Here is a 70,656-nt window from a genome sequence, read left to right as displayed (position 1 = left end):
GGAGGAGCTGGAGAGATCTGAAAGCAATTGAATGAAGCCCCACCAAGTGAGAGTTGCCCAAAAGGATTGGTCAGAAAGGGAGGACTTGAACCAGTCCAAAGCAGAACCATGGGCTCGAGGGAAGAGATAAGCATGCACCAGGTAACATTGTGAGGGCAGAGGAGAGGGGAGCAGATCTAAGAGCATTTTGAAGCTGAAAGCAGCACAGTCTCAGTAGAGTGGCTTGTGTGGAATGCTGATTGAAGAAGGTCTAGAAGAAGTTGTTGGAGAAATCAGAGGAGGGTCGCTTGTGGACTTTGCATTTTATAGTCTTGGATGGGAATGGCAGAAGGGGGAGAGGGCAGTAATTCACAATAGCGGATGGGTTCTTTGATAATTAGGGTGCACATGACACTCCTTGAAATCACCAGGGAAGATACCAATGGCCAGTGAGGCATTCAAAAGGAAAGAGATGTAGAGGATCAAGGAAGGAGAGAAGAACTGGAAAAGATATGAAGGAATGGGGTCAGTGCACAGGTGGCAGGTCTGTGGTTACAGCGCATGTCAGAATTGACAGTCACTTCCAGGAGAGGAGGATGAAAATAATACATATATAAAAAAAATACTTTTTAAAAGCCACGCTTATATTAAGTTAAAAAGTGTACTAAAAAGAAAAAGATAAGTCTCTCATACATCACTCGTAAAATAAAAGCGTGGGTGCTTTGCTAAGATTTTAAGAAGTGTTTTTTGAATGTTGATTAATGAAAAGCACCCACGCTTTTATTTTACGAGTGATGTATGAGAGACTTATCTTTTTAGTACACTTTTTAACTTAATATAAGCGTGGCTTTTAAAAAGTATTTTTTTATATATACAGTATATTATTTTTAGCTTTTTAGTCTTGGAAAATTTTTCAAATATTCTCGAATGAAATGTCCTAACCGATACTAACACCGTCTATTGGATAATGTTTCTATCCGTTACTAGCGCCATCTATTGGTGAAATCTTGAACTATTCTTCATATGAACATTTCATTTCTTAATTAACCTGGATTAATTGATCAATTAGTGAAACAGATTCTTGATTCATGTAGTGTCATCAGAAGTGAGTGTGCAACATTTCAAGTCATTTGGACAATAGGAAGTGTGTTAAATATCGATTACAAGATTTGTACCAGGCAACAGACAGGTGAATATAAGCATGATGATAATGATAATAATAATAATAATAATAATAATAAAAAAGAGCAACAGAGACATGAGCCATAGGATGGTTGAGCTATTTTTTCTATGTTAATGACTTTGAAAGTGGAGAAGGCAGCAAAATCATTAGGACTGATAAATTAAGAAAGATGGACAATGGTTGGAGCAGCAGGAGGTCTGAAGAGAAGGTTGAAGGTGGACGCAGATAGCATTTCTTACAGAGGATGCAAGTGTTGTCTGTGTGGGTTTTTTCATTCACTTCCAAAAGCTATGCTTGTTAGGCGAATTGGCAACTGCACGGTGCCCACTGAAACCTCATCTAGATTAAGCAGATTTGACAATCTTATGCTTGAATAAGGTCAGTAAACAGTCTGCCAGGCCATTGATGGTTTAGTCCAACATATACATTTACTGCCATGCCTCCTCCTTCTGCAGCACACTGTCACAGATAAGTTTAGCACAAACGCACAACTCAATTTAATAAACAGACGGGGGCCTTTTACATTTGGTACAGCTCAAGGAGTTTCAGCCAATCAGAATCCACCCCATTGGTGCAAACATCGAACCTCAGAAAGTCAACAGCTGAAGTGGCTTTACAGAAGAGGAAACCACAGAAGGAAATCCAAGTGTGAACACTCACAAGTAAAAGAGCTCTAAAGGGGGTCTCGTGGCACAGGCATCATCACGGAGGGCAAGTGTCCTTAATAGAGGAGGTAAGCTAACCAAAGTCATGATCGTTATTTTCTTACAGTTAATCCTAATCCTGAAAACTTCCATTCCCACTTCTTCACATAAACTGAGAGACGACAAAATGTGAGGGGGTTAAGGACAGGGAGTAATAAAAAAGCAGATATAGTGTCACAGAAAAGAAAGACTGGTGACTGAAGAGAGGGCATCAAACAGTACAGTTTGGGCTGTTTCTTTATGTAAGAGAGGGACATGACATTAAGACTTACTGGATAATGGGCTCCCAGTTGGACAAGAGTGACTCTCAACTACTACACATCTCAGCCAGTGGTTGAAGAGGTCCACTAGTAGTACCAGCACCTCTTTCAGTTTCTAAGTAGGAGTATCGGAACACCACACCTACAGTGCTAGAAGTTTCACAGGGGACACTCCCAATACCCTTGTTCTTTGAACGAATGAAGGAGTATCACCATAAACAAAGTGCCACCAATAATTCTGTTCCAATTCAAGCACTGATTTCAGTATTCTTAGCATGGAGTACTGGAAGAGGTTCCTATTAAAAGAAGCAACAAAGTGAAGGCCGCCCTGGTCGTGGATCAGCACACTTTTTGTCCTCATGTGCATCTTTGTGGCCACCATGTGCAGTATTTCTAAACCAATCTGGTATGGCATTCCACTGTTTCCCTTGCAAGCATCTTGGGACCCCTTTAGTGAACTGAACATTATAGCGAGTTTTTTTGACCCCCTTGCTGAGTCAAGTACGATGGTCAGAGTTTTGGTCCATCCCTCTAGGTGAACTGAGCACAATTATCAGAGTAGGAGGGAACAAGCGTGATTGGAGTGGCAACCCACCACCATTGTAAGTAACTGCACTCATGACCTGGTGGTGTTGACAAGCACTGAATTAGAAGACCCTATGAAAAAGGAACAAGATTTTTTTGTATACTGGTTAGTATATTAAGTCCATTTAAGGTGGGCATAGCATCATCGTCTGCTTGTGAACAAGACAATGAGCACCCCAGCTTGGCAACCAAAGCCGTGGATCATCTTTGCCGTTAAGGCATTGTTAATTGCTAACACCTTTTCCCAGAATGCATTGAAGCAGTTCACAATTGGCTGCTTCAAATCTGAAGTCGTGAACTTAGTAACAGAGTCTATAGAATGCATCTTTCCGAAACCCTACATATTGCCCAGATTTAGCTGGAAGTGGTTGCAGTGGATACAGAAGTCAGGTTGGACCGGTTCACCCTGCTAGCACTACAGCCTTCAGCAGGAAAACAGGACAGATACTGAGTGATTATATACAGCTATAAGGACAACATTTTGCTCTGCTCCCTTACAAGGACAGGCATGTGTTAAGTTTAACATCAACATGAAATTATTTTGAAAAATGCCAGATAAAGGTCAATACTCAAGTTAGCCATGCATGGTAAAAAAAAAAACACAATTAAGGGTGCCCTCTACTGGCCACCTAGCAACACCACATTATTGTGATCTTTCTTTAATTCTCCTAAAACCTTTCCCACAGTCCGCCGATTATTCCTTCCTTGACTGCTCATCTTATGACAGTCTCCTCTAATCGTATAAATCTGACACCCCTCAGCACCAAATCCCTCCTCAGTCTCGGGCCAAGCACTTACACCAACAAGTTACTGATAAACACCACAGTTGTTACCCAGCATCACGCACCTGAATGAGCTCCATTAAAGGTCACTACTGCGGTCTTCAAATAGACTTCCTTCAGAAACATGATGTGTAAAAGGTGAAGTGGCGTGTGTTTGACGAAAGTCAAATCTTCCAAGTGATGTGCAGAATAAAAGATATATATATATGAAGTGTAATATTTAGCGTATAGCTTGATATAAATTCTTTTATTACTGTCTTTTTTAAAAAGAGACTGGGTAAGCCAGTTTTTATTTGGGGCATTAATTACGATTCACAAGATCAAATAATACATACAGTAAAATAGTTTCTCAAGAAAGCAATTTAGTTTTGGCCAGCAATATAATGGGGACTGAGACAGACCTGAAACTGGACTGAAGAGCCAAACCACTGAAAAATATACTGCACAACCCACTGGTCCAAGAAGCATGTTAAAGACTGCAGGACTGGCTTAAATGCACAGCTGAAGCCAATGCCATGGCTCTCCGATTCCAGCCATGATACTCCCCTCTCTGCTGTTCAAGTGAATCAAGTGACCATACCAGACCAGAGACCACCAAGACAGCCAGCCATCTAGATGACACAAAATGACCTGCTACTCAACCAAGTTGCATTCATTTGCCAACACTTATTTAACTCTGCTTATATTTTGGATACAGTTGGAAACCTTAAACTAATCTATGCTTGAATCTATACTAATAAAAGGCAAAGCCCTCACTCACTCACTCATCACTAATTCTCCAACTTCCCGTGTAGGTAGAAGGCTGAAATTTGGCAGGCTCATTCCTTACAGCTTACTTACAAAAGTTGGGCAGGTTTCATTTCGAAATTCTACGCCTAATGGTCATAACTGGAAGGTATTTTTCTCCATTAACTGTAATGGAGTTGAGCTGGAATGACGTGGGGGGGCGGAGTTTCGTGTGACATCATCACGCCTCCGTAATCAGGTGAACTGACTGTCAGCGCAGCGTAGAAAACCAGGAAGACCTCCAAAAGCGCTTAAGAAAACATGCATTATATAATTGAGAAGGCAGCGAAACAATAAGAAGCGAGCGAGTGACATATACTACCATATTCATGAGTGCTGCTACCTCGGAAAGAAAGCAAGGTGTAAACCTAAACTTTAAATTAAGTTCATAGACAGGCTACGCTGGCGTTTCACATGCCCACAGGTAATGCGGGATACAAGTTTAATGAGAGGACGCAGGATATAAACAAGAGTTTTGATCACTTTGTAACTAAGTTAAAATTGTAGGTGAATGGGGTGTGCTTATGCAAATTCCGAGAGACTGTGTTTGTGGGGGATTGACAGTTAAAGGCGGGTGGGGAGTCACGTCATCATCTCCCTCCCATTTACCTCATTTGGCTCTGAGCTGAGCTCCGCAGCTAACGCCGTCTTCCGAAGCAACTTCGTCAGACTGCCACCAAATACTCACAGAAAAATCCACAAGTTAATACACACGCTGTCTCTATAGAGTTTCTCCACACTGAATCCTCCAGGCACTACTTACAAAAGGTTACATTGACAATCGTGTTACGTTATTTTTAAAATCTTTCCTTTTCTTAGCACAAGCACAGCTGAGAAGCTTCGATGCATGTGCTCCATAACGCGTTAAAAATAATGCATTTAATCACACTTTGCATTACAAGCAAAGGGAGCTTTTGTCAATGCATGATTTCCTGGTACACCGATTACTTTGATCAGCGCATCCCGATTCATTTTACCCTCGCACCATCTTAGTTTGAGAAGAAGTATGAAAAAATATGAGGTTAACACAGAAAAACAGATCACCAATTCAAGCTTTATGAATAATCGATTCGCCATCAATAATTGTTTTGGTAAAGCCATCCTCCTTCCATTTTATAATTTTTCCGCCTTTAGCCATGATTAAATGAACAGTAAATAAAGAGCAAAGCGAGGGTGACTTATTTAGGCAGGCATATTTATGACAGCAACACTCATGACAATGTCAATCATGTTACGTTATTATTAAAATGTTTCCTTTTCTTTTCATTACTTCTTTAACACACTACTTCTCCGCTGTAGGGCGGGTATTTTGATATATATATATATATATATATATATGAATGACCTCCAAAGAGCTGAGACTTTTGATATCATGAGCGTGTCTGCAAAACTGTGGTCTCCTGCCCTGCAAAAGTCGAGCAGCCAGCGCGCGCATAGCTGTGCCGGCCTTTGAGACGCTGACTGCGCTTCTGCTTTAAGTCAAAGTGAGCACTTTTAATTTTTTTCATCCTCCCCCTGCGCTATAGCCCAGACAAGTGCAAACACGGGACCCCTTTTCTACACCACGGCAAAATAATATTAAGGCGATTCACACTTTCTTTTGCACGATACGATTATGAGGTTCTCACCCCGGATTATGAAGACACGCACACGAGTGGAGGACTGACAGTGCCATCACAGCTGATTAATGGCGGGGCGTCTCACCAGTCTACACAAGACCCACGCGACTGTCCCCAAAAGGCGATCATAACGTCAGCGAACACATCTCTCTATACTATATAAAAGAAAAAGGCAACTTTCCTTTCTTTACACCTTTTTTCCTTTTATCCCAAACCAAAGCCTTTCTCTTAACACTGCAGAGGACACAAAACTAATTTTCTTTAAATGCGGTAAGGCACATTACCAGAGGCACAAATTTGAGCGTTCACATAGAAAATGTAATTTCTATACCACAGCCGTCGTGTAGCGCCTTTCAAAAGGGATCTACTACCGAGAGATGATCCATATATATTTTAGCTGCTGTTAGTTACTTACCTGTTGTGTTACACAGTCTTTAAAATGTAGTTTACCAACCACTCCAGTAGTGCTCAATGTACCTGTACTTCTTAAAACGTTAATGTTTTACTGTTTAATAACTTATAGACTATATTTTATTATTTCTCCCTTGCACTCAGTGACCAAAGCTATACACACACATATATAAAAGCTATACAAACAAGTATATGTATGTGTATATATATGTATGTATGTATGTGTATGTATATATATATATATATATATATATATATATATATATATATATATACATACATACATACATATATACATACACACACACACACACACACACACATACGTACATACATACATACATGCATATATATAATTTGTGTGTGTGTATGTATGTATGTGTGTGTATATATGATGTAGATAGGTATGTATATATATATGTGTGTATATGTAGATATGTATATAGATATGTAGATATGAAGATATGTATGTGTATATATATGTGTATATATATGTATGTATGTGTGTGTATATATATATATGACAATCCAAGCTGTGAGAAAACAGTAAAAAGGAGGCGTGTCAGACGTCGTGGTACATTTTCTGATGCAGCTACCAAAAACAACTTTGTGACGCTGCCGCCAAATACACAAAACAATTACTTTGACAATCATGTTACATTATTTTTAAAATGTTTCCTTTTCTTTTTCATAACTTCTTTAACACACTACTTCTCCGCTGCCAAGCACGGGGTATATATATATATATACATACAGTGTATGTATGTATATATATATATATATATATATATATATATATATATATATATATATATATATGTATATATATATATATATATATATATATATGTATATATATATATATATATATATATATATATATATATATATATATATATATATATAGATAGATAGATAGATATGAGAACAACACTCATATCAATGACAAAACAATTACATTAACAATCATGTTACGTTATTTTTAAAATTTTTCTTTTTCGTACCTTCTTTAACACGCTACTTCTCCGCTGCGAAGCGCGGGTATTCTGCTAGTGAACATATAAACCTATTACTCTGTCTTATAGATACTTGGAGCAAGTCGTGGGTAATTTTGGAAAACCACTTAGATCAGTTAACATCATATTATAATGTGACCTTGAGAGATGCTCTGGACACAGTGGCTCCCCTTAAAACAAAAGTGATCAAAGCACATAGAAACTCACCCTGGTTTAATGAAAACACAAGAGCTCTTAAATTAGAGTGTCGAAAACTGGAGCACAGATGGAGAACAACAAAGCTACATGTCTTTCAAACTGCATGGACAGAGAGTGTTAAAAATATAAAAAAGCTCTCTTTAAAGCTCGCTCAGAATACTATTCTACAATAATAGATAGCAATAATAAAAATCCTTGGGTACTGTTTAGAACAGTGGCTCAATTAACAAATGGGAATTCAGATCTACAGTGCAAAATACCAAAAGATATTAACAGCACAGACTTTATGAACTTCTTCAATGAGAAAATTAAGAATATAACATCCCAGATCTCAGCATCACAGTACAAACCACATACCAGCTTAGCAGACCCTGTCTCACATTGTATTCAGCACTTCAGTAATTTTAATCCTGTAACTGAGCAGGAAGTCTTAACTTTAATTTCTAAAATGAAACCCACTATTTGTTCTCTAGATCCAGTGCCAACAAAACTAGTAAAAAGTGCAATGGATGTTCTTGCAGCACCTATGCTAAACATTTTCAATAGTTCATTATTGAATTACACAGTACCTGATGAATTAAAGTGTCAGTCATTAAACCATTACTTAAAACGTCAGACCTACACCCATACATACTTAATATAGACCCGTTTCAAATGTACCTTTTCTCTCTAAAATACTATCAAATCGATTCCAATATGTACAGAAATGTGCTGACAGGACTCCATCATTATACACAGAAGTGAGATATGGTGTCCCGCAGGGCTCAGTACTCGGACCTTTACTGTTTTCAATTTACATGCTTCCACTTGGATTTCTCATTAGGAAACATGTTAATTATCACTCATATGCAGATGACACCCAGTTATACTTTTCATTTAGATAAAATGAGGTTTGTCCAACGGCTTTAATTAGTTGTGTTAGTGAATTAAAGGAGTGGATGGATGAGAACTACCTATCTTTAAACACAGATAAAACAGAGATGTTAATTGTTGGAGGGAATGACGCTGATCACAACAATATTTTGTCATCATTTATCTCAGCTGGAATCACCACTAATTTTACTGAATAGAGCACGCAATCTAGAAGTTATCTTTGACTCTAGCATGTCATTTACAGCGCACATTACAAAGTTGTCCAAATCACGTTTCTTCCATCTTAAAAATGTTGGGAAATGAAGGCATTTTCTAAATAATCAGGATTCTGAGAAATTAATTCATGCATTTATTTCTAGTAGGATTGACTACTGCAATGCGGTGTTCACTGGATGTTCAAACTGTTCTTTATACAGCCTCCAGTTAATCCATATTGCCGCTGCCATAATTATTACAAGAACAAGAAAATTCGAACATATAACTCAAGTTCTTAAATCCTTACACTGGCTCCCAGTTAAGTTTAGGGCATTTTTCAAAATCCTCCTTTTAACATATAAAGCATTAAATGGCCAAGGTCCGGCTTACTTGTCTGAACTTATCATGACTTACAAACCAGAGCGCACAGTAAGATCTCAAGATGCCGGTCTACTTATGATACCACGAATTAATAAAAATAACAGTGGGTGGTCGAGCTTTTAGTTACAGGGCCCCTAAACTGTGGAATGGTCTGCCTGCTATTATAAGAGATGCCCCTTCAGTCACAGCTTTTAAATCCTGGCCGAAGACTCACTACTTCAAGTTAGCATATCCTGACTAGAGCTGCTGATTAACTGTACAGACTGCATCTCTGTTGTTAGTGATTAGCACTAAAACATAAGTAACATCCATCCATCCATTTTCTAACCCGCTGAATCCGAATAGGGTCACAGGGGTCTGCTGGAGCCAATCCCAGCCAACACAGGGCACAAGGCAGGAACCAATCCTGGGCAGGGTGCCAACCCACCACAGAACATAAGTAACAGGATAGTTATAATTTGTTAGTAACCCTTACCTATTCTGTTTCTCTTCTCGGTACTCAAACTGCCCACCTGCCAAGTTGTTTTGCCGGCCTAAAGTAAAGTCATCCCTGATGGAGGACTACAGGAGTCGTGGGGTATAGGGGTCCTTGGATTGGCTTGCCCAGCGCGGTTTCAGCTGTGTAATGGCCAGTAGGGGGAGGCAGCTTGATGGCTGAGGTCTTTAGGTCCCTAAACTAAATCCAAATCATACTATGGGACATCATCTACTGTTAAATTCTGCTCAATACTTGTAGTAATTTATTTTTATTTTTATACTATACTGAGGATTTGTTCTGTTCTGTGCATTATATTTTACTGACCCCCTTCTTTTTGACACCCACTGCATGCCCAACCCACCTGGAAAGGGGTCTCTTTTTGAACTGCCTTTCCCAAGGTTTCTTCAATTTTTTCCTTGTCTTCTTAAAGAGTCAAGGCTGGGGGGCTATCAAGAGGCAGGGCCTGTTAAAGCCCATTGCGGCACTGCTTGTGTGATTTTGGGCTATACAAAAATAAACTGTATTGTATTGTATTGCCCAAAGCTATAGATATAAATGAAGTGAAAACATTTGAGGACTCTGTTTGGGGCATTCTGTTCAGGTTTACTTAAGTAAAGAGTCTGATTATGAAAGAGAGGCTCGGGTCACCCTAGAACATGGTCATAACAAAACAAGGAATAAGGACTGGTAATCATTAACCTGTAACAGACAACTTTAAGTGGAATAAAAATATTATCTTAATAAAAAAACTCCATTTAATGTCAGAATATATTTACAGTAAATGAGGTTTCTTCCAAAATGAATAATAAAACCTTATAATCAGACAGCAAGACCACCAGGACAAAGATATTGAAATTTATTAAAATGTACACAACCCTGCATATAATAAAAAGGCTGAAAAAGAGGCTCAATTTGAACATTTAGAGGAGAAAAAAGGCACTTGATGTGACAGACAAAGTATTACTACAGCTACAGAATGTGAAGCCAAGAGTTAAGCAGTTCCAATGTATGGACATAGGAGTGCATGCAAAACCAATTAATAAATGCACATAAAACTTAACTTTGTGAAAGTGCTTGTATCAAAGCCAGACATTAAACAAGATGGCTAATACATAGGCAAAAGAAAGAATAAAATAATGAACAAAGTGTTGTGCAAAAGTATCCCAGATGCTTTTTTTCCTGTAGTTAAAGGGGTATGAACCAGCATCAAGTTGTGCGAACAGTACAGTCGCCTTATTATTTAATCCCTGACTTGTAACAAGGGTGACATTGCACCAAAAGGCAAGAAGCCCCAGAAGCTCATGACTCCTGAAATCCAGCGATAACACCACTAAAGCCCAGTGTGCCCACTGTCATTATGTTTTGGTGACTTCAGAATTAAAGCTGTGCTAAAGTAGGTGAAGGAAAACAACAATAAAGAGACTATCGTTGTAAAATTCCCCCTGAGTCCACAATGTTGTTTTGAAGTTACAGTAATTGTGGCAGTCCCCACTCCACTCTCAAAGCAAATACCAGGGATACCTGCCAAGAATATGGAATTTCACCAAGAAAGTCAAAATACACCATAAATTATCAGTCAACATCAGATGAATAAATACTAAAGGTTCTATCCCCTTCATACATTATGGAAGTCGGGTACAAAACAAGAACATAGAAGCTAACCTGTAATTTACATTTAATTGTAAAATCAATACAATGATGACCTGACATTAAAGAGAGCAAGAAATGCTTCCTTCACACATTTTCTCCATTTTGGCCATAGTAAAATTAAGTTTGTAAATCATTTGTTGTTTTCACCCTTTACTCCTTTCCTTTTAGAAAAGAAACAAAAAACATCCAGGCAAGTAGCCATCTCCAACAGCTTGCAAGTTCAGAGGACATCCTAACACACACTGATCCGATTGCATGCATCAGATATAATGCATTAAAACTCAAGGCAACATTAAACCTTACTTAGCCAATAAACATAACATTTTCATTCATATACAAAAAAGTGAGTGGAGCTACTGAAAACATTACAATTCATTACTGAGACACAGAGATCATTATAATAGTAATAATTTTACTAAAATCTTATGTTACTCAGTTACTAAACTCTACATTAACTTATGGTTTCTCTTTGGAATTTGCCTTGCAAGTTAAAATATAATGTTGACAATCTCTGTGACTTCATGTAAACCAGTCATATTGCCCAGCATTTCTGCCATGAAGTTCCTAAAACAAGGAATTATTTTCTGATTACTATTAATACTAATATTACTACTGTGCAAAACAACTACATGAATGCACACTATACTGGACCCTGCAATGCCCTCCAGGATTACAGGAATGCTGGAACACTTATTTTTTGTGATCAATTATTTAGGTAACCCCACTTATAGTGTGCTCTGCCTAGATGGTTTCATATAATTTTTTTTTAGAAAGGAAGGCTCCCCATTTATTTGACCAAGTCACTGCAAAGAAAGAAAACGTTTTCACAGTTTTGAGAAAAGCATTAAAATTTTACCTGCAGCATTGGGTATATGGTTTACACTCTAAACCTTCAATTAGATGTATGGACACTCATTAAAAAAAGAACATATTCATCTCTGAACCCAAAATTTTAGCAACCTTAATAAAAAATTTAGAATGTTTGCTAATGCTTAAACACTTATCTCATCAAGCACTGCTTTGACATTTGAATCCATATTATTGATACCTCACATAACAAATTTACATGGTACTAAACTAAATGACAATGACCAGAAGACTGTTGCTGGACATGTATGGTACATTTAGTATACCCTCAGCCTAGCTTTGACATTTCTGGCTTGCGTAAAACCATCATTTTCTGCTCCTGTTGCAGTTGAGTTTTTCTGTACCATGTGAAGTTACCTGTGCTGTATTTATTAATCTCATTTACTGTTTTTCATGTGTCCAACATATTGGAAGGCCTGTATTTCCAAAGATGTAAACGGAGTAAACCTTGAAGTAGAAGAAAACTGATACACAATGTAATTTAAAGGGAAAAAATATGGCATGAAATTGAATGCTGGTGCTGCCTGTACATTCATGTAGTCAGCCAGAAGAAGCTTCTTGCCAATTAGCTTTTAATGAGTTTGTTGGCCCTCTGGTTGGCATCATCAATGCGCGACCTATTGACATCCGCCTAAAGGGTGGGGACGAAAAAGGAATGAGTTAATTCAACTATTCAGAAAACATCAAAACTGCAAGCAGCACTGTTTTAATTCAATATTTTAGATTTTGTTCAAGTCACTCTATATGACATTTTCAGCAAAAAAATTAATTCACCAATAGATAACGTGCTCTGCAAATTGTCACTTAGAGTATAAACCAAGTGCAATTAGTGGGAATGACAGGCTTTATTGGGGGAGGAAAAAAAGAAGAGAGAGAGACAATCTACAGCCACAAGCTTACAATTTTTCTAATGAAAGAACACTAATACTAAAAGAAGAAAAACAAATCCAAATCTATATTTCATTTTGTTTACCTTAAAGCTGAAGACAGTTTCAGAAATGGTTATGGATAAATATATATTTATGGATATATTTGAAAAATAAAAGAACCTGTATTCTACACCCAGTATTTCTGTCAAATGAAACCTTCCAATTAATTTTAGCATTCTTTAGGTTTTAAGCCAATGTATCCAACTCAGAAGCAAAAGAATCTATAAAAACAAGGTCCAAGGTGGCAGAGGCAGCAAGAACATTGGCGGCATATGATGAAACTAGTTTATGTGGCTTTGTGAACTACATGTGCCGATGTGAAATTTATACATTCCTGCCAATATATTCCATTAGCATGTACACAAAAAATATAGATTGCATACTATTTATTGGTTCTGTAAAAAGAATAAAGAAAACCCCACAGAATCAATTCAACTTTCGGTTGCAATGCTATACTTTGCTGGTTCTGATCCTGGTTGTATGTGACAAAATAAACCTTTACTAGCATAGTTTCATAAAAAAAACTATGAAACAGTATACAATTATGAAATGGATCATACACAAATAAAAAGTGTAGTTTCTTTTTTCAAAATGCAGTTTGGTAGCTAACCATAGCAAAAGTCCCACCTTCTCTGTGATGCGATCAATCTGATTATTCTGCTTGTCAATTTCATTGCCCATGTCCACTGCCATATTCTTTAAATTGCCAATGAGATTTCCCACTTGGTCCAAGTTGTCCTCCATCTCATCCTCCCGGGCATCATTTGTAATCCTGCAAGAAGGATGTGAAATTGTAAAAAAATTACACTTTTTTTTGGTTATCTAGTTGTAGTATTGATATGCAAACTATAAAGAGAATAAAAGAAATAGATTTTAAAGAAATTTATACAGCTGCTCAAACTAACCTGCATGTTTTCAGAATGGGACGAATATATTCATATTCATACACTTTCCAATGCAAGAAAGCAAAATGATTCTTTAACATTACCTTTTGATGTATGGACCCTGTGCTGTTCCAGTGGACTGCTGCTGCCCATTTTGCTTACTATAAGGCTGACTGGATATCACCTTATCGGAACTGTCTGTGTTGGCACCATAGGTTTTCTTGTATTGATCTGATGTCTCAAAGCTTTTAACTCTGTCAAAAGGAAAAAATGCTTTAAATTCAAGGTGCAATGTGTAGATGGGTACAAACCTACCTTAAAAAAAAGGACGCAAAGAATAAGAGTTCTAACTTCTTTCCAGATTTAGGCGACACTAAAAGTGATGTCCCATAGCTAAATTTCTGTTGTTAACACATACATACCATACATACACACACAATGGGGGAAATACGTATTTGATCCCATGCTGAATTTGTACATTTGCTCACTTGCAAAGAAATGAACTGCCTGTACTTATTATGGAAGTTTCATTTTAATGGAGAAAGACACAATATCAACCAAAAATCCAGAAAAAAAACACATTACATAAAAGTTATAAATTGATTTGCATATCATTGAAATAAGTATTTGATCCCATACAACCTAGCCAGAATTCTGCCTCCCACAGACTGGCTGCGGACAATCAATCAATCAGTCAATCAATTACAGATACCTGTACTCCTTATCTCAACTCTTAATATGTATAAAGCACACCTGTTTGCAGAATCAATTTCTTCCATTTCAACCTCTCCGCCACCATGGGCAAGACGAAAGAGCTGTCAAAGGACATCAGGGACAAGATTACAGACTTCCACAAGACTGAAATAGGCTGAAAGACTATCACAGCAAGAAGCTTGGTGGGAAGGTGACAACTGTTGGTGCAATTATTGGAAAAGGAAGCAATATAAAATGATAATCAATTGTCCTTGGTCTGGATCTGCATGCAAGACTTTGCCTCATGAGAAAGGTGAGAGATCAGCCCAAAACTACACAGGAGGAGCTTGTTAATGATCTAGAGGCAGTTGGGACCACAGTCACCAAGAACACCACTGGTAACTCACTACGCCGTAATGGACTGACATCTTGCAGTGCCCGCAAGGTCCCCCCTGCTCAAGAAGGCACATATACAGGCCCAGATGTTAACTGGCAAACCTAAGACCGATTGACTGATTGCAATCTGTGGGAGCCAGATTTCTGGCTGAGTTGTAGGGGATCAAATACTTATTTCTGTTAATGATATGCAAATCAATTTATAACTTTTATGTAATGTGTTTTTTTCTGGATTTTTGGTTGATATTCTGTCTCTCTCCATTAAAATGAAACTACCATAAAAAATAGAGACTGCTCATTTCTTTGTAAGTGAACTTACAAATACAGCAGGAGATCAAATACTTATTTCCCCCACATATATATATATAAAAGTAAATGGATTTTAGGTTACATAGCCAGATGTGTGAAGTAAAACTGAAGGGAGGTTATGCTTAGCAGAGCTCTTGATATGATGGACTCTGCAGCATCAGCTAGTCCATTTTAGGCCTCTCTCAAAAGTCTCTTCATTGACAGAATTTTGCTGGACAACCTTTTCTAGGTAGCATTTAGGAAGGTTTGATGTAGGGTTCCACTTGCTGATAACTGCGAGAACCAAGCACATGAAAATTGTTTTGTACTAGTTTCTTAAAATTGTGTTTGTGTTATTTTATTTGTGAAAGCTTTTTGGTCTTCATTTTCACAGTTGTCCTTCAGATCCAATTTGAACACTGATCCCTTACATTTAGGGTGTTTATTTAGAAACTGTGCCAGTTATTTTAATGATTTACTGAAGAGGGTAAATTGGATGGCTTCGTTATGTGTTTTTTTTTTTGTTTTTTTTTTAATAAATAGTTTCACCTCAACATGACAGGAATACTTGTGTAAACAGATTTCTCCCCTAATCCCTGTTACTAAGGTGCCTTCCTAACATGAAAAGAGGCACATTTTAGGGTTCAGGAAGTTTGAAATTTCCTTATCAAAAAAGCTAATTTTCAGTGTATTTTTTTTTTTTTTATGTAACATTATAGAATTGCACATGTGAACAAACATTTTTACAAGACAATGCATTTAACCTTTGTTATTAGGTATGGAAACAGATCAGTTTTTGCTTTTTATTGACTTTATGTGACAATATCAAGAAAAGCTAAACAAGTAGTAAGCAACAGCTCCTTAAAAAATCATTACTATATTCCATAAATGCCATCTCTTTCATGGCACCTCCTTCATATAATTAAGGAAAAGGTTCATTGTGTTTTAAAGAAAAGCCTGCTAATTTTTTTATCATCATTGGTATATGCAAACAGGAATACAAATTACAGCCATGAATGAAAAAGAGCCCATAATTATGTAGTTATTTACCATCACCTAGTCATCCATAAGATCAGCAGACCTGGTTTAAAGAGTTGGCAACAGATCCTATGTTTAAGCGTGAAGGAAATCCACAGAAGCAAGCAAGAAGTCAACTATCCAATAAAGCAGCAGCAGAAACAGAAAGAAAAGGAAGGAAAAATGAAGGCAACAGTATCAACCATAACACTGATTGCATAAACACTTTACTGTGCTGAGACTAGTTCCATTTAAATGGTCCTTTCCATAACTTTAAACACAAAAAAAGCGATGCTCTCTACTGTTGTCTGACTAAATATACCAAGTACAAAACACGCTTTGCTCTTAACCAGAAAGCTGCTTTACGATCTTCTCCTATTAAAGATTCTCCTTTATGTTTCCTGTTACTTCAAAAATAATTCATTCAAACACTAACAAGCCTAAATCATACTGTTCATAAAAAAGCTTTCAAAAAAATATTTACTGTTATGCATGTTAAATATATGTACAGTGGTGTGAAAAACTATTTGCCCCCTTCCTGATTTCTTATTCTTTTGCATGTTTGTCACACAAAATGTTTCTGATCATCAAACGCATTTAACCATTAGTCAAATATAACACAAGTAAACACAAAATGCAGTTTTTAAATGATTGTTTTTATTTAGGGAGAAAAAAAATCCAAACTTACATGGCCCTGTGTGAAAAAGTAATTGCCCCCTTGTTAAAAATAACCTAACTGTGGTGTATCACACCTGAGTTCAATTTCCGTAGCCACCCTCAGGCCTGATTACTGCCACACCTGTTTCAATCAAGAAATCACTTAAATAGGAGCTGCCTGACACAGAGAAGTAGACCAAAAGCATCTCAAAAGCTAGACATCATGCCAAGGTCCAAAGAAATTCAGGAACAAATGAGAACAGAAGTAATTGAGATCTATCAGTCTGGTAAAGGTTATAAAGCCATTTCTAAAGCTTTGGGACTCCAGCGAACCACAGTGAGAGCCATTATCCACAAATGGCAAAACATGGAACAGTGGTGAACCTTCCCAGGAGTGGCCGGCAACCAAAATTACCCCAAGAGCGCAGAGACAACTCATCCGAGAGGTCACAAAAGACCCCAGGACAACGTCTAAAGAACTGCAGGCCTCACTTGCCTCAATTAAGGTCAGTGTTCATGACTCCACCATAAGAAAGAGACTGGGCAAAAACGGCCTGCATGGCAGATTTCCAAGACGCAAACCACTGTTAAGCAAAAAGAACATTAGGGCTCGTCACAATTTTGCTAAGAAACATCTCAATGATTGCCAAGACTTTTGGGAAAATACCTTGTGGACTGATGAGACAAAAGTTGAACTTTTTGGAAGGCAAATGTCCCATTACATCTGGCGTAAAAGGAACACAGCATTTCAGAAAAAGAACATCATACCAACAGTAAAATATGGTGGTGGTAGTGTGATGGTCTGGGGTTGTTTTGCTGCTTCAGGTCCTGGAAAGCTTGCTGTGATAAATGGAACCATCAATTCTACTGTCTACCAAAAAATCCTGAAGGAGAATGTCCGGCCATCTGTTCGTCAACTCAAGCTGAAGCGATCTTGGGTGCTGCAACAGGACAATGACCCAAAACACACCAGCAAATCCACCTCTGAATGACTGAAGAAAAACAAAAAGACGACTTTGGAGTGGCCTAGTCAAAGTCCTGACCTGAATCCAATTGAGATGCTATGGCATGACCTTAAAAAGGCGGTTCATGCTAGAAAACCCTCAAATAAAGCTGAATTACAACAATTCTGCAAAGATGAGTGGGCCCAAATTCCTCCAGAGCGCTGTAAAAGACTCATTGCAAGTTATCGCAAACGCTTGATTACAGTTATTGCTGCTAAGGGTGGCCCAACCAGTTATTAGGTTCAGGGAGCAATTACTTTTTCACACAGGGCCATGTGGGTTTGGATTTTTTTTTCTCCCTAAATAATAAAAACCATCATTTAAAAACTGCATTTTGTGTTTACTTGTGTTATATTTGACTAATGGTTAAATGTGTTTGATGATCAGAAACATTCTGTGTGACAAACATGCAAAAGAATAAGAAATCAGGAAGGGGGCAAATAGTTTTTCACACCACTGTATATCTCCAGAGTCTGCAATTAATCTTAAAATTATTTTCCTTGCATGGCCCAAAGTTTGAAAATGCAACTATTTAAAGGTGTGTTGAGCATCATTATTTGACATGCTTCATTCACACTGTATTTTATTATTGACTTTAATCAGAATTTTAACCATGGATTGGGCTGACTTAATACAATAATCACTTAGACTGCAGTAAATGTGAGGCTTCAAATGAAATGAATTCTATGGTATACCTGTCACATGGACAAATGCACAAACCACAACATTTAGTCAAGTTAGTCAGATTCTTCTCAGCATCTTTCATGTCCTCATTGATATGATCCAGACCTTCTTCAATACGATTCAATTGCTCTAACAGAGAAAAAACATAAATGTACATAATGGACTGTTCTGAATAAATGTACAAACCTGTCAATAGTAATAATTAAATGTTAAAAAATGAAAACTTATAGAAATCCCTAAGATTATAAGCAATTTGCAGCAAAGAAAACACCTGAAAATGTGTGACTTGCATGCAAAAACTTTCAGATTCTTGACAATATTAAAAAAAAGACATCTCTAATTAGATAAAAAGAGTAATTTCACATTACACAATTCTTAACTAAAAAAATATAAATAATGCAAAATGTATGTGTTATCACAACTGTCAGAGGCTTAAGAATCTATACTATAATATACTGTGGTGTAACCAGTAGAACAAAATAGCAGAAGATTAACCATTTCACAGGAGGCTTAATACTGGACCACAATTGACAATATATTAATAAATTAAAACTATTTTCAAATTCACAGCTATGAAAATGCAGCCATGTTCCTAGAATATACAGTTTTATATGAGAATCAATTACTATGCATTAATCTAGAGCACACTAACATTGTCAATGTAAAAATAAATTCTTCTGTGTAGTAGTCAAAATAAAAACAGCAACATGAGGGATAACTCTGAAAGACATAGAAAAAGTGTAGTATTCATACTAAGAATTATGGTTACACACTCATTATAGCTTAGGTTAATGTAAAATTACATTAAATTGTTATTATTGCAATGCATCATTTGTTAACAGCTATTGTCAGTGAGTCACCAGCGTTGACTGTTGGACACATGCTCTACTGTTCTTCTCAAGTAACACAAGATTTTGTCAGACACACTTTTGTATATTGAACAGCAGGAAGACACTACACATGCCAATATTTTGATGCTGAGGAGACTGTGGGACATTGCAACAAAGAAGCGAAGATAATTAAATTCGCTAATTAGAAAAAAAAGGCTTAAAAGCGATACTATACCAAATAAAATTGTATTCAGCTATTTGACTTAGCAACAGTACACATTACCTCAGATAACCAGGGTTTCACTATTATTTTGATATGGTATTCTACTTCATTATGTGAATTTCAAATTTTCCTGCTTAAAATAAATTACAATGTGTCAGGCTTAATATATGTCAACTTATTCTACTCTTTTGATTTATATCACAGTATGAAAGTTTCTCTATTAGATTATTTTCAAAGAATTTAGTTACGCAAGTGTAAAAAACTTCTGAAAGTCAAATTTAGCATGACCATGGTCACCAATTAATAATTATGTCCATATAGCTCGACATTCTTTAAATTATACTTCTTATTTTTCAGAGATATCCGCTATTACAATCTCTAGAAGTACCCATCACCAATTAACTGGCATGATCTTCATTAAAAGTCAACAGGTAACTAACTGTTATATGACAAAGTTATTCCTACACTGGGCTGCCAAATGTTTCTGCAGAAATAATGGATACTCTACAATTGCTTTCCATGTCTTCAAGTAGTTATTAAACAAATTAAATTTTTTAAGCAATGACAGGTGCTTTTAATTTTTGTGAAAATAGAAGCTCTTTTCAATGTTTAGGCTACAAAGTTTCATAGCATCTTGCCTGAAGAAGGGGCCTGAGTTGCTGCAAAAGCTTGCATATTGTAATCTGTTCAGTTAGCCAATAAAAGGTTTCATTTTCCTTGACTTCTCACTACATAGCATATAAAACAAATTTTACAGTAAACCCATCACTTACAATTATGTCTTTAAAGCATTTGTTCATGTCCTTATGCATAAACCCACTACTTCTCACACACAAATTATAGAGCTACTACTTTTCATGCAAACCATTTGGCTCCTGATGCCTTTAAATGAGTCTGTCTACTTATAATATCTGATTCACTTTTTCTTCTCTCAAAGAAAAAATCTAAAAATGACAAACAACTGCAAAGAACCAAGTCTGCTTTTAACTGAAAAAGAAGATACAGTAGATATCTCTTATTAAGTTTAACAAAGGTAACACCCAAAATGGAAAGCAAAGCAGACCGACATATACATACACCTTCCCAAAATGCTTAGCTCTCTACTGGGATTGCTTCCATCTTTAATCATTTTAAGTTCACTATTAAATCATCTTTCTATCCCTACCCTTCAGGAATAAACCCTAAATAGTGAATCAACTTACCTCCCTGTTCATCCAGCATGCCTAGTGTTCTCACACCAGTCTCCTTGCTCTGTTGACAAAAAAACAAATGAAAACTTATAAAACAGGCCTTAAATGTCAAACTGACAGCTAGCTAAGTAAAATAAGGAAAAAATTGACTGATGTAAAAGAAAAAAGCTTTACTGTGGGCCTGAATGTATTAGTGAAAGGTTACAAAGAAATGCAGAATTCAGGCAGATTTATGCACAATTGAACAATACCAACACATCAACATGGGTAATTTGCTTTATTTTGTCTTTGTGACTACATCTGTACATTACTCGTATTTCTTATTTTCAACAGAAGGTGCCACTAAAGTGTAAAACTGAAAGATTTTCATAAAGATTACAAGAAAGCTTAAAAGCAGCAAATCTGACGTCTAACAGATACCTTATGGTACCCATGGTGTACATTAAACAAAAATCAAAAGATAATGAGTATCATTCTCTTTCTCCTTGTAAATAACTTGCAAGCTCAGTTCAATGGGAACTAAGAGTCATTACGCAGGAGAACCTGCATACCAGTCAGAATTCAACAAGTAGTAGTACCAGCTGGTTATGGCCTTGATGTAGCAAGAGACAGTTAGCTACCATGCCCAACATGTGCCATAGCATTAGGCAGCTATCACAAAAATCAAGATGATCAGCTAAAGTATCAGCCTATATGATAAAGTTATCTTTCTTTCACATCTCTGACAGTAAACAGGTACACTTGTTTACCTCTTCAGCCATCTGCAGCATTCTTCGGGTACTTTCCAGTGACTGCAAAAAAAAACAAAAATAAAATTACGTACAAATACTTCAATAGAGATGAATGTACTGTATGTAACACTGCTGATACTTTCTGATAGTTACACTTGAATTAATGCTTCCCAGAAAAATTACTTTGGGAATCATACTTATTCTACGATTCTCATAAAAATGTTACTTTCCCCCCACAATTTCCAATTGACTCTTGCAGGATAGAATCTCAAACAACTCTATTCTCTTGTAGTAAAACTTTAGCACTGAACAACAATGTACTATATAATAAAACACTAATGTCTGTGGCTCCAGGCTCTCCGAGCAATCTTATTAGTCATTTTGGCTTTGGTGAGGAAACAAAAAAGGAAGTGCAAGTGTGAGATACACAAGCAGGAGTAAAGGCATATGAGGCATGTTGAGAGAGTTATGTTCAAAGACGGCAGGTACAAAACTGGACTGGACTGGACTGGAGATGAGAAACGTGTCTTCAAAATAAGGACAGAATCTGAGAAGCAAGCTTTACGGGAACAAACTTGTGAGTGGGAGCTTTAGTAAAGAGATGTTCACTCATGCAAATATAGACGAAAGGTGCTGAAAGCACATGTAGGGGAAGTGATAGCAAATATTCTTTAACTATTCTATTAGCTGTCTTAGACAGGTACTCTGGCTAATCTTAAACAAGAGCCTAAATTTAAAGGTTTCTAAGATACTCTAAGCTGAAAATGCAGTTAAAGTTATGACTGAAATGATTATCTGATATTGCAGACAGTGTCAAATATTTCTGTTATTGACTTTTATATATAATACAATATATAGTACATAGTACACACACATATACTGTACGTATATATACACACACACACACACACACATACATATATATATATATTATATACATACACACAGTATATATATATAAAACAAGAAGGACATACTTCATCTGTGACCTGGTTGGCTCTCATTGTGATGTCTTCTGCTGACATATCTGCCATGATGGTAGGTCAGTGTTTTAACTCCTTTTAGCCAAAATCTGCAGGAAAAATAAAAACCAAGAAAAAAAATGTGATTTTATCAAATGTGAACCACTTTTCATGCAATTTATCCAAGGTGGAAAAATGTTACTCAAAAAGTTTGCTTATATTATTAATATAGTTCCTTTTTGCCAGGTTATAACACCACATACTGACTTGCAGGTCCAATTACCAAGAGGGAATGAAACACGATTAATTGTGCATTTGAATTGTAACAAACAGTTAGTGATATTGTGTCATACTCAATAGTTTTTAATATTGTGCACACATTAATATTTCCATGATACAAAAAAGTCAGATGGTTGTTTAAGTAAAATACTACTTACTGTTGAGTAATTTTTCTCAATTTTCATATCTGTTTACTTTTTATCATTATAAATGTACTGTATATACAAAATTTGAATCATCTATATGAAATTATAACCATAGTTTATATACTTGAAAATTCACTTAAATATTCAGTTAAAGTACCACTTCTGGTTGCCAGAAGTGGCCCAAAAGTTGATAGGATTCCTATTTTTGATACAAACCAGATGTACAAAATCTCATTGAATTAGGTCAAAGCATTTGAGTTATTGTGTTTACACACAGACATACAGCCAGACCTAATTTCAAAAATGGTATTTTCAGACTCAGGAAGGTCACTAAAAAATCAGGATTCATCAAAATCTCAAGGTAGATTTTTTTCACGATTCTAATACTTTCTCTATACTATGTATACAAGAAAGAAAAAAAGACATTGTGAACAAAAAAAGAATATAAAAAAGGTAGAGTCTGTGACAGAGCAGACTGAAGCACAACAACCAATTTTTTCAATGCATGGTGAGCGGGTCATAGAGCCTGTTTACGCATATATGAATTGTCGTTGCTAAAGTGGCCCTTAGAGACAGAGAAAGAGAGGTTTGTTGGTGTGTGTGTGTGTGTCTATGCCCATATTTATGCTTTTGTTCTGTGATGAATTGGAGTCATGTCCAGAGATTGCTCTTGCCTTGCATCCAATGCTTGGTGGGATAGGCATCAGCTGCCCCAAGACACGGGCCTGGAAAAGAAGATTAGGAAAATGGAGGGATGCCTTGATTGTGTACTACAGGCATCCACTCTCTTAATGAACTACATATGTGCAGTATCAATTCAGCAGCAGGCAGTATTAAAATAAAGAAATGGGTATCCATGTAGATAAAGCCAGTGTTTCACAAAGTGGGGTCCGTGATGCACGGCAAGGAGGTCCAGAAAATAACCAGAAAGCTTTTCTAAGGAATTTATAATTATCAAATATACTTGGTGTACCAGTGGTCTGTTTATTCTCTACTCCTTTATTCTCAATTTCACTTATTTTAAACAGTAACCACAACATATCCAATTAAAATGTAAAAAATAATGCCCTTTATTAAACAAACAAAAGAGACATTAAACAGCATACAAACATGTAGCGGCATCCACAAATCCACCAAATACTGCTTTCCGACAACAAGTGAAAATGTGCCAATTTCATCAAAAAAAAAAAAAAAAGGAAAATATCAGGACAATTACATTGAGTTTTGCTTTGTGAGTCCTCCTCCTCAGCACTGAGCGCTATCAAGTCAAAGTGCAAAGCACATTTGAATGTGGAGGATGATAGAGTCTACCTGTCATCCATTACAACCAGAAATGAGAACTATCCAGTCAGAGATAGGGGCACCCATCTCACTAATGTACCAGGTTCATGATCACTGAAAGTACAGTGCTCGCTATAATGCTTGGCGCAAAAGACACATTCGGATTTATCCCTCTGCTCCACAACGGTCTCAAACATTACGGTGTCCTGAAATGCTGAGAACCATGCATAAAGAAAGTGTTGTGGGGTCAAAATGCATGAAAATAATCTTAGCTGGTCTCTTGTTAAACTGGCTGAATATCACAACATTGTTTTGCATTTTTATTTCTTAAAACAACACGAAAACCTGTTTTGCAGTGTATGTGTAAGGTCAAGATGCAAATCCATACTAGGCAACATTTTAGGGTTGATAAGATGGACGTGTTTGGTAAGCTTTACAGCCTTTATTAATAATGGGACCCCAGAATCCATAAGCTCCATTGTAATATCCAACAGCAGGTAAGTTACTTTTTTAAAATTTATAAAATACTCAATTTTTTATTTTTTCCCCTTTTTCTTGAGCTTCTGTAAAGTTATAATTTCCCCTCTGGGACAAATAAAGTACATCTGTCTGAGGCTGTATATGAGATAACGTCAAAAAAATATTAAAGAGTTTTCATTTCTTTTCCTCTTAAAATTGATTTCTTTGATTTTCAGTTACATTTTATATTAAAGATGATAAAGGCATGACAGGACCTGTGTTGGTTTTAAAACTTACATGGCCTTACATTAACACAAAATGTGAGAAGCAGATAATACAGCGTGGCAGTAAGCCAGCAGCTGATCGAGCAAAGAGAAGGTATTAAAAAAAAAAAAAACCAATCTGTTCCCCATTGTATCACCGTTTAAGACGGGGTTTCAGAGGAGTGACCACATCTCCCTGGGGTGCGTTCATCCCCCCTCTTCACAACACGAGCAGCAGAAACTTGAAGTGGCTGGCGTGTAGCGGCGGTGGGGGTTGGGTTGGAGAGCAAAGCGAGCAGGGGGCGAACTCCCAGTATATAAATATAGAACAAAAGATTGACCACAAAAAACACATTTGTAATTGTAGTAATATGACTTATACAGAACACAGTAAACTTTTTACTTAAAGTGGTAAAACAGCTATAATGCATTTATATTGAGTGGTACTTCATTTCAGATGTAATCTAATAAAATGTGTGTTACTCTACAAGAAGCAATGTTGGATTGTTAGATCATTTACCAAAAAAAAAAACTAAAAGTTAATTTCAAATATATGATGCCTCAAACTGATCAGGGTCCTATTAAGTACTGTAAATTAAGCACATTCAGCAGCAGCACCAAAAAATTTAAATTTATCAATATAAAAGTATTGAGAAGGACACGCATTTTAAATATTATCACTTAAAACTATAGCACAGCTGTAGAGCAGGCCGAAGTCCAAGAGACCTTTGAAGGCATTCTAAGCTATAGTGGCTAACATTAGACTGTGAAGACAACAACTGTTGCCTGAGAGCTTCACCATTCACAGTCGTATGGGAGGGTGAAAGAGAAAGACACAGTCCAAAAAAATGCACATGACATCTTGGTTAGAAAGCTCACGGGAGTCTCTAAAGCCAGCTGGAAAAATATACGTTCTAATGAGAACAAAAACCAAGCTTTTTGGCCAGACTAAAAGCCATGTTTGGTGTAAGCCAAAATGTTGTACATATCAAAACATACCATCTCCCACCGTGAATGGCTTGTGAGGGTAAGGGGATCAAATGAATGTAGAAAAACACAGGGAAATCATGAAGGACAGCCAGATATTGTCTCTTCAAGAAACCTGCACATTGCCTAGAAGATATAATTTCCTGCAAAACAATGGTCCCAACCATAAAGTCAAGGCTAAACAACAATAGCTCCAAAATAACAATGTAAAAGTCCTTGAGAGGCGAAGTCACAATCCAGATCTCAATCCAGTTGTGAATTTAAGATCCTTGTGCAATCTGACATAGCTTGAGTAGTTTTACAAACAAAAATGGGGATACACGATTATGATAACTAATTTAGACCACTTCACAGATGTGTTTTTCAATATGACAGTATCAATAAAGGCAAATTATTCTCACTGTGATTCCATGCGGATAATAAAAGCAGCAGTAATTATTCAAAGATACTGTATAAGTTCCTGCAGCTAAAAGGTGAACTACTGTAAGGTCAGTTCTCCAATCAGAATGCCAGCTGTTTTTTTTTCTGATGCCATAGGGCACGGCTCACTTTTGTCTCAAAAAAAAAAAAAAAGGCTTCCAGCTATGAAACAGATGACACACAGGCACATTATGTGGTAAACTGGTTTTAAAGTTTCTCCTTTGTCGTCCCCACCTGCATGCTAACCCTGGTCAGAGCAAGATGAATTGCGTACTGAAAAAATTAGACAATAAAAAGTCATTACTGAAAGAACAAAAAGCAGAGACATTTTGAGAAAGTGGACACAACAATTGTTATGTGTGCTACACTGCCTTTGACAGATGTACAGTATATTTTATTGCTGCTTATATGCTTCAGGTGTAACTGGCACGCTAATGACATGAGGAAAATGATTGAATCAAACCTAATGGGGCTGATGAATGTCACATTCTTAAATACAAGCTCTTCTTTATTCAGTTGTATATTACACAGCTACAAAGAATTTCATAACCTGCGTCTTTCATGGTAGAGTGTAAACTATGGTTTCTCTTTAAACATTTAGTGTTCTTATAACCCAGTTCCACCCAAAACTCCCCAGTACTCTCTCCAATAACCATCATATACATAACGTGCATTTTGACCAAACATCCAGGGTAAGGATACCCCACATCAATGCCATGGACTAGATAAGGGGCTGTCATTCTCATTGTAGGCACAAATACCATCATTTTGGTTACAAACCAGATATTACTGATATGGATACAACCATAGGTCAAAACTGCCCAGATTTCTTTTGCTGTATAGCCTGTAATCCAAACTTTCACTTTTGCCTCAACCATATTTTATTAGAATCCAGCCTCATTCTAGCTACATTAAGAACTTTATCACAACTGAATACGGACAAATTAAAAAAGGAAAAACTTATAAAGTAAATATGGAATTTTAGGCTTTTGGAGGGGTGGAAAAGTAATGCAATATCAAGAAGTTCAACGTATATAATGCAACATCTGTCATGTAAGATACTTACTGCAATCTCATCTTGGCTAATTTCAGCTAATGTGGTCACAATTTATGTTACCAGTGAAGCTGAATAGGACAAACAATTTCACATAAAGTTTCTTCAGCACAAGATTCTCCAAATCATTTGTGCCCAACAAAAGAAAGATAAAGAGAGTCCTAGTGTGTAGTTAAAGCAGTGGAAAAATTAAAAACTGAAAATATACACAGTATCAGGATTTTTTTAAAACCATATACAGGTATAAGGATCTAAGAAGCACTGCTTTGTTTTTATTGTGCTACATATTAGAATGTTGAAGCAATATTTTTTTTGGTACTTGTATAACATAATGCATTTTTTCTACATTGTAATGGATGGCATAATGCAATAAATATGCTGCAGAGAGAAGCTTGTGTTTGATGTTTGAGAATGAAAATCAGTCTTCATTCTCCTGCCATCTGAGCTTCATGTGGTATCAGTCTTTGGCTCTTAGAATGTGAATCACGGTCAGAGTCTTGCAGAAATGGGTGCAACTTACCATCTTTCAGCAGCTTCTCTTTTAGCCCTCAAACACAGTGCATCCGGAAAGTATTCACAGTGCATCAGTTTTTCCACATTTTGTTATGTTACAGCCTTATTCCAAAATGGATTAAATTAATTTTTTCCTCAGAATTCTACACACAACAGCCCATAATGACAACGTGAAAAAAGTTTAGTTGAGGTTTTTGCAAATTTATTAAAAATAAAAAAACTGAGAAATCACATGTTCATAAGTATTCACAGCCTTTGCTTAATACTTTGTTGATGCACCTTTAGCAGCAATTACAGCCTCAAGTTTTTTAGAATATGATGGCACAAGCTTGGCACACCCATCATTGGCCAGTTTCTCCCATTCCTCTTTGCAGCACCTCTCAAGCTCCGTCAGGTTGGATGGGAAGTGACGGTGCACAGCCATTTTAAGATCTCTCCAGAGATGTTCAATCGGATTCAAGTTTGGGCTCTGGCTGGGCCACTCAAGGACATTCACAGAGTTGTCCTGAAGCCACTCCTTTGATATCTTGGCTGTGTGCTTAGGGTTGTTGTCCTGCTGAAAGATGAACCGTCGCCCCAGTCTGAGGTCAAGAGTGCTCTGGAGCAGGTTTTCATCCAGGATGTCTCTGTACATTGCTGCAGTCATCTTTCCCTTTATCCTGACTAGTCTCCCAGTTCCTGTCACTGAAAAACATCCCCACAGCATGATGCTGCCACCACCATGCTTCACTGTAGGAATGGTATTGGCCTGGTGATAAGTGGTGCCTGGTTTCCTCCAAATTTGACGCCAGGCATTCACACCAAAGACTTCAATAACTGTCTCATCAGACCAGAGAATTTTCTTTCTTATGGTCCGAGAGTCCTTCAGGTGCCTTTTGGCAAACTCCAGGAGAGCTGCCATGTGCCTTTTACTAAGGAGTGGCTTCCGTCTGGCCACTCTACCATACAGGCCTGATTGGATTGCTGCAGAGATGGTTGTCCTTCTGGAAGGTTCTCCTCTCTCCACAGAGGATCTCTGGAGCTCTGCCAGAGTGACTATCAGATTCTTGGTCACCTCCCTGACTAAGGCCCTTCTCCCCCGATTGCTCAGTTTAGATGGCTGGCCAGCTCTAGGAAGAGTCCTGGTGGTTTCAAACTTCTTCCACTTATGGGTGGAGGCCACTGTGCTCATTGGGACTTTCAAAGCAGCAGAAATTTTTATGTAACCTTCCCCAGATTTGTGCCTTGAAACAATCCTGTCTCAGAGGTCTACAGACAATTCATTTGACTTCATGCTTGGTTTGTGCTCTGAAATGAACTGTCAACTGTGGGACCTTATATAGACAGGTGTGTGCCTTTCCAAATCATGTCCAAACAACTGAATTTACCACAGGTGGACTCCAATTAAGCTGCAGAAACATCTCAAGGATGATCAGGGGAAACAGGATGCACCTGAGCACAATTTTGGGCTTCATGGCAAAGGCTGGGAATACTAATGTAAATGAGCTTTCTCAATTTTTTTATTTTTAATAAATTTGCAAAAACCTCAAGTACTTTTTCATGTTGTCATTATGGGGTTTTGTGTGTAGAATTCTTAGGAAAAAAATTAACTTAATCCATTTTGGAATTATGCTGTAACATAACAAAATGTGGAAAAAGTGATGCGCTGTGAATACTTTCCGGATGCACTGTACCAAAAACTCAAAATACAGCTTTAAACTAGGTTTGTTGAATCACAAAATTCTATTGAATCCAAATATCACTAGGAATGCTATCCTATCCAGAACTGGCTCCTTCCACCTAAAGCACTAAGTCCTCACGATCCTGAACTACATAAAAAAAAATTTGAAATTGATAGATGGGTGGGTAGAATGCATGGATGAATTTTCACTTATAAAATGGCAATCACAGCACTCTTACACATTACACAGTTTTTCAGACAGACATACAGCCAACAACCTTTTGAAAATGCCAGCTGCTATAGTGGATGTATGGGTAAGCTCAGGAAAAGAAGCTGCCTGTGTTTATAACACCACAAGAAGCATTTTAACTGTTCATGTCAACCCACATAAAACACTTTCACATATTTGCTTCAGAATTACCAGTTATTCAAGTAACTTGGAGCAATTAAAAAAAAAAAAACAGTCAAAGGCATAAATAATACAATAATCTTTTTACAATTTCACAGATATGTCTGTGCTTTCATCACATTCATGGTGTAATCTTTGAATCAATTAAAGTTACGATAAGACAAAGAAAACTTTATTCTATAGTATGCACATTCAGCCTGGGTTGAACCATTACTATTATTATTGTAACCATTATTTATTTTATATGAAGAATTCCTTCAGATGGGGCTCTGTAGTCATGTCAATCTTGTCGGGTGAAGGTTGAGTGGCTGGTTTTATGGATTTCTGAAGATATTATTGTACTTGCTATGTTCTTTTTGGGACTAGATTGTTTTCTCTTATTTTTTGATCCTTTTAAAATACTTATATGGTAATTAAATGATTAAACAGCATCGACTATCAGTTACAAAATGAGAATAAAATTTGTATAAAAATGAAATAAACTTAAAATATTTTACACACGCATATTCTAAAGGGACTAAATAAAGAAATTGTTTTAGTCAGTGGTTATAACCCATACTATAGCAGGTCTTTTTCTGATCTATGAGATATTACAATAACAAAGCTAAGATGAAGAACAATATACAGTATAACTGTCAGAGAAAGACCAATAAGAGATGGCAAACTGCCACACTGTTGAGAACCCAGCAACAAATAGGATTAACAGAAGCTTGCACAAGAGGGAGACATCTATAACTAAATAATTCCTCAAAGTAGCTAAAGGGACGTCTGGAAGGAAGAAACAATAAGTGTAAAATAAAATGTAGGGTTAAACAGTAACACGTTTTTCTGAACAGACAGAAATATTAATCAGGCATGTTTCATATTCTTATAACCACACTCTCCAACCCCTAAAGGAAAACAGATGGATATCTGTGAAACAAGTTTCATTGACTTCAGTCTACAAGGGTTGTTATGTAAACAACCAGAGTGAAATAAATGCTATTACTTTAACAATGGGTTCTGCATTTCTTAGCTTATCTTATCTACAATGCAAAATATTTTTTTGCAGGGGAATCAAATCTATAAAACAGAAATTCTTAAAAAAAAAAAATAACTAAGAACAAGGAAGCTGTGAAACAAATGAAAATGCCATAATGACATTGTTGCAATTCAAGATAAACAACATTCACCAATGTGGAAATAAATCCTTCTAACAGTGATACTACGTGAAAAGAAATGTGATGAACTATGTAATAGCAGCAAGGAAGAAAGAAATACAACAGTTAGACTTGAACACACAGCTGATAAATTCTGCTTTCACAAAAGCATATTTTCACACTAAAATAAAATGTTGATATTCAAACAAATGATTGAGTTTATTAATAGGAGAAACAAGACCAGCACTTTAAAACTATTTCTAAAATATATGCAATGAGCGAATATTAACACAATGTAATATTAATGTAATATATTAACAATGCAATATATTAACACAATGACAGTAGGGCTGCAACGATTAGTCAACATAATCAACGATGTCGACTACAAAAAATCGTCGACACGTCATAAACAGAACCTTCAATAGAGGCTCCAGTCACAAAGAACCACATTGGTTTTTGTAACTGCAATGCACTACATGAACGTCTGGGGGCAGCATCGTTTGTTATTGTTTGTCAAGACTGCACACAGTCCTACCAATGAAGAACAACGTCTGAGGAGAAGAAGAATGTAGAGGAAAATAAAGGTGGTTGCAATGGCGAGTCGGATAGAGGAGGGGGAAGGAGATGGAAAACAATTTAGACAGAAACTTTCTAAAGTGTGGGAGCACTTCACCAAGAAAGAAAAAAAAGCTGAATGAAGATTATGCAAAGTGGAGCTTTCTTTTCACAGCAGCACCACCGCGATGCACGAGCATCTGAAATGCAAACATCCTGAAGCTGTGACGCCGCCGTCTCTTGAAAGGTAAGTTTTAGCAAGTAAAGTTAGTGTCACGTGTTAACATTGATGTTTGTAGTATAATGTGTATATCAAGGTTTCGGCTGCAGGGGCTGGCAGTGGTCATGAGCTGGCTGCTCAACGAATATACGCAGTGACTGATCAGCTCTGGCGTGCTGCCAAATTGCTCTGCGAAGCAAACATAGCCAGTTGCAGGGTTCAATGTATGGATGTCACTGAATATACTCACCGTGATGGCAAATTGCACTAAGAAACGACTACAGCATTCAATGAATATACATCACTGAATATACTCGGCTCCAGAGTGCTGGTAAATTGCATTGAGAAACAACTTTAGACAGTTACGGAGTTCAATGAATGTACGTCGTCGCATATACTTGGCTTCGGTGTGCTTCCAAATTGCACTGGAAACTGACTCTAGCCAGTTGCGGCGGTTTAAGGGTTAAGTGCATATAACTTCAATTATGCTTGCTAACGTGTTTGAAGCTATAGTAAACGAGTGAATAGGTGCAGCTGAGCCATCCTAGTATTTTTTTCTTATAATATTTGAGTTCATATGAATAGTAAACCATCTCTAACTAACATTAGGTAACTTGTGTTTTGGAGTATATCAGTAATTAGCTTGTTACATATTTTAGTCCGTTATTTTTTTTTATTTTGGTATAATATAGTACATGATGTGATAAACTACAACACTTTTTTCTTCAGAGTGTGATGATTAAAACATCTTTCTCTGCAAAATCATTCTTGTGTATTCCTGCTACCTCTACTCCCTCTGAGCGTCTCTTCTCAGCAGCTGGGAACATCGTCTCAAAAAAGACAGCCAGCCTCACACCAGAGCATGTCGAAATGCTCACGTTCCTGCACTGCAATCACAAATATATGAACTGAATCTTTTATAAACTGTACATTATTGTTTTATTTTATTTGTATTGAAGCTTTATTTAAACTTTTGGACTTTATGACACACCAGTGGCCATTTTTGGTTAAGTTAAATGCACTTTTTTTGTTAAAAGACTATGTGCACTTTAGCTTGTATTGTTTAATGTATTTCTTTTTTATTGTGATGGTCACACTAATATAAAACATTGATTATTTTCAAATTCATATGTTTCACTGCTTGTTATTTTAATTTGATTATTATTCATTTTAATTGTGTTAATGCAGAGACATCTGGGTGACATTCACAGGTGGACAGAGGTAAGACATACACTGGAGCCCAGAACAGGATGTGCAACCACAGGTTGCAGGCATCAAAATAGTCAGGCATGAAATAATCGTGACTAATCAAAAATAAAAAATTGAACAATTAGTCGACTACCAAAATAATCATTAGTTGCAGCCCTAAATGACATCAAAAAGTACATACAGTATTTGTTGCTACGACAGCTGGAAGACTACAGAAAACATGATAAAATAGACTAAGAGACAGCTTTTACAGGGAAATAAAATTAAACACTCACACAGCTTATTTTGAGGAGCTAACAACTTAGAACAGTGTAAAGTAAGAAGGTAGCTTCAAACTGGTGATATTAAACATAAAAGAAAAAACAATTAATTAGATAAAGTTAAAAGAAAACAGAAATTAAGCAGTTTAAAAAAATGTAAACAATTAATGGAAAGTCTAAACACATCTATTTTCTAATAAGTACAGCACGAACTATACATAACAAGAACAGACAGTAAAAAAATAAAAAGTTGACACTTCACTTGAGTTGCTGACTTTTCCTATTTTCGGCCTTTGCCAACAAACTAACTTTATTCCAATTATGAGCATCTGTAAATATGTCCTTAAAATTCAAATATTACCATCATTATTTTATATGATACAATAAAGGGATAACCTTCAGGTACAAATGATATTTATTAGGAAATAGCCACATTAGCTGTCAAAGACTAACAGTGGAATACATTAAAAAATATTTCCTCTGAATCCTTGTGTCTCTGAAATGCTCTTGACTGGCACTTATTTTTAGCATGCTGCCATAAAGTTTCTTATTGAAAAAGATTAGGCAATTGCTTTATTACTGCTTAATATTTTGCCATTTATATGTTTAAAATGCAAGACAAATGCAAGGGCAATAATGGAATCTCATTAACTTACTACATGTACAATGCAGGCCCAAGAAAGATCAGTTGAGAAACTGTTCATATTTACACAAGACCTATATGCATTTGTTGTAAACTATGAAGGCTTACATTATTTTTTTTTTATTTTGGCAAACAGAAGACATTTCAAGCAAAGTGATGTACACGTGTATCAATTTTGAGCTGTAAAAATTAATTTAAGCAGTCAGACAAAAACTGGATTTTACAATGGAGTAAGTTTTACCTGCAGTGTGAATGTAGACTTTGAGACTCCACACTGTCCTTCTACTGTATGTGTGTTTAACAGTGTATCATGAAACTGACTGCCTCTCTAGTCAGGTTTGGTTCCTGCCAAAGCTGGAAAAATAATTTCAAGCTCGCCAGGAGCTCTTTATCAGAATAAACTGGTTCAGACAATGGACAGTTAATGTAGTAAATATGGATTTTCTATAATGGTACTATGAATATGGTAAACAGTCCTTTATGACTAAAAAAAAGCACCTCTATGATAATAAGGAAACCTGGTAATTTGCAAAACCAAACATATTAGAATGACCGGGTTTGAAGCATATTTAACAACTTCATACAAGTTTTACGAGGTCAGTAGATATGTATGTCCAGCACTTCCATCTCAATCAAATATTGCATACGTACAACATACAGGCTTACAACTACATGGTGTGCTTTATTCACATTGCATCTTGCTTCAATGTAAGTATTTTACATACAGTGAGCTCTGTACAAGAAAATGCATCATACAGTACATGTGCATGCACAGAAGTGAATGTCAGTGCAGAAAAATGAATTTCCATTAAACTTTGCTGCTGTTGGCAATGAGCACAGCTCAAAAACAGTCATTCGGTAGTAGTCACAACAGATAGACAGATTTTCCAGAATAACACCTTCAATAGATTGAATCCACAAACCTGCCTGGACTAATTGTTGGTGTTTGCTGCAACATCTCTCTCTAGAATCAGCAGGTTCTATGCATGCTGGGGCTTGACTCTTAAATGACAACTTGGTTGCAAAATCAAAAAACGCCACCAACCTCTCAAAGTACTGTGTCAGCTAATGAGTCAAATGATTAAGATCCACTGAACAAGATTGAAATCAATGTCAATTAAATGTGCTTGAAAGCAAGTAAATATATGTATACTATCTAGATTATCAAGGCTACTGTACAAAAAACTGCAATTACTAATTCACTCGGTCAGCAAGCCATAAAAAATTAACTCTGCCCAGTTGACTACAATCAACTTATTAATTAAATCTGCCAAGTAAAAAGTACTCTTTCTTTGCTAAAGGTGTAATTTTTCTTACATGTGTTGTTTGAAAAGGACTCAGCCAAAGTATGCATTAACATTAAAATAATCTTCATTGAGCCTTCAGAAAACAAACCACTAAAAAAAGCACACCTGTCTTGCCAATAAAGTGTGACATTAAGAAGCTAATAATCTCTAATCTGCCCTTTTTCACAATGCTCACTCTACAAATGAGGCTTTTAAGAGAAAATGTATTTTAAAAATGTAATATCCTGCCTTACAGATCCAACATCCTGGGTTCAAATCCTGCACATAGTTGAAGTTCTTATGACATTTACACATCGCCCTGATGTCCTTGTGGGTTTTCCCTCTGTTGCTTCAGCTTTTTGACCCCCAAATCCTCAAAGACATACCAATCACATGAACTGTCTTCTTTATTACTCTAAAACTGGGTACATGTAAGTATCACTGTTTGTGTGAGTTGGCCCTGTGATGGTTGGACTAGTGTCCTGTTCAGGGTTGGTTCCTACATTTTTCCTGATTATGTTAGCATGGACAGGTTGCCCTTCACAACCATAAATTGGGTTAGGGGAGTTTAAGAATATAATGTTCACACAGCAATGATACACATGTATCTTCACTTTTCTTTAAATTTGGAGTAATCAATGATTAGGGAGACTTGTGAAGGGTGCGATTCTTTATCCAGCCATCTATCTTCTGAAAAATGATGTACGATATACTTGACTAAATGTAGCTTTGCAAGTGAATTTTGTACTTCAGTAGTTGCTTCTCACTTCACTGCTCACCACTAATCGTCAGTATTTGGATACAATTAAAGAGTATGAAGTCCACAAGAAAAGGTAAAGTAATAAGAATATGGCAAAAGAAATTTAAGATAGAGCAAAAAAAAAAATCACATTCAAGGATTTAGTGTACATACACTGTAAATAAACTAGGACATATTTCAAAATGCAAAATAAGAAAACAAAACGATTAAACAAATAGACCGCTTATAAGTAAGACTAAACCATTATTTGTGAAACTGGGTAGAATGAAAACCAGGAGCCACGGTGGTACCTTGCGATTAAACCTGGTAACGGTTTATTCTTATTTATAGGGTTTATTCTATACAGTCCAAACTATAGCACAATTTTATAGCTTGCTTTCCAATTCCGTTTATATGCGTGGTAATCCTTTTCGAAAACGATACGGTGATGTACCATGTGCCGGACAGGGACGAGGACTTCAGCGTGGCGTGTTGCAGGGTTTTGCTATAAATAAGGTGGTCTCCCTACTTCAATATTACCACGGAGAACGTGATAAGGCACATCTATATATAAAACATAAAAAAAAGTGTCAGATGTTATTTTACAATAACGAAAGAAAAGAAATGACGACACCCCTGCTGGTTTTGTAACTACTACTCGTTGGGTATCTGTTTCACTGTATTTAACTTGGGACTGCCCCATCTTCCATGCAAAAAGTAATGTATTCATACTTAAAAGTAAAGGCCCGGGGGTTAGAATAACAACAGCTGGAAACGAGTGGCGTCACACTTCAAAAGTATAATACAAAGACTAATTTTATTAGTTTTATCTTCGTTTATGTGTCACTCGTGATGGAAAGCAAACAACTGGGCACATAAGAAAGCAAAGCCGCTTAATGCTCATCGGCGTTTCCTGATTGTTTAACTTTTCTCGGTTTTATTCTTCGGCTTTCCGCCTTGGGTAAGAAACCTTTGGTGTTTAAATTCTGCAAAAAATCGGTTTGCTTTAGCGGTTCCAGAACATTCTTTTCAGATAAAAAGTAGCTGAATGTTAAATAAACACCTCTGTCAGGGTCTTGCAGTAATCAGATGGACTCTGACATATCTATCCGACGCCCAATCGACGAAAACAAAGTGCGAAGTTTAGAAAGTTGCTGTTTTCAGTAAAAACCTTCACACAATTTTAGGTTCCCCGGTGCGTTACCATGTCTCTTTTAGCTTTTTGTTTATCTCGAAAACCGCAACCTTACCTCTCACGAGAACAACCGCAGTTTCCGCTCCAGCCAACACCACCGAACTTCGGCTCACGAATTCCTTCAGTGACTCGAAGGGTACGCAGGCGCGTGGTGTGCCCTACCCGCGAGGCCAGCGCAAACGGCGCATGCTCACATTGAGTTGCGCTCTGCCGCCCAAATATGTCGGGGCGGCATCTTAATGTGAAGACATCTGTCGTCGTTCTCTCCTACAAACTTAAACTCTAAGAAAGAAAGTTATTTGACTTTATTCATTGTTATTATCTGACATGGCTTTTCTTTAGAGAGATGAAATTAATTTTTTAATGTTAAGAAAATCCAATTTGGCTTTTACTTGACTTGTCACTTTTTTCAGAAAAAATATATAATCTTCTTGACTTTTATAATATTGTGCAACTTTTTTTTTTTTTTAGAAAAAAATGAAAAAATATCCTCATTAACATTTAGAATTCCTTGTTTTTATTAGACTAAAATTATCATATTTTAAGCAAAAAATATTCTTATTAACTGTTATTTTTCTCAAGAGAAGTAAATATTTTAGTTCCTCGATTTCCCGAACCTACAGTGGTGTGAAAAACTATTTGCCCCTTCCTGATTTCTTATTCTTTTGCATGTTTGTCACACAAAATGTTTCTGATCATCAAACACATTTAACCATTAGTCAAATATAACACAAGTAAACACAAAATGCAGTTTTTAAATGATGGTTTTTATTATTTAGGGAGAAAAAAATCCAAACCTACATGGCCCTGTGTGAAAAAGTAATTGCCCCCTGAACCTAATAACTGGTTGGGCCACCCTTAGCAGCAATAACTGCAATCAAGCGTTTGTGATAACTTGCAATGAGTCTTTTACAGCTCTGGAGGAATTTTGGCCCACTCATCTTTGCAGAATTGTTGTAATTCAGCTTTATTTGACGGTTTTCTAGCATGAACCGCCTTTTTAAGGTCATGCCATAGCATCTCAATTGGATTCAGGTCAGGACTTTGACTAGGCCACTCCAAAGTCTTCATTTTGTTTTTCTTCAGCCATTCAGAGGTGGATTTGCTGGTGTGTTTTGGGTCATTGTCCTGTTGCAGCACCCAAGATCGCTTCAGCTTGAGTTGACGAACAGATGGCTGGACATTCTCCTTCAGGATTTTTTGGTAGACAGTAGAATTCATGGTTCCATCTATCACAGCAAGCCTTCCAGGACCTGAAGCAGCAAAACAACCCCAGACCATCACACTACCACCACCATATTTTACTGTTGGTGTGATGTTCTTTTTCTGAAATGCTGTGTTCCTTTTATGCCAGATGTAACGGGACATTTGCCTTCCAAAAGTTCAACTTTTGTCTCATCAGTCCACAAGGTATTTTCCCAAAAGTCTTGACAATCATTGAGATGTTTCTAAGCAAAATTGAGACGAGCCCTAATGTTCTTTTGCTTAACAGTGGTTTGCGTCTTGGAAATCTGCCATGCAGGCCGTTTTGCCCAGTCTCTTTCTTATGGTGGAGTCGTGAACACTGACCTTAATTGAGGCAAGTGAGGCCTGCAGTTCTTTAGACATTGTCCTGGGGTCTTTTGTGACCTCTCGGATGAGTCGTCTCTGTGCTCTTGGGGTAATTTTGGTTGGCCGGCCACTCCTGGGAAGGTTCACTACTGTTCCATGTTTTTGCCATTTGTGGATAATGGCTCTCACTGTGGTTCGCTGGAGTCCCAAAGCTTTAGAAATGGCTTTATAACCTTTACCAGACTGATAGATCTCAATTACTTCTGTTCTCATTTGTTCTTGAATTTCTTTGGATCTTGGCATGATGTCTAGCTTTTGAGATGCTTTTGGTCTACTTCTCTGTGTCAGGCAGCTCCTATTTAAGTGATTTCTTGATTGAAACAGGTGTGGCAGTAATCAGGCCTGAGGGTGGCTACGGAAATTGAACTCAGGTGTGATACACCACAGTTAGGTTATTTTTTAACAAGGGGCAATTACTTTTTCACACAGGGCCATGTAGGTTTGGATTTTTTCTCCCTAAATAATAAAACCATCATTTAAAACTGCATTTTGTGTTTAATTGTGTTATATTTGACTAATGGTTAAATGTGTTTGATGATCAGAAACATTTTGTGTGACAAACATGCAAAAGAATAAGAAATCAGGAAGGGGGCAAGTAGTTTTTCACACCACTGTATTTAAGAAAATCTTAGGCTCAAGGGAAGCTACTGTCAGTGTAAGTAGTCAAGGGTCCCGACACTGGACAGGACCTTATGCATCATGCAAACATGAAGGTAGAATAAAGTCATCAAAGCAATATACCTAACTGTTAGTAGCCTACAATGTGTCAGTTATGGAAAGAACATGCACATTCTACAAAGGAAAGGATCTTGAGAACCTCTGAGGCTGCAGCACAATCAGCCAAGCAAGAGTGGCATTTGGGAGTGGCAAGTGAGACAACTGCCTCAGGCCCCGCTTTTGAGGTCCGTGTGTCCTATTCAAGTAGATTTGTCATGTTACATTCTCCAGTATATATATATTTGAGGTGTTTCTAAGACAAACCCTTTTAAAATCCATCTTCAAGGTCAAATTCCATACATGTATGTCTTTGAAAACATTCCATAGTCCTCCTTTATCGTCCGAAAAGGGTCGCCAATATAATTCCTTCCTAAAATAGGTATAGCCCATTAGTTGCTGGATTGGCTTCTCCTATCTATAAAAAAAGACATTGCATCCAGATTAGACAACGAAGATGTCATCAATGACTTTTCCAATCGGAATGCAAGAAAAGTAGATTTTCATCTCTGAACCTGGAAGCCGGTAAGAGATTTCATGATGATACCTCTACGTTAATTTCACACTTCCTGTCGAAACACTGAAACTCACGTTTTATTTGTAGGCCATAAACATGTCAGAATATTAATGCACAAAAACATGTATCGCTAATGATGACCGGCTGACATGACATCAACATGAGTTATGACTAGGACATCCTGCATATCGGGACTCGGAGTATACTTGCAATTTGGGTACTTTTCTAGAAGAGGCCCTGCTTGTTTCCACATGACACTGCATTGCATTTCACACTGTCGTTGTATTGTCATGAATTATGAATTCCATTTTTTCATAGATTATATTGTTGTATTTTGATAAAGTCCACATGGTGTCTTGCAAAAATTTAGCTGAATACTGTAATGAGAAAATCCAGTGTATGTTAGCATTATTTTTATTAAATTCACACGCAAGTTTATACAGTCCACACATACTGGTAACAGCATTTGATGTAAACGGCCTCACGTGGAGTTGGTCAGCCCTAGGCCCCGCACACCCCTAAGGCCGCCTCTGCCGCTAAGCTATCATTTTGCCTATCATATTAGTCAAAAATGGTGTTGCTTAAAATTTCTCAATTAGGTGAATATGGAAATGAATAAACCCAATAACTTTCTTCAGCATATTCATATTAACTCCAGTAAAACTGAATTTATTCAAAATGCTGCTTCAAGAATCATTCTAAGAACTAGAAGCTACCAGAGTTCTCTTTACATTAGAGTCAAGTGGAGCACTGCCTCACCCTCAGCAGAAGGCACTGTTCTGCAATAAAACATGACACATAAACTCATCACAATAATTGAATGGAAAGATTCACAAATTCAGTCCTGAGGAACCCCCATGGCTACAAGTTTTTATTCCAACTAATTTCACACTCATTGTGTTATTCTTACTGTTACATGATGTCATCGTTTAGTGAGATTAACTTTTTTTACTCTTCTTCTAAGAAATTCAGCAGTCTTCATTCATTCATTGATTTTAGCAACTTGGGTTGCAGGAGTCTCTCCCAACAAGTATAGGGCAGGAACAGTCTGTGGACAGGGTAAGGCATATATATATTTTTTTTTTTGCCAAAATTTGAATTGCTTAAGTTTTCTTTATCATTTTCTTTTTAATGTACCATATTCTATAGTGTTTGCCCTCCTAATTGTATCCATATGCTGAAAACACTGAATGCTAAAGGGTAATAGTAATTTGAGTGCAACATTCTGACATCTGCACATTTGTAAGTAACATTTTTAAGGAGCAGACAAGTGAAAATGGGAGTAAAGTCATTATTCCCCTTTAGTCTGCTGTCTGCACCTGCCTCTGCACTGGTCATTATAAGTAATCAGCATAAAGATACAATTAAAGAGAGCCAACTGTATAGAAAAGGGTACACTAAAATGAAAATGGCAAAAGAAACATAGGTATTTACATCTATGACAAAGAGTATAAAAATTATGAATTTTTAGACACATTTGTAGACCAGATAACTAAACAATGAAATCAATTAAAAGTAATAATGATACACTAATTATGAAATGGATTAGATTAAAAACCTGCAGCCAGTGTGGTCCCTGAGGACTGAACTTGAAAACCATCAATTTAATGTATTGTTTCCATGTTTACTAGCAAGCTCAGCTTAGCAGGGTGAGGGGAACCTGGAGAGGTGGAGATATGCTCTGGAGAGGAGAGGAATAAAGGTCAGTAGGAACAAGATGGAATACATGTGTGTTAATGAGAGGGAGGTCAGTGTAAGAAGAAGACTATCATGAATCATAATTTAAGTGTAGTAAGATTAAGCACTTTTCCCATTGAACAAAACTTGGAAATTAAACATTTAGTACAATATCATCTTAAAGAATTATATTGTATGTTTTCAGATTAAAATTATGCATGTGTTGAATGTTTGCGTATATATTTGCCATGTGCTATTTACTGTTTCAAGTATTCAACGTATTTTGAAGAAAATTTTGTTACTGTCCTTTAGTGTTTGTTCTGTATGACAAAATAATATAGTCATTGATTTTAATTTTGTGTGACTTTTTATGCCATTATTCAGCTGACATTTTATCATCAGTTAAGATTGGTAGACTATTACATTGTGGAATGCAGTCTCTAGTTTACATCTTCATACAAGGTTTATTGGAAGATGTCTCCTTGGGATGCTGCTGACTGGAGTTTACATTGTAAACTGGCCATGGCTCAACATTAATATTAATGGGCATACGGTACACCCATCCATTATCCAACCTGCTATATCCTAACTACAGGGTCACAGGGGTCTGCTGGAGCCAATCCCAGCCAACACAGGGCTCAAGGCAGGAAACAAACCCCAGGCAGGTTGCCAGCCCACCACAGGACACACACACACACACACACACCCACTAGGGACAATTTAGGATCGCCAATGCACCTAACCTGCATGTCTTTGGACTATGGAACAAACCCACGTAGACACAGGGAGAACATGCAAACTCCACACTGGGAGGACTCAGGAACCAAACCCGGATCTCCTAACTGCAAGGCAGCAATGCTACCCACTGCGCCACTGTGCCACCGCATATGGTACAGTATACTGTTAATATTCACTTAGGTTAAACAGCTTGTAATTGATTCATTTTGTGGTGTGTTTAAAGTAATCTGTATCTTTATGTGTAGGCATTATGTAATTAGTAATAAATCATTGAATTAACTTATATTAATTATACCATACATTTCAATTAAATTAAATAGTGCTTATTATATACAAACATATCTATGCAGTGTGTTTGGTTTTTATTGTTTAAATGTGACATATTTTGTTAACTTAAGCAATGTAATTATAAATCTTATTTTATTATTTTATGTATAATTAACATAAATGTTTTGAAATACCTGGTTATTAAACCATTTTATGTACAACCAACTTCAGTAATTTTTGTATTTGTATGAATAATTTCACTTTTTGTGTAATCTTAAAATTAATAATTCTGTTGTATAGGAAGCAAAGAAAAATATTATTTTTCTGATATAGGGTGGGCAACAAATCTGCCAGTATGAAAAAAAATATATAAATCAGATTCCACGACCACACAAAACCCACAGCATTCAGAAAGAATCATTTTACTTAAAGTCTTTAATTTCCTTTCCAGCTGTTCAAACGTGTGGGGATAACTTGGACCACAATGCAAAAAAGAAGTGCGTCTTTATGCATGCAAATAATAGATAGCCATGTACTTAGAACTTGTTCATTTAAGTTAAACCATCTTGTTTCAGCTGTGTTTAATGAAAATGGGCATACCATATTTTGAGCATTAAAAAGTGTAAATATTAAATAAAAATAACTTCGTAGGTTAGTAAAGGCAACAGTACCCTAGGCTGATTATGCTTCTGTTAAAAGAAATAATTTAATGGTTTTCTTTCAACATTATTTAATTGTGTTAATATGACATCTAAGAAAACTATGTCAATGTAAATCACAAATGCTACATAATATGAAAAACATGACTAGTTATGTGATATTAACTTACATTACATAAATAAAGTGAATAATCTCATTAGTTTACTTTTTTGAGTGATAAAGTTTGTAATTGTATTATTACACCTGTGAACTTGTTAACAGCACTCGAACTGAATTAAATTAAGTGTGCCATGTTGAATATAGTAATGCATATCACAAGAATTCAGTGTAAAAGCTGAATGTTTGAATGCAAAACGTAATTATGCTCTGTTAATATAAAATTAAACAAAACCTAATCAGAAGAAAGTAATTTGATCATATAGCAATTTTGTTTTAAAATGGAATTAAGCAACTTGGAAGAAGATGGTAGGCTGAATAGAGCTAGGTCCTTACTGATCCAACACTGATAAATAGCTGATACATTATGTCATACGTATTTGGGTAGTGAATGTTTAAATCTGTGCAAAGCAGTGAGTCCCAATCCTCGGTAAGTGGTAGGAGGGTATGTGTCTTCTCAAACAGCACTGTTTTTCCTGTGCCCATCTAGACTAAAGCTTTAGAATAATATTTCTGGTTTTAACTGAAAAACTGACATGTATGATTTTATAATTAATGACTGACTTGTATAAAATGAACATAATCAGAAAACAATAGCGTAATGCTAAAATAACATAGCCAAATCATTTTCCAGAATACTTTTATCAAAAAGTAAAATTTATTTGAATAAATAACATCCAACAAACTTAATATTAATGTGTTGAAACAATGTAGTGTAAAAGGATAGTGTAAAAGCAAAAAAATCAGGTGGAAGCAATAGTCACAAGTCAATTGAGTAATTGCAAAGAATTTGTCAGTGTGGGTTTTGTACATTCTTCCGGTGCATGTTTGTGTATGTTTTTCTCCAGGTACTCCAGTTTGACTAAATCATCACAGAGATATGATGTTTGGCTAAATGTATTCTCTGAATTGGCTGTGTTTTTGTGGATGCTGATGTAAGTAATCCATTCACTACATGCCAGGATAGGCTTGTGCTTTCCATCAAGGTTGGAGTTTCCTCTGATAACCATACGGGACTGGAATAAGTTAAATTGTGTCATTGTTTTGGAGTTTTTGGGTGATGTGTAGATTACACAATATGGCATTTGACTTCTTTGTTTCTTTTTCTATATTCTGATAATTACTGAAAAAGATTCATACTGTGCAACTCTTGAACCAAATACTTAATACTGATATGACCTTCTGCAGTGATGAAATATGCCATCTTTGCCTGCTAATGAAAATAAATCTTCCTTTATTTCGGTAAACTATTTTTACTGTTCATTAGTGTGAGTTAATGAAGTTGTACTACATAATGCAACAAGGTCCTAGCTTAGCCATCTAACCTTAACCTTAAATCAGCGAATGACACCTATGTTTATCCCACAGCTAACATAACTGGTATAGGTGTTTATCACACAGGCCTCAGATCAAACCAGCCCTGAGCTAAAATCAGTGGTCTTGCTTTTTACACCAAAACATGGACTTCAAAAATGATCCATGTTGTTCTTTTGCTTGTGAAGTTACAAAGACACCAATGTTAATGCACCACTCCAGTAACCACTTTATTCCATATTCTTCTTTTAGAATGTCTATTTGTGTTTATTTGCAATATGTACAAGAAAAATATTGTCAAAATATATTGCATTGTTTTAATTATGATCTTAACACAGTTTAAATGTGTTTAGATGTAATAATACATGCATTGAACACTATTTTCTCAGTTTCCCAAGCACAAATCCCAGGCTAACTCTTTGTCTGTGTGGATTTTGTACTTTCCTCCCTCAAGTCTAAATAAATGTAAATTGGTATGATGTGAGTTACTTTACTTCTCAAAATTATGTTTCTTAGTGGCCAAACCATTGTTCTCCAAGAACATTCACAAGTTTATTTTAAGCAGAGTATATATTTTAAGTACCACATTATTACTGTTAGGGTGGCAGCGGTAGCAATGTTGCCTCACAGTAAGGGGACTGGGATTTGTGTCCTGAGGGCTTCTTGCATGCAGTTTGCATGTTCACCATGTGGGTCTCCTCCGGGTGCTCTAGAGTCCTCGCACAGTTAAAAGATATTAATATTAAATGAACTGGCCATATTAGATTTGCCCTAGTGTGTGTGAGTTTATGTATATTAGACTGGCCAGGGATTTTACGTGCCTTGAACCCATCACCTGCTGGGACAGGCTCCATCTTCTCCATAACCCTTCTCAGGATAAGCAGGTTTGTAAATGGTAGGATGGATCATTACTGCTGTACTGACACATTGGTATTATGCAGATTCTCACGATTCTTTTCTTTTTCATATAAAGTCTCCAATTGTTCCAGCCCCCTTTGCTATGACACAGTTTGGGGTCCTAGCAAGAAAACCAATTTTAGACATATTATCTGATGAACTCTTTTCAACCACTTAGCCTCAATTTCAATGTTAAAATTACTGTAGTGGGTGGCACTGTTGCACAGTGGAAGTGCTGCTGCCTCGCAGTAAGGAGATCTGGGTTAGTGTCCCTGTGTAGAGTTTGCACTCTTGGCTCCAGCACCCACCATGACCCTGTGCAGGAATAAGCAGGTTAGAAAATGACTGACTGAATTATTTTAACCTTTCTTAGTATAAGAGTTACACAATTAAAAACATTTACATAATAGTATAGAAAGGTTTTGTGGTATCAAGAAGACCATCATCAGGAGGTCTTTGTTGTCCTACAAGAATATATAAGATAAGTAAAAAAGGCACTAGGTTGCTAGAACAAACAACAATCAATTATATCTAATCTGGATTTAGATGAAAGAATTTCATTCATCTAAGTGCTGATATTATTTTGATAGGCTGTGATCTTGGTGTCATCAATATCAACATTAAAGGAATGCATAAATTCATGTTGAGAGATTTCTTAGCTGAATATATCGATACTGAACATTAGGGGACCAAACCCTTAATGCTGAGGAATATCACCAGTCACTGACAATGGAGAAGTGTATTCACTATTACAAAAGAATGTTTGTAACTAGAGCAAGTGATTCCAGTTAATTCAGGCATGGCTTTTGAGATGGTCCATAGGGTTTGGTTGCCAAACTGTATAAAAATTATAATTTGCTTGAAAAATAAACCATTATGAAGACTTGCAAAATAAATAGCTTATAATAAAAAAACCCATAGCTGCAAATAACTTCACTAGTTAGTAGATAAGAACATAACGTGTTTGACAATGGAGAAGAATCATTCTGTTGGTCATGCTCATTTAGTTTAATTATTAGAGTTATTAATTCAGCCCAGATTCACAGGAGCCTGATCCCCACATAACCTTATGAGACCAAGTTCAGTAGACAATCAGTCTATCACATCCAGGAATACATATCTTTGGGATGATGGAGCAGAAACCAGAGTAGATGGACAAACCCCACAGAGACATGGGGAGAATGTTAAAACTGCACACAGACTATAACCAGGTATAGGCGTAAAACCCAAGGTGCTTGGTTTATGAGGCAGCAGCACAAACCCTTTATAATGCCACCCAATAATTCATTTAGACATGCTTCAAAGCTTTTAGTTGTTTACATTAATTTACATTAAACATAAAAGACCTGAAAGGAAAGAATGAGACAGATTATGAAACATCAAAGTGCATGTGGACTTCTGAAAGAAATTTCAAAATCAACTGACTATCTGTGTTAACAACATATAAGACTTTTATCTTATTTGTTTCCCTATGTTCAAAAAACCATACAGAAATCTAAAGGCAAAATAAAACTGACAATATTTAACTAAGAGCAGTTGCTATATTAAATTCTGTAGATGTATCCAGATGCAGTGCTGCAATTTGCATGAAAACTAACTTGTGAGGTTGCCATCATCATGTATGTAAAGGATTAGTTTTACATGTCTATTATTCTCACACACAGCACTAGAGGGCAGTAAATTAGACTCTCCACGGCAAGCCATAATCAGAATGAATCAAATTTGGGTGGTCTAGGGAGGCCTAAATTTCTGCTACCTGATAACAAGAGTTCCTTTGTGATACACTCATCAATTTTATAAATAAATAAGTGTATCTGATAGGAGCCATATAGTTTATCTTTGTGGAGTCAGGTGGTTAGCTGTGTTCCCTATAAGGATGTGACACACTTGAATGATGCAGGCAAAACTAGTTTCAGGAATACTGTTATACCTGTTGGGAAGGACCTGGAAGGACCAAAGGAATTATTCATTAAGTCATCACAGTACCTGTATGAAAACATTCATGAATAAGCTGCAAATGCCTTAGCCCATGGGTTAATGCCCTGCAGAATTTGGACTGAATTTGAGACAATCATTATGATATATGCATTTGAATTCTTCCTTATGCTGACTGCTTCCGGATTTTCATAAACCAGTGTCACATTATCTTCAACTGTGACTGTCACTTCTTTCTCTTGAATGGTAAACCAAGCAGAACAGCAGATGTCATCAAATAAGATAGCCTGGTTCCTGTATTGCTATCTATTGGAAATTATACACAGGAAATCCTGGCATTTGTTGTCCAGTCTCTCATAGCAGGCTTGCATAGTGCCATTTTCTAACTATATTTGTTTCATAGGTATTCCTGAATGCCATTGGCATTGTTTCCTATCTTCCTCTGCCCCTGTCTCCAATAGATTATAGGTGGGACTATAACTGAGGTGCCAGCTATAGTTTTCTGCATACCTCCATCTTGGCAAAGGGACATTATGTATTCATTACAATATAAAATAAAGAAGAGCTAGTTAGTTGATTCAAGGTATTGCAAAACCAAAGCAAATATAAAGTGTTATAACTTTATTCATTAAATTTGCATTATTAACAGCTAAAGATTCATATATCCATCTATCAGTCAGGAAATAGGGTGTAAGCATGATCAACTTGAACAATACAACAGTAATACAAAAGAGTATTAACTATCTCAAGATGTACATGTTTTTTTTAGGCTTGACAAGAAAGGGGGTGGTATATGGTTAGTATATACTGGTCTTGTGATTTCTAGGGTCCCAAGTAGGGCCACAATATATTGTTCTTTATTTCAGTAAATTCCACCTTTGACTGGTGCTAAACCCAACGGGAGATATTGTTTGATTATTATATTATGCAAAAATCTTTTCCCTGGTTCTGGTATTGGCTCTTGTCCCATATGTTTTTATGTAACCACACTCAGGATGCCATAAGTGTGGGCTTCAAGACCTAGGTGGAACTAGTAAAGAAGAACAGAACACCATATGCTTTTTGGATCAAAAGGAGTATACAAACGGATAGATAAAACTGAAATGTCAGCATAAAAGATATAGATAGCTCCATAGATAGATAGACTCCAAAACAATGGCTAACTTAAATTATTGATGTGGAACATGTGCAAAGATTATAATTAGGTGGATGACGAGGAAATCAAAGGTACATAAGAGAGGTAGATAATTTAAGATAAGGAACGCCAATTCCAAGCAAAGATAAGCTGTGTATAAGATAGCTTACTTAATTATGATAATTTGCTGACAAAGCTAAAGGTTTAGAATGTGAAACTGCACAAATTTATTTTTTCATTTCACTGTTATAAATCTTAAATTAGGTAATGAGACATTTCTAACTCATAGAATGAAGTGGTCAGGCTCACTTTTTCAAAAAAATGCTGTAAATAAAACAACATCCAATGAAACATAAACAAGAAGTATATTTTGATCTGTGAAACTTTTGATTTTTCCCTATCTTTTCATTCATAAGTAAACAGGTCTATTTTTATAAGAATCTGAATAATTCTACAAATGAGAGGAGACTGTTCAGTCCATTAAATTTGTTTAGCTAATAGCTAAGCTATCAAGATATCCCATCCAGACAATTCTTAAAAGTTGCCGAGGTTTCTGCTTTAACTACATGACTCAGTTTTTTCCAGATGTCACACATTTTATGCAAAGAAGTACTTTCTAGCTTCAGTGCTAATTACACTGTCCCTTAATTTTGACTGGTGTCCTTGAGTACATAATTAATCATTTCTTTCAAAGAATTCTGCTAAATTTATTTTATTAACATATTTGAGATTTTCCTGATTTTCCTGTTAATAGTAGTAATAAAAAACATACCAAATGATTTAAAATGATAAAATATTGTATACAGATAATTTACTTACAAACATGCAAAGGCAAATATGAATTAAAGAAATTAAAAAACCTTGGATATCTGAGAAATTAGCAATGGTACAAGCAGATAATTTCATTTAAGGGTGCAGCACATGTATTTTTCAACATAGGCCAAATGAATGAGGCCTCACTGTAAATTTTCAGATGAAGTGGGTGTGTTATGGGAGGAGAGTGAGATGGGGATATGTTCTTTATGAAATTGGGTCAGCACCAGTTTGAGTGTATAGAGGCTTCTCTCAACAGAGTATGTGAACACTATGCTAGATTTTTTTTGCATTACAACCAGACTGTACAGTATTGCAGTGATAGTCAGTCCAGGGGCCTCATGCATAACGCTGTGCATAGAATTCACACTATAACATGGCGCAAGCACAAAAGCGTAAATGTTTGTACGCACAAAAAATCCAAATGCATAAATCTGTGTGAATGCCAGCTTCCATGTTCTTCTGCGCCATAAATCCTGGTCAGTGTGAAAACTAACGCACGTGGACACAGCTGCTGTCCTGCCCCAACTCCTCCCAGAATTACGCCTCTTTGAATATGCAAATCAATATAAATAGCCCTTAAGCTCAGCCTTCTGTGAAAAGACAATGGCAAAGAGAAAACAGAAGAATTTCAGTGAATACCAAGTGGAGGAAAAGAAGAAATGTACTATTTGTTGGTGTAAAAAGTGGTATAAACAACAAAAGGAAGCTGATCAAGTGACATAGAATGTCGGAGAAACTCGAAAGCTCAAGTTCACAAAGTCGTACAGTGCCCGCAATAAAAAAGAAGTTGTCAGATATCAAAGTCACTTTGAAAAGTTGAGTCGTAGCCCACTGTCTGAGTGTCATATGAAAGTTTATTAGGGTACAGAGAAAAAAAAAATAGGCACACAGTGGGAAAAAAAGCATGAAATGTCAACTTTAATCTCTAGATTTCCACTTTAATCACATAGTTTATTTTGTCATTAAAGTAGAACATCATAAACTTCATCTTAAAATCATTTAATTCACTAGTTTCTCAAATCCCATATTAACTAAAGTAGTACATTAAATGCTTTGTTTTGTATTTGATCTTCTATGTGCTCTATGTGTGTGAATTACTATGTGCTTCTTAAACAAGCTTTCTCTTCCTCCGACAGGACACAGAATACATTACATTCAGAATATTACAGCTCTCTGAATAATTAAAATACTGAGATCTATATATAATATCATTTTCATACTGATTGGAGTTAAAGCATGTTATTAAACATGGGAAGACGGTGGTGCAGTGATTGTTCCTGCCTCACGCAAGATGCTTGCTTTGCCGTGCATGACCTTCGATGAAATAATTTATTGCAGAAGTACTTTCAAATGTACTAACCCCCAATTCTTTTCCTTCCTTTTCTTTCTCCAAATAACCAATCGCCAAACAATCAGCTCTGCAATAGACATTAAGCCATCTGTAAGCTTAGAACGCTGATTCTTCAAAACTTTTAAGGAACATTGAAATATCTTCCTAGTACATGTTTAGAAGAATACAGTGCGAGGCAGGAACAATCCGCGAACAAAGCGCCAGCCCCTCACTAGTGCTGCAGCAACGTGCCCTCACATGTTTAGTTATTAACAATATAGATTATTTAAATGAAGTTAAAGTTTTATCTGTATAATATAATAAGCATATTTTGCTGCATTTCATCTTAAAAATGATATCGTCATCATATGTAAATACACGCTTTATAAAGTGGCTAAGGTTGTGCAATATTATAACTGTATCGCAAGTTAGGTGATTGTATTAATAAGTATAAACAGTTCTACAAGGAGCACTTGATGGACTGATTGAGTGCGTTTATAGTTCTTGGGATGAAACTGTTTCTGAACCGTGAGGTCCATACAGGAAAGGCTCTGAAGCTTTTGCCGTATGAGAGCAGTTCAATAGGCAGCATGGCTGAGGCAGTGTGTGCTTGATGCTGCTGCTGTAGAGATGTAATTCACACTCAAATACAATGATATAAATACTCCGAGTGGTGCAGTGAGAGTAATATGGAAAAAGATGATCCGCTGTGGCAACCCCTAACGGGAGCAGCTGAAAGAAGAAAAAGAAGGTGCAGTGAGAGTAACAATGCTAAAGCAGCTATGGTATTTAGAATAGTTTGACCATTCTGTGGACTATTATATTGTTACAGGTTAATTACAATCAGATGAATTAAACTAATAAATAATATGCGGTTAATGTCAGTGTATTTATAAAGCCGTGTCAGGGATGTGGATCTAAAAAAGAAAGGGAAACCACACTACAACAGTAGCACTGCTTTGATGCTGGATGCCGCCAGTCTGCAAAACCGAGCGCGGAACTTGCATACACCAGGGTATGAGCTACCGTGGAAATATGCATGGCTTTACGGCAAGTTTAGGTTTTATACATCGCGATTTTTAACGTAGAAACAGGCTTACGCAACATTTTTGTGCGTACGCACCGTTTATACATGAGGCCCCAGGATAGGTCTCTTGTGTGTCATCTGAAAACAGGAAGGTTCAGTACCAGGAAGGTGATGCAAATAAAAACCTGATTTCAGCTACAGTATTTAGAATATTTTTTGCATCAACGTGTTTTCCAAGTTTCTTTATGGTCCTAATATGTCAGGGCTACTTAATTTGTATAAGTAAATTGTAATTCATGTATTTGCTGAACACATTAAGAGACTGCAGGGTTTTGGAGGCTATCCTGGCAGCACATGATGCCAGGCAGGAGCTAACCATGGATGGGATACCTGTTTATCGCCGGGTCCATTCACTCATTCAATTCTATCATCAATCATTTAAAACCCATGCAGTCACAGGGAATAAAGGCTAACTCCTATGACATATGGTGTTAGTTGCAGTGTGTTATGAGCTCTCGATGATCCCACACTGATCTAGTCTTAGTATGTATTACAGTAACAAGACTAATTTTCAGGTAAGGCACTTTGTGCATTGTGCCTCAGAGCTGCAGACTAGCAGCAGACTAAGACTAAGTGCAGTTGCAGTGTGATACATCAAGTTGGAAAAGAAGAAGAAAACTGATAACTTAGACCACCTTGTGAGCAGGTTTAACAGACCTAGTACAGTCAGTAATGTTGCAGAATTAATTCTGCATGCATCAGTTTGACTGTTACACACATGGAAAAGCACAAATACTCAATATGGAAACCAAATTTTATATTTATATTTAGAATAAAATATAGCATGATACTGAATCAAAAATATTTAACTCAATGCCACAGAAAATGATAAGCGATGCACGGAAATCTTACATAATATAAGAAACAGAAAAATACAAATCCATATGCATTTAACCAATGAATTAGTCTTTATTTAAAAAACACAGACTCATTGTGCCTAAACATGAAGCAACTTAGCTACTTGTTTGGAAAGAGAGCATTTAAAGATGCTTCAAGTGTAAAGGAAGTATCTTTGCAGGAATCCCCCAGATCTGATATGAGATCTCTCACAATTGTTATTATATAGTAGAACTTGTGCTGTAATGTGAAGTTTGCACTGCAGCGAGACATTCTTTACAAATATTGTCCAGCATCTGATTAGGTATCTTATATGCTTTGGTGACTGTTGGTTTAATTTGGTTATTAGGAGAAGCTGGGTGTATATTTAATGACATGTATCAACTGTTCTGTATTATCAATTTAATTGGGAAATCAGTTACCGCAAGACCAGGTTAAGACCCCTATAAGCATGAACATCACATCAATAAAATGCATGGGCATCTGTAAGGGCACAAGGTAAAAACAGACTTTTTTTCTCACTTATGCCAATGCTGCTTGGCAACAAGGGCCCCAGAGCACAGGCCACCAAGGTTACCCTGATGGTAGATTTGCCCATAAGTTAAAGAGAGACAATTATGCTTAAGATATGATTTTACTAATGTTTATATCTTATTGTCATTACTTTCTGTATTGGGATTTCTGGGCTTTTTCATATGCTTAATGTGACTAGCAATTACAATAATAAGAGCTCATCTAATGCAGCTTTATGATTGCAATAATTTTTATTAAGTTTACAAAATGTCAGAATTGAGAGAGGGTAAAATATTAATTGCTACAAACAAAGGTGAAATGTGACATCAAAACAAGACTAAATGTGGATTAGTTAAAATTGGTATTGCACTTAAATACGGCCGCTGCTGCCTCGCAGTTAGGAGACCTGGGTTCGCTTCCCAGGTCCTCCCTGCATGGAGTCTGCATGTTTTCCCTGTGTCTGCGTGGGTTTCCTCCAGGTGCTCTGGTTTCCTCCCACAGTCCAAAGACATGCAGGTTAGGTGGATTGGAGATTCTAAATTGGCCCTAGTTTGTGTGTCCTGTGGAGGGTTGGCACCCTGCCCAGGATTGGTTCCTGTGTTGGCTGGGATTGGCTCCCCCGTGACCCTGTGTTTAGATTCAGCAGGTTCGAAAATGGATGGATGTTCACTGAGACAGCACTTAGACCGGAGGATTGTCTGCTCTTTGTACCTCACAACGTAGTTTGGACACATTTATTTATTTATGCTCACATTTCACAGTTCTTTTATTTATTTACGCATTTATTTATTTAATTTTGTCCAAAATATTCCTCCATACAGGACTATCTAAGATGCACTGCATCTGACCAACTGACATAAAACATTTGTTTTTTGCCTTAATATTATTTTCCATTAAAAATGAAAAAAATATTTCTTTACAAAATAATATCATTGAAATTACATTTAAAAATATTTTAAATTGGCAAGAATCAAAAAAGCAAACTCAAATCAAAGCAGAATTCTCGGCCTCGGCTCCCAATATGCAATTCGGTTGCTGGAAAAGGAAATGACGTCAAAACCTCGCAACATGGCGCATACGTTAAGTGATCCTGCATGGAAATAATAAACAGCAAAGAAAACGTAGTAGTTAGCTGCAATATAAGTGTTTGGGTGGTTTTCGGTAAGTATATGAGAGCCAATATAATTGACTGAGATATTAGGGATGCACTGACATGAACTGAAAGTACTGAGAGCGTTCCAACAGAGTTTACTGCAGGATAGTTCGTGGGTAAAGTCTGGCGGTAACACATTACTCGTGGTCTCATTTACTTACATAATGAAAAAAAGTTGTAAATTTGCAGATTTTCAATCTGAACGTTCCTGGCGCGTTTGTTGGGGGTAATAACTACTGCTATGAATACAGCTGAAGCCACTTTCACGTGCATTACATTTTTCATCTTTCTACCGACGTTATTATATTTAATTTCATTAGGAGTCGTGGCTGTTCTTACTGATTGGAAGGTCGTCTGCTGTAACATCATAAGTCTGTCTTCTTCACGACTCTGATTTACGAATTCACGCAGCTCGATGACAGTGACAAAAAGAGGTAATGCTTTAAAACGCACCCTGTTTTTTGTCATTATTAATACTTCACAGACATCATTATCAAAGTCGACTTAGAAAGCACGTTTTTAATGCATATAAAACTGAAGATTGAAGGTTCAAAAGCAAAAGAGAATAAGATATAAACAAACATCTAGCAAAATGAAGTAAAGCTACTATATGATTATATCTGCAGCTGGAATAAGACAAACCCTTTTAATCCGTTAGATGTTAAAAAAACCCAGCTGCTGTTCCACATTTTGCCTGCGAGTTTATCGTCGAAAATGGCACACACATCTATCGGACGTCACTTGAGGAAGTGTGTGGTACATCCTTCAGTGTTAAAACGTTGTAGGGCGCTTTGTTTTGATTAGCACAAAGGATTCTTGTGATTTTTATCCAGGCCAATGAGGGAACAGTACTGTAGTCAGATCCTAAGACCTGTCAGTAACATATCGAAAAATAATGCACACAGGCTTTTCACAAGGTTAAGTCGCTTTGGATCAACCACATATTCATGTGTGTTCATGGAAGACATTTTTATGTTAAACGCATTGTGTAATTAAAGGTGGCTTTAAGAGGATTTGGGTTTTCCACTCTTTGCTGTGCAGCATATGCCAGAGTGTGCTAAGCATACCAGCAAATTTAGTATGTGCACTTTTGTTGGCCCAGATAAAACTCACTGTCAAAATGACTTAATAGTTTTAATGGCACAAATCCTCATGACACTAACATTTATATAGATATTGCTGTGCTATATGAATAAGTGTCTGTTAACGTAATGTTAATGACTGCTTTTGTAGAATTGGTTTCATGCGGCAATAGTACAAACTTTTATGTATTGTGCATTTTTATATTTTGTTTTATGTATTGGTTAAGAATATTAAACTGAGGACTACAAGTTCGTTGAAATGCCTGAACCTTAAACCAGTTCCCACAACATTTCAAGCTTCCGATGTAAAAATATCAAAACACTGTTGTCATGACTTGTTTGTAAAGTATTTTTAGATAATCTTAGTTATGGAAAGTCATCATATGCAGCACCAGTCAAAAGTCTGGATAAACTCAGAAATGTTCATATATTTCATAAAATTGGATAACTCTTTTAATCAAGATGCTGTTAAATTGTTTTAACAATACAGCCAAGATATTATTATTATTGCTAATGGTTATTAGTGCTTGAAATTACTGTTTTTTAATACATTATTTTTATATGTTGTTAACATTTGAGTTATCCTAACAAACTTTTCTGAATAATAATTAAAACTAATTTTAACAAAGTCAGTACAGTTCTCCAGCTAAAACATGTAAATATGTTTTTAGTACTTCATGAAGTATTACCTAAGGATATGTTAAGTCTTTGTAGTAGTAAAGTATATTTTGAGTTTCACACCCTTTCCTTGTGAATACCCTGTTTCGTGAGAGTTGACTGTAACTGAAATTAAATCGGTATAAGAGCTTTCTTGTTGGTTTTTGAAGGTTACCTGCAGTGTACTTGAGCAAAAAAAAGTGTTAGATTTCTTTGAAATTGCTAGCTTCTGTTGTCAAGACATTTGAAATGTAAACCAAGCTGGGTTCTGTCAGATCTGTATCTTTCTTATCCTTTAATATCACTGCAAATTGTGGAACCACTCTTAAGGTCTTCAGCATCTAAAAGCTAATAATTTTGTTTTGTTACTTATAGTATACTGTGATGTGCTGTTGCAAACGTATTGGTTATTACTCCCTGTCTGGTCAAAATAGACCTCTTGACCTTAGTGCTAAAGGTAGGCATCTCCATCTCATCGAGCACCAAACATGATTGAAATCATACTATTGGTATGTTTGGGCCTAGAGTACTTGTCTCAGCCTCCAGCCTCAGCATTCAGATAGACTACATGATTAAGACTGAATATCAAAGAAATTTTAATATTTTCAATTTGGGGAAGTTGTCTGCAATGTCTTTTAGGGAGTTACCTTACAACATACTGAATATTCCATTTACAGAGATTAGAGGAAGTATCTTTTTTTTTTAAGTATTTGTTGTTAAGTTTTGAAACTTCTTTTTTGAGAGCTAGCAGCGTATGTACATTAGAAATTTCTCTTAACTAGCATAGTCAAGAATAAATGTTCATGAAAATGATTAGCAAACTGATGCCACTAATTGTTCATACTGCTTTAAATGAAATTAAGGTTTGAATATGGTCAGCGAACACATGATTTTGTTGTGCATGTAGAGCTTCTCAAAAAAGCAGAAGGAGTAAACTGATGATAGTTGATGCTACCTGCCATTTTTACTGTTTAGTATTCAAAAAATTCAGAGAGTGACATCATTCAGGGCCCAATATTAATTAGAATCATCTCTTATTATTCCAGCTTTTCAAACCAATGAACTAAACATATTTGAATTCAGGAAATAGAAAAGCCAATACTAAGTTCCCCATTGAGCACCAGAGGTTTTAATAGGTGGAGTGCTGCTGACTCTGGCTATAAAAATTGAATAACAGCCTAAATGTTTGTGTTGCTTGGTGCTATTAATTACTGTATGTGATTTTCATCTCTCGCTACTTTGTACTTGCTAGAAGTCATCAATTTGTTATGTTTACATGTATTTGCTTAGCTGATGTCCGTATCCAAAGCGACTTACAAAAAAGGTCAACATTATCAAGTGAAAATCAGTCTGTTAGACTGTTTGGAAACAAGTGCTATAGGACAAGTGTACAAAATTGATCACCACAAGTGAACATCTCAGAATAAAATGCAGGGAATACAAGCATTTCTAAGTAAATTAATATTCCATTTCGTAATCTTCTTGTTAAATATTGGTTCTTATAGGATTGTCCTTTAGTTCTTTATACCTTTTATCCCATAGGACAGTTGCAATCAAAGCTTCTTTTTTGTCATATACAAAATGTTGACATTGTCTAAACCTACCTATCCTTTTCAGACACTGAAGTAGTTTATGCTTTTGAAATTTCCCAGGTAGGCTACTGCAGTCCTTTTATAAGGGTGTGTGATGGTGCGGGTCCTGCTCTATGCTCCCACTTCTCTTCTGGGAGCTTCTTGAACCCAGCACCGTCACAAATGGCCACAGCAGTGGGATGAGCTGGCAATGGGGACCAAAAAGGAGACCGAGCAGCAAGCTGGATAGGTGTCCGACTGTTTAAAAGAACCTACAGACCGAAGCCGGAGAAGGACATTTTAGAGACTAAGCTTTTTAATGGACATTATTGATTGGTTTTACAGCACTGTAATTTTTAAAGTTCTTATTCTTTTAATGTCCTGGTTTTAAGGCTTGGGCTTTGGTTGGTTGGTTTTAGTGTGGGGTTGTTTTAGTGCTTTTATTGTGCTTTTAGTGCAGTGTCAGGGCCAAGCCTGTGGACCTGGGCCACCAGTTGCACTGGGTTGGTTGAGGCATGGAGCTTTCCTGTGCAATTGCTGGCTTAAGTAGGCTGGAGTATGACATAGCGGGTCTGTGGCTCTGAAAGAATGGCGTTTTAGTTTTAAATAATCCATTGGTTGTGTCAGTCTGTGTGTGCAAGCTCACCATCGCGGGGAGTTGATGAGGTAATTGGGTCGAGACGTGCCTACATGTGAAGGTGTGATTGTTCTCAGTTGCTTCATTGGCTTCCTACAGTGCACGATTGAAACGCTGCGCCCACGGAGCCGAATAAGTATGGGCCGGCACAGAGAGTTGGGGGGAAAAAAAAAAGAGAAAACCCAGAACGGAGGTTGGTAGAGAGAAGCTTGGGAGGTTGAGCCCCAGTGTGAGGGCCCTGTTCGTTAGGGGAACCCAAGCCTTGGTCCGAGGAGTGAGCTGTACGTAGCCAGATGATGGAAGGCAACTGCACCTGCTGACAAGGCGATTCCCCTAGTGCAAGGCCCATATGGGGTAAGCAGGGAAGCCGCCAGTTAAAAGAATGCCCCTGGTTTTTATAAAGGACTGCTTCCAGCCACGGTTAAAACCTTGTTTTAAAGGCTTTTATCACCTCTTTTTATGGATTATTTATTTATTAACTTTGAATCACTGCATTTCATTTGAACGTTGTTTATTTTTAATTTATTTATTTATTTATTTATTTTTTTTTATAAAAAGCACTTTTTCACCTTCCCCTTGCTCCAAGAGTGTTCTTTCCCCATTTGCACAGCTCATCCGGTTACATTATTGACGGAGTTGGGTTCAAGAGAATCCCAAAACAAGAAGAGGGAGCTTGGAGCAGGACCCGCACCATCACATTCAGACATTCAGAATTCAGAATTCTGCTACTTCAGTCTTGAGTTGAACAAAGTACTATAATCGTATTATCTTTCATTTATATTGGAGGGGTTTGAAATTCTGCTTCTAATTTATTAATAGTTCTCCTCTAAATATCTTCTCTGTTCACACAATAAAAGACATAAGCTGGTCCTGGTTTCCTGCTGTTTCAAAACTCTGATGCACAGCTATTTGTAAACCATCATTGAACTTTGTGACTCCTGCCTCGCACTATTTATGAGGGTCGTAACTGAAGAATCACATTTTCTGTTTGCATTTAATGCACAAAACACATATTGCGAAAGTCCATGTCCATCTGATTTTCTCTGTCTGTATGAAACAACTCGGTTTCCTGTGTACCAGTTTTGTTGAGATGTGGCATGCAAACTCAGCCATCTTAAAATGAAGAAGCATTCTCTGCAGCTCGAGCAACAAATTAGTTTACTGTATTAATTTTATCTTGAGAATGGTTGCTTGAACATATATATTTTATATTTATTCTACTTTCACTCGTGTGCCCAATGCAACTGAGTCAAACCCTATGCATTGTGTGTGCGGCAATAGCTCACACAGCAGCACCTTCTCCTGTTGTTTTATGTAAGTTAAGTAAAAGAATACAAAAAAGTAATCTCTATAAAAATAAATGGAATGGAAAAGGAATTATGGAAACATAAATAAGAATGCATTGATTAATTAAAAACCTTCCAATTATTATTGTAAAGAACTAACATTATCAACCTCCAGCTAAATTGTGTTTGAATTAATTAATAACGCAAGAAATGTGAGGCTGCCCCAACTAATATATACATAAAACTGGTTTAGAAATGGAAAGTGGCAGCAGATTGTTGGGGGCTTCAGTGGCTTAAACCACTGATCTCTGGCACCCAAGCCCTGATCTTTTAGTTTCAGATAAACGCAAACAATTGAGACACAACCCTGATGTTCTTTAATCGAGTCTACTAACACTTGGAGTTGAATTCTATTAATATTACTTTTTAATATAATTCATTGTTACAAATCTATTTAATAAAGAAAAATATGATAACTGACTTTTGGATGAAGTATGTAAAGATGTGAAATGCTCCAACTTTCATATGCATGCATTTAGTCATTATACCACCTGAATGTTACGCCATGCGTACAATGTCTAATTTTTTTTTTTTTTTTTAGTTTGTGAGGTTCAGTAGTCCTTACTTGGATTAAGATATATACACACACACACACACACACACACACACACACGGGCTCTGCTTGCTTTGGTTGCTAGCCACTTTACATCTCTGTTGCTCATGTATTGGAAGCGGATGTATAATTTAAACAGATTGTTGTTTTCATGTGAATAGTTACATATGCATAATAGACCTAACTATTTTACATTACGAGTAATTAACCATAGTAAAAACTAATAAAACATAATTAACGTTGCTTTATACGTTTTTGTTCTGTTTGGCTTTGAAATTAACACACAAATACTTTTTAAACTTACACTTTTACTGTAAAACTTAAGTAAAAACAATATTTGGAATTAACTTTTTGTCAATATCGCTTTGAATTTTGATTCAATGTTTGGAGTAACATCATGACAACGCAACGTATAACTGCCTGTGAGTGAATATCGTTTCTTTCTATAGTAAATAAACCAACTTTATTGAATGTTTGTCCCTGTGATTTGTTAGTTGTCATAGCAAAAGCTATTCTAATGGGAAACTGTAAACGTTTTAATATGAATGGCATTTCACAACCTCCTTTGGTGTCTAATGTTTTCTGCTCTAGATGTACTACATTACCTTTCTTGTCGCCTGTTTATATTTTACATGCCAGAATTTTTCGACCAATTTTGAATACAACTAATCTTGTCTTGTTGCATAGCCCATCACTCATACATAAATTATGCAATAACGTCATGGTACATCCTTCTTTCAACAGTAATTTGGCCAGTGGAAGACCGGACGGTGTTAACGGTTGTAGATATTCTACAGCAGGGGTGCCCCTTGCATAACTGAATAACCTGTATGGCACAAAAACAATTCAATACATTTATGGTCACTACAGTATTTGGATTTAATAATGCTCATGTGGAAAAGGCTGACTCGCATAAATAAGTAGAGCCGAATAATGCAGTCAAGGAGGTAGCACATTTCCTCATGTTTGGGTACTTTTCCTCTGTGAGTAAGTTCCAAAACTGCCCAAGAGCCCCAGACTTCAGCTGAATGTCATCCTGTAGTGTCAAAATCTCATATTCCACTGTAGAGGAGTTTTAGGTGAAACAGTGTTGCAATTTCTGATGCGCATAAATCACCCTCAACATCATTACTAAATGGATAGCACTTAAAAATGTATCGATTGGCTCAAGTTAAGTAGAGTTATGTTTTCCTTGCAGCTGTAAATTAAGCTCATTCAACATGTTGGTCAGATCAGAAAAAAAAATGCCAAGTCTAGCGGCCATTGATCGTTAAGTTGCTTGTATTCTGCATGTTTAATGACAGGGAGAAACTCCTTTTCCTCCGGCCAGGCGTCTTGAAATCTCAGCAGGAATTTCTTCCTAGCCATCTGTCTCAACAAAGGCCTGTTTTTATCATCTCTACATATTGGAAGGACTTCTTATGCTTAATGATCGAGTGACTCACCCGGAACAATGCTTCGGTGTGTCTGCCTTTGCTTTTGAATTCAGCTGAGTGAAAAATGACGGCTGTCCGATTAACTGCAATTTTAGTTCCCTCTCCTTTCTCTTTCTCAGATCGCTTTTCGGAAGGAAGTCAGTTTCGTAGTTTTTATGAACAGTTCGAAAGTGCCTTTCCACATTTTCCTTCTTTGGAATAGCAATGATAGATTGACAGATCAAACACACTTCGATTGTGACATTGTGAGAGAAAAAATCCTCTTCCAATTCCACATCCAGCCCATACTCTCCCCAAACAAATTTTTTTTTTAAATCTCTTCTTTAGTCGATATAAATTGGAAGACTAACTAGATCACATCCAGAGTTTTGCAGAAGCTCGCACGTTTGATCGTGCGTGCGGGATGACCAGTGTGTTAGAAGAAAAGAGATCTCAGACTGGCCGCTCTGTATGTAATCAAGTGGCAAATGGCATAGGGAGGATATATGATAGACTAACGTTTAAAAAAAATTTTTTTTGAATGCATCTCGATTTACCTGCACAACCTTTGTGATCTACTAGTCAATCATGATCGATGCATTGGGCACTCCTGTTCTACAGGGTATTGTAAGCTAATGTTTTAATCTTCCGCACAGTCACCACCAACTGTTTCAGCATAGTCTATTGATACACATTTAACCAATTAGCTCTGTAACTGATCCACAATTTTCACGTTAATTCATTTGACTTCCTCATTTCTCTGTGCTAAGATTGCCCGTGTACTCATTTCTTCTGTTGATAACCCTCTGAGGAGAAATTCTTCAATAAGATTTGGACATAATACGTCTTTGTTTATTGGGAACTAAAAGTGAGGAAAACATAAAAATTTATAAGAGCTGAGAGTGCAGGAACTGTGTCTGACAAAAGCAATCGCACAAATGAGAGGTGAGAGGACCATGAGCGTGATTGTAAATGGTTGAGAGGAGGGTGGGACTTGGAAAAAATCTCTTAGCAATAGTCTTGTCTCAAGATTTTCTTTTATAATAGACATATATATATATATATATTTTGTGGTGAAGAGCATCCTTGAGGGCTTCAAGATTTTGAGGTCAGTGTACATACCTTCGACTTGAGATAGCCTCACAAGAAGAAATTGCATGGAGTGAGATCCGGCAAATGTGAAGGCCACCCGACATCACTGTGTAGGGAGATGGGCTTCCCCGGAAACATCTCCCACAAAAACTTGCATGGATCTCTACCTGTATGAACTGTTGCTCCATCCTGTTGAAGTCAGGCATCCACCACATCCATTTCTTCCAGTTGGGGCCACAAAGTCCTCCAGCATTTCAATCTAATGTTCTGAAGTGACGGTGACCATTGCTCTCCCCTCCTCAAAAAAAAAAAAATAAGGGCCTACAATGCCAAATTCTGCAACGGCTCATCAAACTGTTACACGCTCACTATGCAGAAGTCTCTGATGAAGTACACGAGGGTTGGTTTCAGCCGAATAGCGAAAGCTTTGCTTATTTATGCAACCATTTAAATGGAAATGTGTCTCGTCACTGTACATGACGATGGCATCTCGGTGAACGGTTTACAGAATGTTTGCACACAATTCTCTATGGCTCTCCCAGTCTCCCTCAGCGAGTTCCTGCAATACTATCATTTTGTATGGATGGAAATTAAGGTCCTCATGCAAAATCCTCCTCAAAGAAGTGATGGAAATGCCTAAGGCAGAAGTATGTCTAGCAGACTGCTAAATTGATTCCCTTACAGCATGGATGGTTTCAGGCCTTTGTACAGTCCGAGGATGGCCTGGAGATTTTGTGTTCCATGTTGTACCAGTCTGTTTAAATTTAGCCACCCACTGAAGAACTGTTTTCCGATTTGGGACATCACTGTTGGGAGTAAGGCTGAAGTGCATTCGGTAGGTGATGGATTCATTGTTTTTGAAGAACGCTTTGACAGCAAAAGCACAGTGCACACCTAACCATGGCATGTTCCCGACTGAAAAATACAAGGGATCACCTATCAAAGGACCCTTACCCCAACCCACTCGACTTCCTCTACCTTGCGCAGTGACCTTGAGGAATGTGATACTTCATTTTGTCTCAGTGTGTGTGTGTATATAGAATTTTTTTTTTTGGCAAGGCATGCTATGTGTACATTTTTTGTGTGTTTGACAATGAACTTGACAGTGTTAACTTGATGTCTTTCTTTTAAACTCTTGCAAGTTCACTTTACTTTTGCACTAAATTTATGAATTCCCATCAGAGTAAATTGCACCATTATCTTAAAAAATAAAAATAAAATGATTAATAACCTACATGAAGTAGTGCTATTTATACTTCTTTTATTACTGTGTTAGTAGGTTGGTCACTGACAGAATTCAGACAATTCCCTCATCTGTCTTTGTTCTTAAAATAGCCTGTCCATCAGCTGTTTGAGAGCATAACTTGGAAGAAAGCTATAGGAGGGCCACTGGGTAGAGTTGTGACTTGGGGAACACTGCTGTCCTCCAGTGTTGTAGAGTCATCCATAAAAGACTGCAAGACTGAGAATGGTATACTGTTCAGCATATTGCATTTCTAGCACTACTTTAGCATTCTGTTTTCTTCTGTCAGCCAAATCAATTTATTTATTTCAAGAGGCTATGATTTGGTGAAAATATGAGATTGTATAATACCTTTTAATGAATATGCTACAATTAGTACTTTAGTTTATAAAGGATTATAAACAAGTGAGATAATAAAAATTGATATTGGCCGTTAACAATACCCCATTTACAATTTAAACATCCTTTGCCAAAATAACAAGTCAGATCCCCCCTCCCCTCCAGGGAAAAATGTATACACTACTGGTCAAAAGTATTAGAAAACCTCAGTTTTTATGGAAATGCATGTAGAGTCTTAATGTTTCATGAAATCAAGGCATTGAACAAGTAAACAATAGTAAATATAAAAATAAGTAAAGAAATTAAGGGTACAAAATTTTTTTCAAATTTTTGATTCATCAAAGTAACCAAATTTTGCTGCTCTTACCGCAAACTATGGTAACCCTTTTGATTCAGAATGCCAGTCACCAACTCTGCCTTCAACAGAAGAACCCAAGACCATCATGCCGGGGCCAGTCATGTATAGCTGACACGAAGTGTTCAGCCAATCACAATGCAGCAAGATATATATACTTTTTATCTCTGAGATTTATGTCAAAAAATAAATGAAAAATACTACAGCCTGTTAATCAACAGATGCTGCAGGTGGGCAAGCAGGCAGTGAGAGTACATTTAGATGTGAAACACACTAGATAGACAGATAGGGAAACACTGTATAATAGATATAAAACTAAAAAAAAATGGAATGACAGTGTATAATATACAGACAGAGAAGCCATTAGATAGATAGATGTGAAACACACTATATAATATACATAGGAAAGGCACTATATAATAGGCAGACAGGGAAGACACTACATAGACAAATAACTCGACTGGGAATTCATTGTATAATAGGGAGACAGAGAATGCACTGGGTGGATAACAGTTTCAGCTGTATATTATTTTTATATGTTCTGTATAATATGACGCAAGCTGGTGATCCTCAGAAATTTGTCTTCTGATTGGATTGTGATTATGGGCCTGCCAGATCTCTTCCTGTCAGAGTTTCTTCCAGTTAGGCCACCATACTTCCTGACACTTTAATTATTTTATTATTTTTTATTTTTTTTTTGCAGTTTCTCTAAATGAAAGGCCTACACTTCAAAGAGTAATAATAATCATTTGTTAATTGCCATTATCAGTAGAATTTACAACTTTCTAAAGTAGTACTTTAGAGGGTGTAGTAACACAATCTGTTGCAACTCTGCTTTAAGACAGACAGTTTTCTGTAATCAAGTGAAGTTGGGACACCTGTACAAATTGTTTGCTTCAACTTCCATCCATCCATCCATCCAACCATTTTCCAACCCGCTGAATCCGAATAGGGTCACGGGGGTCTGCTGGAGCCAATCCCAGCCAACACAGGGCACAAGGCAGGAGCCAATCCTGGGCAGGGTGCCAACCCACCGCAGGACACACACAAACACACCCACACACCAAGCACACACTAGGGCCAATTTAGAATCGCCAATCCACCTAACCTGCATGTCTTTGGATTGTGGGAGGAAACCGGAGTGCCCGGAGGAAACCCACGCAGACACGGGGAGAACATGCAAACTCCACGCAGGGAGGACCTGGGAAGCGAACCCGGGTCTCCTAACTGCGAGGCAGCAGCGCTACCACTGCGCCACCGTGCCGCCCTGTTTGCTTCAACTTTCAAGGTTTAATTTACTTTTAATTGCTACAGAACATCTGTAAGTTGTAACCTTTTGTTGTTCCCTGAAGAAGGCCTATTTGTAATATCTAAAATGTCCTTTTTTCAGTTTTTGCTAACCTAAACTTTAAATTTAAATTTAGAAAGGTGTTCTAAAACTTTTGATTGGTAAAGTATACTCTAGCAACATAAAGCATAGTGCTAAACAGTAACAAAAACTGTGTGAAAACTATTAGTCAATTGGCATTAAATGAATCATATATTTATTTATTTGGCCAACCTTCTCATTCCAATATAGGGAAGTGTGGATAATAGTCTACTCCTTCTATATTGGACAGAAATCCGGAACCTACTCTGCACAAGAAGACACCACATTGCAGAGCATGCTCACTCATTCTCTGAGCTATATTCAGTCAAACTTTTCAGTTTAGTACCATCAGTCACTCTGTATATGCAAACTCCTCACAGTAAGTTCCAATGCCAGTATTTGTATTAAGCTCTCCCAACCAAACTTCATCCTATCCTATTATTATTATCATTTTTCTTTGCATTTTTTTCCTTATGTTATGAGATTTTTTTCAATACATAGAGTATAAAGCCTTTATTAAGTTGTATAATAGGTTTTGCCTTTAAAGGATAAATTTAGTGTTTTTAAGTCAGTTTTTTCTTCACAGTCAGGGTGTATATTAATTTGCCACATACAATTATGTTCTGAAGTTAAGCACCTTTTAGAAATTAAAAAAAATCCCTAGCATATTTTTACATTTTAAACTGGAAATGAATAGGGCCAGGGTCCAAAACATGAAAACCAGAGCCTGTCAAAATGCATAAATTATCCTTTAAAAAGGAAAATAAGCTAAGCAGACATTTGTGGTATTTCATATTCTATATATTTAATTTAATACTGTATGCTGTGCTCGTCTTATAATATGGACAAAATTGTGTGCTGGCCATATCAGATTTGTTTATTAGACACCTTGCTGCAACTTGCATCACAACTATGTAGAGTAGCAGTTGTGAATATTTGTACATGTAGCTCATTCAGGATCAAATAATATGGAGACATGAAAATAAAGCTAATTCCTCAGCCAATAGTTTTATGGCTTGGAAGTGAAGCACTCCTTCAAATTAAAATTGCTGCAAACATTTAGAAATGCTTTTGTTGGAAGGAACATTCTGATTTATTAGTTGTGGAAGACACTGGTCTGTGACAACGATGTGCGTGCATGCGTGTGCTGTGTTTTTTAATTATGATGCTCATTATACAGTATTTCTGTCCAGTACTGCTTGGTAACATTACATCAAAACGATGATTGCTTACAAATGCGTGTTACATTCCAGCTAGGTGTTTTAGAGTACTTATTGACAAAAGATATGCAGTCTGTTTTAATTGCCTTTCTTTGTGTTTATGTCCCTCTATGCCATAGTGAATAATCATGTGAAAGTCTTGAATGACTTTGGAAATTTTAAATTACATGTCCTTTATCAGCCAACACTAAATAAAACTGGACTTCAGCTGTGGAAACAAATATTGTTTTGTTTCTTAGCTGGAATCTTGTCTAATCTTGTTATTGAAGCAAATCAATCTTTTCTGTTTTCTAATTCAAGATGGATTTCTATGTTCACTTTCAGTGTAAAAACAAATTATGTACATAGTTGTGTATATAAATAGGAAATGTACTCCCAGTACTTGGTATTAGATTGGTTCCTTTTCTAATATGTGATTGACACAAATATAGTCATGCAAGTCAGTTTGCAAATGGTATATAAGAACTAGCTTAGTAATTCATCCACAGACTAATTTATATTTTTTTCCGTCCTCAGATATGACGTAAAGCACAAAAATGGGAAAAGAAATGAAGTGCATCCTTTGTGAAACTGTTTACAGTTCAAAACAGGTATGATGATGAATATGTTTATTGTATTAATAGTTGAGGGATCTAGTCATCTGATTCCTACATGTAAACCTGGAAAAAATGAGAGTTGTGGTGATATGTGGAAAATGAATTTGAATGTAGAAGATAATTGTTCAAATAGGATAAAATATACGTTTGTGTTGTGGTTGGAGATATATACATGTAAAGTATGCCTGATTTAAAAAAAAAAAAAAAATCTTAAGCTGACTTCACAATACTGTATAACCTCTTTAGGAGTGTGTGGTAAAACTAGTTGAACAGACATGCTTTGAAAATATCCTTACTAGACCTGGCAGGCTTAAGCCTCATATAAGGTTGGACGGTATCCAAATTTTTATACCATCAAACCTCCTCCCTATTTTACTTTTTTTTTTATTATTACTGTGAATAATAAAAAAAATTGTCATGTAAGGCTCAGACAGCGTCACCAAACTGTTGGCTTGTGCCTAAACCGTTCAGAAAGTGAATATCAAACACTAATACTGAAACAATAACAAAATAACATGCAGAACAATATTAACAACTTTTATTAGCAACAAATAGCAGTTTATAAAAAAGTGCAAATACAACAGTCAAACAGAATTAAATTAACATAAACATCCAGAACAGTTTTCGCACTGAGACGTGCACACAAATCAATTAAATTAAATCACACCTCCTGAACAACTTTTAATAACAAAGAAGAGCAGCTTATAAAAAAGTGCAAATAGACCCACAACAGTCAACCAGAGTTGAATTAACATAAACATCATCCATATTATAAAAAGTATTGCAAAGCAATAGTCCTAAACAAAAACTTCTTTCCAGTCTTCTTTCCAATATTGTTTTTAACGTAAACCAAATAAAAATACCTGAATCAATTAAATAAATAAAAATAAACACAGTGCGAATAGGAACGAATGGCAAGTGGCATCAATCTAGTCAAGATTTTTCGCTAGAAAAACCAGCATGTTTACTTTGTCCGGCTTTAACAGGGCACGTTGTGGACCGGCAACTTTACCTGCGGTGCTGAAAACTCACTCCGATGGTGTGATTGTGGCCCAGACGCACAGGTACTTTTGTGCCACTCGCGACATCTGGGGAAAATGCCCGGCAGCATTTTTCCACCAGAGAAGTGGGTCCTCGTCTCCTTGAGTAACTGGCTTCAAACAGTAGGCTGTTATTTCAGCTCCGACTCAGTCCTCTATGGTGCCGATGCCAACGGGACCTGCCATTGCATCAGATTTTTTTTTTCAGCATACTTCATCTTTTTTCGTGAGGGTGCAGGTTGCGCCTCTCCCTCTTCCACTCTGATGGCCACTGGACCTGCTGCCTCTAAGCTCACGATCTCAGCCTGTGATTCAGCCTTGGTCTCAGCCAATGCGTTGTCATCCGTCTCATATCCTCCACGGTAACGAGGGTCGAGGAAAGTGCATTTTCGCAATATTTTGCGCACTGAATTGGATTCATACTTGGCCTCCATCTTTGTTAGAATTTCAGTTTTGATTGACTTTGTTAGCTGGAGGTCATTTTCTGACGCAGCCAACACATTGTCCCTGCAGAGCAGTAGTATGGGGAGGATACAGGAACTGGTCACACAATTTTCTCCTGACAAAATATCAGTGAAGTCACCGACTGGTTTCAGTGCTTCGTGAACAGCTTTCAAGACGTCCATGTCCTGCCAGGTCAGGGACAGGCTGCTCCTTCTGTCATCAGACAGGACGTGTCTGATTGCTTGGGCCTGCTCGAGGATGCGCTCCACCATTGCCAGTTTGGAGCCCCAGCGAGTTGTGCAGTCCTGCCGAAGGATGGATGGATGGATGAATTAATTAATGAATGATGAATAAACGATTAAATGAATGAATAGGCCTAAATAAACAAATTTCGTTTATTTAGGCCTATTCATTCATTCGTTTATTTATGCCTATTTATTCATTCATTCATTTATGCCTGTTTAAATAGGCCTAAATAAACGAAATTCGTTTATTTAGGCCTATTTATTCATTCATTCGTTGAATGAATTGGCCTAAATAAACGAATGAATGAATAAATAGGCCTAAATAAACGAATGAATGCATAAATAAATAAGTCCATTAATGTATATTATTCCATTTGGTCAAATTTGCATGCACATTTATTTTAGGCTAAATAAGTCCCTTATGTGCATCAAGCCTGCATTTATTTGATAAAAAATACAGGAAAAAATTACAATTTAAAAAATGGTTTTCTATTTTAATATAGCCTACTTTTCAATATAATTTATGTGATGCAAAGTGTATATATATATATATATATATATATATATATATATGCCCCTTTTTATATTTGAGCCCCTGAGGAACTCCCTGCACGTTTTATGCTTACCGTTATGAGACTGTTTTGGGAGTCCCAAGTCCACTTGCTTCTTGTGGAGTTCATGCTTACGTTGCCAGCTGTGTGAAAAGGCCCCGACAATATTACGGCATAGTCCGAGGGCGTGCTCGGTTTTTTGCCTCTGGTCATGCAATCCATTGGTGACAGCCAAGTTTAGATTGTGACCGAAGCAGTATAGCCACGGCCAATGCAGGGACCTGATTGCGGCATGAATGTTGGCAGCGTTGTCAGTGGTTATGGCTGAAAGTTTTTTCTCGTCAAGTTGCCATTCCTGAAGTGCAGCTC

The 70,656-nt window shown here is 36.7% G+C and overlaps 2 protein-coding genes across 3 annotated transcripts in view; one reads left to right on the top strand and one right to left on the bottom strand.

The window, feature by feature from the left end:
• Window positions 1-10,290: 10,290 nt before the first annotated feature.
• Window positions 10,291-37,362, bottom strand: LOC120518363 (synaptosomal-associated protein 23-like). Its single transcript, XM_039741135.1, has 8 exons — window positions 37,231-37,362; window positions 22,471-22,565; window positions 21,512-21,553; window positions 20,775-20,823; window positions 18,531-18,648; window positions 13,885-14,034; window positions 13,524-13,668; window positions 10,291-12,598 (listed from the first exon to the last, which is right to left on the bottom strand). The coding sequence occupies exons 2-8, from the start codon at window positions 22,525-22,527 to the stop codon at window positions 12,533-12,535; spliced, it is 627 nt and encodes a 208-aa protein (XP_039597069.1). The 5' UTR covers window positions 22,528-22,565; window positions 37,231-37,362; the 3' UTR covers window positions 10,291-12,532.
• Window positions 37,363-54,437: 17,075 nt separating this feature from the next.
• Window positions 54,438-70,656, top strand: part of LOC120518592 (zinc finger protein 106-like) — a 73,333-nt gene continuing 57,114 nt past the window's right edge. For both annotated transcript variants that reach the window (XM_039741465.1, XM_039741464.1), the window contains exons 1-2: window positions 54,438-54,540; window positions 67,928-68,001. In XM_039741465.1, coding sequence (XP_039597399.1) covers window positions 67,948-68,001 — 54 coding nt within the window. In that variant the 5' untranslated portion in view covers window positions 54,438-54,540; window positions 67,928-67,947. The remainder of the gene's footprint in view (window positions 54,541-67,927; window positions 68,002-70,656) is intronic.

This window comes from Polypterus senegalus, chromosome 18, assembly GCF_016835505.1.
Source record: "Polypterus senegalus isolate Bchr_013 chromosome 18, ASM1683550v1, whole genome shotgun sequence".
Classification (NCBI taxonomy): domain Eukaryota; kingdom Metazoa; phylum Chordata; class Cladistia; order Polypteriformes; family Polypteridae; genus Polypterus; species Polypterus senegalus.
Note: the sequence above shows the minus strand (reverse complement) of the source record. Positions and strands in the feature narration are given on the sequence as shown.

What these genes read in the sequence shown, in the direction of transcription:
- LOC120518363 (XM_039741135.1), bottom strand. Translation starts at nt 22,527, where the DNA reads ATGGCAGATATGTCAGCAGAAGACATCACAATGAGAGCCAACCAGGTC. An exon ending in CATGCTGGATGAACAGGGAG is followed by an intron (nt 18,649 to 20,774) that starts GTAAGTTGATTC and finishes TTTCTCTGTTAG; the next exon opens with AGCAATTGAATCGTATTGAA. An exon ending in TTGATCGCATCACAGAGAAG is followed by an intron (nt 12,599 to 13,523) that starts GTGGGACTTTTG and finishes CCCACCCTTTAG; the next exon opens with GCGGATGTCAATAGGTCGCG.